Source organism: Vigna angularis, chromosome 7 (assembly GCF_016808095.1).
Source record: "Vigna angularis cultivar LongXiaoDou No.4 chromosome 7, ASM1680809v1, whole genome shotgun sequence".
NCBI classification, from domain to species: Eukaryota; Viridiplantae; Streptophyta; class Magnoliopsida; order Fabales; family Fabaceae; genus Vigna; species Vigna angularis.
In genome coordinates, this window is record NC_068976.1 from 36,123,594 (window position 1) to 36,195,682 (window position 72,089).

The window sequence follows — 72,089 nt, forward strand, 5'->3', positions numbered from 1 at the left end:
CAATGCAGTAATGATAGGACAAGGTTCAGAACGTCCTGATAAAGGAAAGGGGGTAGCAAGGCCTAGAAAGAGGCAACGGCAAGCACCAAAGTATGTACTTAGGGTCCCTGCTAGACTACCTACCACTACTGCCGGCAATACATCATCTGTGGGGCCTCCTCCTACCCCTACAATACAGCCTCCTACCCCTGCAGTAGACCCTACTCCTACCTCTGCAATACACCCTTATTCTACCACAGTAGTACACCCTTCTACTACCCTTGCAACATACCCTCTTCCTCCTCCTTTGATTATAACCCCCACTCCTCCCCCTGTGGTTATTACCCCCACTCCTCTCCCTGACCCTACTTCTATACCTTCCTCATCTGTTATACCGCCTTCTGAGACTGTCACACCATCTGTTGATCCAGATTCAAGTGGTGATGGTGAAAGTCTTGACCCACCCCTCAATGATCGACCATGGATTGAGCCGTATGGTAAAGGGTAAGTTTTTAATCTCTTGATATAATTTCATGTTTAGACCCTATTGTAATTCAAATGACTTTTATTATGCAGGTTTATTCCATCTAGGGTTGCTTCCCAAGCCATCACACGTTCAATTAAGCAATAGTTTTTAAGTCCATGGCCTACTTGGGGAGCAATATCTGATGACGACAAAAAGCCATTCTGGGAGCGCTTTCAGGTCAACAATCCATTAAACTAATTGTCCCTCTTATTTTAGTATGTTCTATAATCAATGTTTGTTCTCTTTAATGTTACAGATGAAGGTGCAGTGGAAACCTGAACATGAAACACAGATACACAGAAATTTCCACATGAAAGCATCTCATCGGCTGTCAGAGATGTTTAGGAATGCCCTCAATGCAGGACAGCGCCCTTACTGGCTGGGTGAACAAATTTGGAACTCTTTACTGGCTCATTGGAATACAGTAGAGTTTCGCAATAAGTGTGCCAAAGCCCCGAGAAACAGAGCATCTGAAAGGGGTGGCACCCTGCATACTGGTGCGTCGATCACCATTCATGAGCATGCCATTCGTATGGTATAATTTCATTACATAACTTTTTCTTTCATATATAAGTTATGTATTTTCTATTTCATATGTACACTTCTAATTCTAAATTATGTTACAGGCACAAGCTTTGGGACGGGCGGTCCATGTTGATGAGGTCTTTGCACAGACTCATGTAAGGAAGGGTACTAATCAATTCGTTGATGAAAGATCTCGGAAGACTCGTGTAAGCAAATAACACTATTACTATTACTAATTTTTTCATTTATGTTATTCTATCATTCCCTAACATTGCTTTTAATGTTTCAACAGGAAGAATTTTCTACGAGACTTTCACAGGTTAGATCTGAACATGAGTCAGCTCCTACACCGGATGATGCCAGTAATGCAGAAGATGACATCCGTAGGACACAGTGCTGGATCGACATCGTTGGTGGGAAGAAAAAGGGACGAGTGTACGGTGCAGGACAACTTACTGCAAACTATACAACATCGAGAGGAGGTACTCTGAAGCACCAACCTTCTTCTTCCACAACTGCTCCTGACGAGGTCGTTCTCCGCCTCACGCAGGCACTGCAGCAACGTGACCAGGAAATCACTGATTTGAGAGCAGAGTTTACAAACTTTAAGGCCCTGGTCATGAGAGTGTTGCCTGGTACTTCACAGGATGAAATCAATATCCCTCCGACCCAGCCACAACCCTCCTCGTCACCCGATGTCCCTCAGCAGCCCACATCAGTCCAACCCTCATCAGTCCAACCCACACCAGTCCAACCATCTATACAGGAGCAGGATGATGAAGATCATTCTGATGATAACTATGTACATTATTAGTTTCATTTTGTTATTAGTTGTTATAGAAACAATTGGATATTACAACATTTGGAGTTTACATCATTTGGATGTTAGATCAGTTGGATGATTTGGATGTTAGAACATCAATATGTTACATTGTTATATGTTATTAATATAAATACATGTTCTATGGATTAATGGATGTTCTATGGATATTGATCAATGATTGCATCTTTGAGATGCACATTATGCAGGTCTGTATATGCTTGAAAACTGTTATGCAGGCCTGTTTGTGCTTGAAAAACTGTTATGCAGGCCTGTTTGTGCCTGAAAAACTGTTATGCAGGTCTGTTTATGTTGTTGGTATCATAAGAAATACAATTGTCACTTACATTTGCCTCCAACTTACCGAAGGCTTTTGCCCTTCGCTAAATACCCACGTTAGGTAATTACCGAAGGCTTTTGCCCTTCGGAAATTACCGAAGGCTTATGCCCTTCGGAAATTACCGAAGGCTTCTGACCCTCGGTATTTACCGAAGGCTTCTGCCCTTCGGAAATTACCGAAGGCTTTTGCCCTTCGGAAATTACAGAAGGCTTTGGGCCCTCGGTAATTACCAAAGGCTTTGGGCCCTCGGTAACTACCGAAGGGCAGAAGCCCTTGGTAATTGTTAGCGACAAGGGATTTACCGAGGGCTCATTGGCCGTCGATAAGCCGTCTGTAAATACCCTTTTCCGACGGCTTCTGGCATTTTCCGAGGGCTTTTGGCCTTCGGTAATGCCCTTCTTTTTCGTAGTGTTCATCTTTCTTCATTAATGTTAATGCCACTTTCTAATTTACCTTAAACCCGATGTCTCGGTGAAGAAATCCTACTCCTAATCACTAGTTTAAAATGTCTTGTCCCCCTAGAAATTATTCATGCATTACATTCGCACAGAAGCTTAAAGGCAACCAATCCTCCTATCCCTATGTCTAGGTAATATTGCTCTTGGGAGAATTTCCTCAGTTCTAGATGCATCTATATGTGTCCATATACATAACATCAATGATCATGCAATTGAATGAGTTGAACAAAGCATGCATAGAGTATAGAAGAAAAACCCTAACAATTAATGAAGAAAAGCATGTAAAATATAGAACCAATTCAATACATGAGAGTTTCAAAGGATTACATCGGTTCCCCAACAACAATGAAGATTTAGTTCACCTTAGACGTGGTGAAACTAGATGAAAAACAATGAAAGAATGAAAGATAGAACCCTAGAATTTGAAGAAAGGAGCTTCCACATCCAAAATCTGCCTCCAAAGGGTGAAGAAAGTGTGATTTCGCCTCTTTCTGTCCAAAGATACTAACCCTAGGTCAACTAAACCCTTATATAGTTTATTAAGAATTATAGAAAATAGGCCCAAGCCCAATTAAATGGTGCTCAGCGGCACTTTTGGTGCTCAGTAGTAAGTGTCTTTCTTCAGAATGACGCTCAACTGCACTTTTGGCCCTCAGCGGTGACTGCAGTGCTTCAGAACGCCGCTTAGCGGTAAAAGTGGCGTTGAACGGTGAATGCGACTCTTCTTTTGTTCACTTTTACTTCCTTTCCTGAGTCCAGCTCCTTACTACTTCAACTTCTTTCATTTAATTCATCTTAATTCCTGCCAAAACAACGAAAACCAAGCATAAAACCCATCCAACTCTCTTATTTCCAAAACTTTTGCAAAAGCATGATTTCAACCTAGTTTCTAAGTCCTAAAGGTTGTTTTTAATGTCAAAATTAAGTATAAAAATAACGATTTTTCGACCGTTATCACAACCCTAAACTTAGAACTTTGCTTGTCCTCAAGGAAACAAAATTTAACTCAGTCTTCCACCAATTCATACAATGGTTCACCACATTCAAAAACTCTTTCTTTGAAGACAAGTAATTACTCAAATCAGCTCATAAAAAAGAATTCAGTCAAGATGCACACATGCTTTACTTCAATTAAACTCATTGTGGTGTTCACATAGTCACAAAGTATCCAACAAATGTTATTCTCATGAATGATCAATTAACTAAGCATAGATGTAATCATGTGCTCATGGAATTATTCCTCACTAAATAAAGTGTTTCACTCAATCCCACAAGTGTATATGGAGGTCACTCATTCACTCTATTATCACAATGTCACATGAATCAACTTTGCCTTTCATTTAACCAGAATCAAATACACTTACAAGCAAGCATCATCACAAGGACTTTCTATGGCTTATAATGTGGCTAGGCTAAGAAGAAAATTGGTTTTTCTGGATCACAAAATCCTTGAGTTAAGAGAATCATTATTTAAACACAACCATTCTTACTTCTTCCCAACTTTCCTTTGCATTGAGCTTTTCTTTTTCTTTCTTTTCTTTCCTTTTTATTTTGCTTTTCACGTGCTTAGCTCAATGCTTTTCATATTCCCTTTTTTGACCTCCCAACAACCCCAAACTTGAACATTTATCAATACCACAAGATATCTTCAACTCAACTCAAGGTAAAGCTTTTCAAAAAGCGTTTTCTTTCATGTTCATGGCTAAGGGTTCAAAGGGTAGAACACATTGTGCTCTCTTTTATTGGGTTAAAATCATCCATTTGGCTAATAAAGGGTTACCAACAAATGGCCTTGATCATATGACACATACAAGTAAGTGATTCAATCATAGAAACCTGGGCAAAGTCATTCATGCTTTCCATGTAATATCATTCAATCACAAAAAAACTATGGAGTTCAAAACCTCACACATAAGCTCATCCAATCATTCCACATACACATCCTGCATAGCATCATAATCACAATCACAATCACAACCACATGCATCTGTTCACATAGCTTGCGAACAACCACATGTATATTAGCATATAGTGCACAATCTCAACATCAATCCATATCCAATCATCATCAAGCAATGCTCATCATGCATAAATCATAAGCAAACCATCGTAGCAGATAAAGTTTCACACTGAGTACATCAGAACCTATTCTAATAACGGAAGAAAATAAGTTCAACAGTACAAAATAAAAGATAGAAAAAAAATACTGCTCTAGAGGTGATAACATCCATCAGTAGATGCTATCTCAACTCCTCATCAACCCATGTTGTCATTGAATCCTCCTCCTCTCCGTCATCTTCAGCATCTTCAAACTCATCATCATCATCCTCATCATCATCCATAGCTGGCTCCAGCTCCACTAGCCTGAGCTTGCTCCTCTGGCCATGCCACCACATTGTTGAACTCATCCATGGTCCACCGATGTCTTAGGGGTGTATCATACATCCTAATGATCATCACTGATGTGGTGTGATGGACTGCATCCTAGCATCTATAAGAGACATATACATATGTCTCATCTGAAACGGCTCTGCATCATGAGGTTGTACAGGTGCTTGTGGTGGTCCTCTTCCTTTGCGAGGATGACGTTGTGGTACTGGCTGAGCTGCCTCATCTCCGCCACAATATGATGGACAAATTTGTAAGCACCAAAATATGATGTCACAAACTTGTTTCACAATCGGCAAGTATGACCGAATCGTTCAAGTAATAAACTTGGTAAGACCAAGTATCGTTCTTCCCAAAGGACTCACGGCCTAGTTTAGTTGTGTGGTTTGTTGATTAGCTAAGACTTACAAACGAAATAATTGGATTATATTATGCAAGACGAAAACTAAACATGTATGCATGAATTGATCAATGGCAAAGACAAAAGATAAACACTTTCAATGGATTATATGAATGAATATGTTGTTGGGGGTCAATTTCATCTCATCCACTCTCATACATTTTAGGAATTCAACATTCAAATCATCATTGTTAATGCCACTCTCTAAAGTACCATTCTAGATGGCTTCTCCCTAATCAAATAGTTCATACAATTCCTAGCATTCCTAATGATTAGTTCATGAGTGCAGGAGCTTAACGACAACCAATATAATATTGTCAGTATAATATTGGGAGAAATTCCCCGGATCTAGACTTCCCCGTACGTGTCCGTATCGACAAAACCAATAATCATGCAATAGAATGAGTTAAACAATGCATGCATTGAGCAAAGAGGAAAAACCCTAACTAATGATGAAAGAAAGCATAAGTCTTAGATTAAGATGCAAGCATAAATTCCATATATGAGAGCTTCAAGAGATTACATTGATTCCCCAACAAACATACAAGGTTTAGTTCACCATATTCATGGTGAACCTAGATGAACAATAATGAAAGAATGAAAGAATAAACCCAATAAAGGTGAAGAGGTAGCCTGAGCATCCAAAATCCTCCTTCAAAGGGGTGGAAGAGAGAGTGTTTGCCTCGTTTCTGCCAAAGATGTCTAACCCTAGGACGTGCAAGCCCTTATATACTAATCTAGAGTTACAAAAGATTACAAAAGCCCAAGCCCAAAAAGTGCCGCTCAGCGGTAAATACCGCTCAGCGGTGGTTGCGCGTCTTCTTTCTTCCCCTCAGCGGCCATTTTGCCCCTCAGCGGTTCCAACGTGACTCCTTGAGTGCCGCTCAGCGGTAAAATACCGCTGAGCGGTGCCTTCGTCTTCTCTTTTTGCACTCTTTCTTGTCTTTTCTAATGTCACTTCTCTCCTTCTTCACTCTTTTCACTAAATTCACCTTAAAACCTGCACAAAAACACTCAAATCAAGTATAAACCTGTCCAGCTCTCTTATTTCTGAAAATAAAGATAAAAGGCATGATTTCAAGCTAGTTTCTAAGTCTAAAGGTTGATTTTAATATCAATTTTAAGCATGAAAATAACAGTTTTTCAACTGTTATCACAACCCCAAACTTAGAACTTTGCTTGTCCTCAAGCAAACAAAATGTAACTCCATCTCCAACCAATTCATATGATGATTCACTCAGTCAAAATCTTTTTCTCAAGATAAGTAACAGCTTCACTCAAACTTATGACCAAGATTCAATCAAGATGTGCACATGCTTTAGTGTTCACAAAGTCATTTAAATTCCAACAAATGCTATTTTTCATGAATGATCAATCAATTAAGCATGGATGTTCATGTGCATATGGAATATTTCCTCACTAGGTAAAGTGTTTCACTCAACACACAAGTGTATAAGAGGTACAGTGTTTCGCTCATTCACTCCACTATCACAATGTCACATGAATCAACTTTGCCTTTCATTTTACCACAATCAAAACAATTACAAGCATGCATCATCAAAAGGACTTTTCACTGGCTTGTAATGTGGCTGGGCTAACAAGAAAATTGGTTTTTCTGGATCACAAAATCCTTGAGTTAAGAGAATCATCCCAACACAATTTTTCTTATTCATTCCCAACTTTCTTTTGCCTTTGCTTTTGCATTGAGCTTTACTTCTTTTTCTTTTGTTTTCTTTTTCTTTGCATATTCTTACTTTTTTTAGCTCTTAGCTCAATGCTTTTCATATTTTCCCAACAACCCCAAACTTGAACATTTATCAGTACTACACAAGATCTTCTACTTAACTCAAGGTAAAGATTTTTCAGTCAAGGGTTTTCAGTGTATGTTCAAGGCTAAGGGTTCAAAGGATAGAACACAACATGTTCTCTTTTAGTGGGCTAACTTTATGAACTTGGCCAATAAAAAGGGTTTCAACAACACGGCCTTGATCATATGATGCAAAACAAGAAATTGATTCAATCATAGAAAACCTGGGCAAAATCATTCATGCTTTCAAAGTAATAGCATTCAACAATAACAACTCTGGAGCTCAAAACCTCACATATAAGCTCATTCACATTTGACATACACATCCTGCTTAATTTCAACAATCACAATCATGATATCCTGCATTTGTTCACAAAGCTTGTGAATCACCTGTATAAGCATTTAATGTGCACATCATCTCAACATCAATCAATCAATAAGCATCATCAAGCATTACTTATCAAACAATCACAGTTAATAGCAAACCATCACACAAACCCGATTTTCAAGAGAGTACATCAAACCCTAATCTAAAACCGAAAACAAATAAGTTCAGAAAACTTAAACCGCAAAAGCATAATCATATGATAGCATTCATCAGTAAATGCTATCTCAGCTCCTCATCAGTCTGAGCTGTCCTCTGTATCTTCCTTCTTCTTGGATCTTATAGTCTTGATTCTTTTTGCCCGATGAGGAGGCCATCCCTGCATCAAACATAATTCACAAAACCAAAAGATACCTTGTTAAGCATTAGTAAACCATAATGAAGAAATCAGCCCCTTCAATGATGCTCTCTCCCAACCCCAAACTTAGATGGAAAACTAGTGAGCAAGTGAGTGGAAGGGAGATTTTCTAAAGAGGGATGAGGGAAAAGTTGTAGAGAACCTTTGAAAAGGTATGTAGGAGTGTGTGTGCAGAGAAGAGTCTGAAAATAAAAGCATTTGCACAGCTTAGGGTATAAAAGTACCCTAATGGGCTCGGGTTCCACTAAGGGGAACTAAAGCTCATTCTGCGAGAGTACCGCTCAGCGGTAAGTTGCCGCTCAGCGGCACTTTCGTGATGTGCTCTTCTCCTTCTTTTCTTAACCTACGTGCCTCCTAGACATGCCCCTCATTGGTTCCCTGCAATTCAATGTTTAAAAATGCATATGCAAACCCTAACTAAAATAAACAAACAAAAAACAATCAATCAACTGGGTTGCCTCCCAGGTAGCGCTTGTTTAACGTCACGAGCCTGACCCAAAATCCACCAACACCCATCAGTAGGTGTTTCAAACTTACCAGCACCCATCAGTAGGTGCAAAATCTTCTCACCAACACCCATCAGTAGGTGTTACAAACTTAGTATCCTTCAGTAGATACTTAACCACCTAGCATCCTTTAGTAGATGCTGGATCCAACAAAATATTCACAAAATAATATCCACAAATTAAAAATTACAAAACCAAATCAAAAGGCAAAAGTTTGTAAATCACTGGGTTGCCTCCCAGCAAGCGCTCTTTTAACGTCATTAGCTTGACCCAATAAAGCTCAAGTTCCTTCTTCTTTTTCTTCTTTCTACTGAACTTCTTCAGAAATTTGATCAAACCAGGAACTTGTTGCAGTGTCTCAATCATAGGAACTTTAATCTCCAATTTCTTGAAGATTTCCATAAAGCACTCAAATTCCTTCTTCCTATGATACTTCTTTGGATGGGGACGAGATTTTTCATATGATTCTTTATTTTTTTCTCTCGTCCTCTTTCTCTTTTTTCTCACTTTCTTTTTTTCTTTTCTTTTTCTACTCACCTTCTCAATCTTCACACAAATTTTCTCTTCTTCTTTCTCTTCTCTCTCTTTTCTCTCTTCTTTTTCCAACTCAACTTTTTCAACATTTACACTCACTAGCTCTTGACACTCTCCCCTGGGGTTAACCTCAGTATTAGCCCCAAAATCCGTGTCAGGCCTTTCTTCCAACTGCTTGGTAATCTGCCCCATTTGAATCTTCAAGTTCTTAATAGCAGCTTCAGTGCTCTTTTGAGAAGATTCAGTTTTCTGTATAAATTGCTGAAGAATTTCTTCCAACCTTATTGATCTTTCATTAAGTATAGAAATTTGATGCCATAAGGTTGGTTGCTGCTGCTGCTTATTAAATTGACCAGCTTGCCCAGTTTGCCCTTGACCAATGCTTGGGTGTGGTTTCCACCCTTGATTGTAGTTCCCTTGACGGTGTTGATTGGTCATGTATTTTACATCCTCCATTGCTTCTACTGAAAAGGCACATTGACCATTGATATGGTCGCCTCCACATAATTCGCACAACTGGGATTGTACCTGTGTAGCAGTCTTCAACTCTTTGGGTAGTTGTGCAAGTATCTTTGTGAGATTCTCCAATTGTTGAGTTAGTATCTTGTTCTGAGCTAGCAAGGCATCATTGGATTGCATCTGCAGAACTCCTTTTTGTTGCATAGGAGCTCCTCTCTCACTGTGTAGCTCATTATCATTAGTAGCCATGTTTTCAATTATTTCTGCGGCTTCCTCTGAAGTTTTCCATTTGATATTTCCTCCTGCTGAGGCGTCAAGCATCATCTTGGTTTGTGAACCAAGACCTTCAAGGAAGATTATGACTACTTCCACTTCGTCAAATCCATGCGTGGGAATCTTTCTTAATAGGCTTTTATATCTGTCCCATGCATGACCTAGTGATTCCTTCATGCCTTGCCTGAAAGATGAGATCTCTTGCTTTCCTTTGTTGACCTTGGAAGAATTGAGTGCCCATATAGTTAAATTCTTGACCGAATTGCATCCTGCAAACATTAGGCACAAAACTCCAGAAAATATTTGTTAGCACAAAAAGATATAGGAGAAGATATATATTCAGAAGATAAAAGATTCAGAAGATAAAATCAAATAAGATAGAATAAAATAAAATAAAATCTAACCTAATCTAAAAGATATAATAAAATAAAATCTAACCTAATCTAAAAGATAGAATAAAATAAAATAAAATCTAACCTAATCTAAAAGATAAAATAAAATCTAATCCTAAAAGATAAAATAAAAATCTAATCTAAATCTAAAAAGATAAAATAAAATAAAATCTAATCAAATAAAATCCGAAAAATAAAAACAGAAAATAAAAACAGAAATTCAACAGTAAAGTCAAAGATAATCAATAATCACACAAATTAACCAGTTAAACCACGAGTCCCCGGCAACGGCGCCAAAAACTTGATGGACAAATTTGTAAGCACCAAAATATGATGTCACAAACTTGTTTCACAATCGGCAAGTATGACCGAATCGTTCAAGTAATAAACTTGGTAAGACCAAGTATCGTTCTTCCCAAAGGACTCACGGCCTAGTTTAGTTGTGTGGTTTGTTGATTAGCTAAGACTTACAAACGAAATAATTGGATTATATTATGCAAGACGAAAACTAAACATGTATGCATGAATTGATCAATGGCAAAGACAAAAGATAAACACTTTCAATGGATTATATGAATGAATATGTTGTTGGGGGTCAATTTCATCTCATCCACTCTCATACATTTTAGGAATTCAACATTCAAATCATCATTGTTAATGCCACTCTCTAAAGTACCATTCTAGATGGCTTCTCCCTAATCAAATAGTTCATACAATTCCTAGCATTCCTAATGATTAGTTCATGAGTGCAGGAGCTTAACGACAACCAATATAATATTGTCAGTATAATATTGGGAGAAATTCCCCGGATCTAGACTTCCCCGTACGTGTCCGTATCGACAAAACCAATAATCATGCAATAGAATGAGTTAAACAATGCATGCATTGAGCAAAGAGGAAAAACCCTAACTAATGATGAAAGAAAGCATAAGTCTTAGATTAAGATGCAAGCATAAATTCCATATATGAGAGCTTCAAGAGATTACATTGATTCCCCAACAAACATACAAGGTTTAGTTCACCATATTCATGGTGAACCTAGATGAACAATAATGAAAGAATGAAAGAATAAACCCAATAAAGGTGAAGAGGTAGCCTGAGCATCCAAAATCCTCCTTCAAAGGGGTGGAAGAGAGAGTGTTTGCCTCGTTTCTGCCAAAGATGTCTAACCCTAGGACGTGCAAGCCCTTATATACTAATCTAGAGTTACAAAAGATTACAAAAGCCCAAGCCCAAAAAGTGCCGCTCAGCGGTGGTTGCGCGTCTTCTTTCTTCCCCTCAGCGGCCATTTTGCCCCTCAGCGGTTCCAACGTGACTCCTTGAGTGCCGCTCAGCGGTAAAATACCGCTGAGCGGTGCCTTCGTCTTCTCTTTTTGCACTCTTTCTTGTCTTTTCTAATGTCACTTCTCTCCTTCTTCACTCTTTTCACTAAATTCACCTTAAAACCTGCACAAAAACACTCAAATCAAGTATAAACCTGTCCAGCTCTCTTATTTCTGAAAATAAAGATAAAAGGCATGATTTCAAGCTAGTTTCTAAGTCTAAAGGTTGATTTTAATATCAATTTTAAGCATGAAAATAACAGTTTTTCAACTGTTATCACAATACTGCCGATAGTAAGCCTTATCAATCGCCTTCCTAGGCCTTTCAAACGGCGGTGTAGAAATATTCACTCCAGCTAGCTCACAGAGGTGTGTTGATGAAGTTGCTCCAGCGGAAGTGAGGATTGAAGGCAGTGGAATGATGAATTGAATCATGAGCAATGTTGAATATGGCTCACGAGAGGTAGTGGCAGCGGACTGAGATGTGATTTAGCAGCAGCAGTATAGTTAAATCAGTGGAGACAGATCTGGATGCAGAGATGGATATAAAGATGGATGTAGAGATGGGTGCAGAGCTCTATGGTGAATGGATTATCTAACTCAGAAAGCCTTCACTGGAAGGAAGCTAGAAGGAGAAGGAAAGCTCAATAAGAGGTGACTTTTGGCAGAGTTCTGGTTGCTGGAAAATGCATCAGCATAGTAAAACTCCATATATTCAAAAGTAATCTACAAGCTTTGCCTATGAGATTTTATAGATCAATCTCAAGGCTTAAGCAAGCAATTTACACGTTCCAGATCTGAACCCATGTGCTAAATGTGTGGCTTCTAAAACACGTGACAAATGAGTTTTATGTGGAGAAAACAATTACTAATGCAACCCCATAGAAGGATAAGCATACCCCTTCTTGTATAGAAATGTCTATTTTACCCTTCTCCATGTTTTGGCAGATTTGGAATATCTTCTTGTTCTCCAATTTTCCATCCAAAGATAGCAAATAGTTCTTGACCTTGGGGAGAATATTCATCTTGGATCTTTTTGACCATCCCTCTTGTGATGGGTCCTATGGTGCTAGGCCTTCTTGTATCATCCCCTCCCCCTTGGAAAGGATTTGTCCTCAAATCTGATGGTGCTTCTGAAGACTTATTTTTGTTGGCTTCACAAAGGTTCCTCCTGGGTCAAATATCCATTTGCAATAAACATCAAACATATCTCTAATTAGTTTTCTTTGACCCAATAATATATATAAAAGACTATGTCTAGAAGAAGGTTTCCTAATTTTGAAATTTTTAATGTTAATATAACAAAGAAACCTTTCTTCATTTGAAGTTTTATTTGTATCTTGAGTTATTGGTAACCATAAAGGTAACCATAACCCAAGTTGTGACTTTGCATGTGTTGATAGTGATAACATTTTTAAAGATGGAGTGGCAAAGTCTTTGAAAGAAAAGTGAAATTTGGAAAATTCAAATATAAATGGAGAAAAGTGAGAGGATAGGAAACCTCCCCTTAAGAGTCTAGCTTCTAGGGTAGGAGGAGATGTGACCCTTAGTTGCTTTTTCTTTTCTTCCATTTCTATTCTTTCAACTTCTTCCTTTTCTCTTCTTTGTGCTTCTTTTCTCTCTTTCTCTCCTCTTTTCTCTTCTTCTCTTCTTTGTCTTCTTTCTCTTTCTTCCTCGTCTCTTCTCTCTCTTTCTTCCTCTTTTCTTCTCTTGTTTTCTTCTTCTTCTCTTCTCTCTTGCTCTCTTCTTTTCTCTTCTTCTCTTCTCTCTCTTCTCTCTTTTTCTTCATCTTCTCTTCTATTTCGTTCTTCCTCTTCTCTTCTTTCTTTTTCTCTTTTCTCTCTTACTTCTTGCTTTTGTTTTTCTCTTTTTAATCTCTCAATTCTATATTTGCTTGTCTCTTCCCATAGCCTCTTAAGTTTTTCTAGAAACTCACTTTCCCTACGAGAGAACCCACTTATATTTTGAATGAATGACTCACCTTTTCTAATAAGCTCTCTCATAAGTTCTAAGTTTCTTTCAATTTCTCGAGGCACAAACTTTCTTCTCATACAAGCTTTCAATTCATTCCAATCATGAATGGGAAATTTTCTACCTATCTTAACATGATATTGTCTATCATCCCACCACTCTTTTGCATGCTTTTTAAAACTAGAAGTGTAAAGACTAAGAATATAAGATTCATTATCTCTAGAATATTCAAAGTTAATTTTGCTCACCATCAATGAATGCATGTCATTAATTTCCTTTTCCTAAGCTAGGTATGTTAATGCACCAATATCATCACCAAAGAATGGAATGTTTTCACTAGCTTGTTTATACAAATCATCTTCAATTCTATCAAATTCATAAGATGAACAAAACTTCCTTTTAGCTTTACTTTTCCTTATCAATCTCAACTCATCTTGAATAACAGCATTTTGAAGCTCTCTATTGACTTTTTCTTCATTCATTTCTCTTCTTATTTCCTTGAATTCATTAGCTAAAGTTTGAAGAGAAAAATGTTCTTTTTCACTATCACTAATCCTAGGAGAATGCCTTCTAGACATTATGATGGACTTAAATGTTATTCTTGAAGTAAAGACTAGAGCTTTTCACTTGAAAGCAATATTCCAGGTAAGGGAGGTGATTCACTAGGAATGCTTAAGTACCAAGCCTTATCCTTGCCAAATATGCTTCTAGTTACTTACTAGAGTCCTTAGATCAAAATCACTCTTAAATCCACCTAAGTCTTAAAGACAACAAAGAAATCACAAAGTAAAGAAAAGACACAACCTAACTCTAAATTCGGACCCCTAAGAGAGCTTCCTATTCGCACAAGATATATGCTATCTAGTTGAGAATGGAACAAGTAATTAAAGTGAGGTCTCCTAAGTGAGGCTTAGACTTTGGATCTAAGACACACTCACCGTCTACCAATTTTAAAGTGATGAGACTTTTGTCAAGTTAGCAAATGAGAGAAGAACACTTATGAGCTCTTCCACTTCACTTGCTTGAAATGGCCAACTTACAAAATTGAAAAAGAAAGTAAACACCAAAAATACAAGGGAAACACAAAATTTGGTAAACAAGGATGTGGTTGAATGTGGCAGCTTTGGTTGCTCTCAAACAAGTAATGAATCAGCTTGGATTCATGCAATTCTCTCAGTTGCAAGTGAATTATGCTGCTGTTGCAGCAACCAGTTTGATGCAGACCAGTGAAGAATTTGGTTCTGCTGCACCAAAAATTTCAGGCTCAATGTTGATCTTTCCTTGCTCCAATCCACTCCCTAAGATGCTACCAGTGTTGTAGGACCTCCTGAGATAATTCTGCACCCAACAAAGAGTTCATACAGACCACCAATAATCAATTATTAAGCCAGAAAATCAACACTGTTGCTGCCAGAAACTGTTAAACCAGAATGCACAACTGTAGTTTTATCAAACAGCTTATGTGCAGGATTTTCAAACAGCTTAAATCAATCAATTAATCGGTTTCCAATGAATGGTGGCACTCAAAATGAACTTAGGAAAGGATCTAGAGTAGATTTGAAAAGCAAGAAACAAAGATAAGTTGCAGCTTTGATCAATTTCGAAACCAAATGTAAACTAGGCAAAGTGTTTGATAAAATGCCTAGAAGAAAGCTGAAAAACTGTGCATCAGATTTTAAATTTTGCTTGGCACTGGTTCACACAGCTTTTTACAATGCAGTTTATGGTAAGATTTGAATTGTGCACTTCTTTTAATTCAATTGAACCAAGCTTTTGCTACCAATTCTGAACTAACTTTGATGCAGTAATCACAACAAGCTTTCAAATTAAAAATTCTGCAACTATACCAGGAAAAGATGCTTAAAAATTGGTGGTTTGAATGGTCATTTTGCACAAACAAATTTGGACTCTTAATTTTATGATTGGAGCAAATTTGTTTTACCAAATATGACTTGTGCAAACTGCCAGCAGAGACTAAATGCTTTTAAATCAAAATTTGACTATTGCAGTTGCTCTTTCACACCAAATTTGGCCAATTCACCATCCATTTTTTAGCAAAAGAATCAAACTGATATGTAATCAATTAAAATGACTCTAGGACAGCAAATCAAACTTAAACAAGACTCTAGGAATGACTGAAAAGATATCCAAATATGAGTTCTAATTTGGACAGATTCAAAATCAGAAAAAATGACTCAAACAATGATGATTGCAGTTCGGTCAAGCTGCTTAAACCAGGATTTCCAGATTCTGCATAATGGTGCATCCAGTTTTTATGGTCTTAGACAATACAATATTCATATGGTTTGCACATATTGTAAAGTCAGCATATCATCACAGCCAAGGATGATATTTCCATACAATGCAGTTTCAGAGAAAACATATGAAAACCATATTTAAAACAGATTTGGATCAGCATTCATTGGCACTGCACTGTGATGGAATTCAAGATGCACTGAGCTCTTTAATCATTGCTCATCTCATGTGCTTCTATTGAAAATCCAATCAAACACAGCAGATTTATCCCAAACCAGTTTCAACTCAGAAATTTGACAAAATAAACCAAAACACAGTACTAGACATGACAGAATTAGATTTCAAAATTAAAAGACTCAAAGCAAAGAATTGACCGATTAAAATGATGAACAATAAAGAAATTAAAAGCTGGAAACAACAAATTTCTCAATTGAAATCTACTGGAACTATGAAAACAATGTAACAGTACACCAGAATACAGAAAACAAGAATGGAAATGTTGACAGAATGCAGTGAATGAAAACAGATACTCAGCTGGAGCGTGATGCAGAACCAAGGCTCTGAATACCACTTGATGAAGTTGCTCCAGCGGAAGTGAGGATTGAAGGCAGTGGAATGATGAATTGAATCATGAGCAATGTTGAATATGGCTCACGAGAGGTAGTGGCAGCGGACTGAGATGTGATTTAGCAGCAGCAGTATAGTTAAATCAGTGGAGACAGATCTGGATGCAGAGATGGATATAGAGATGGATGTAGAGATGGGTGCAGAGCTCTATGGTGAATGGATTATCTAACTCAGAAAGCCTTCACTGGAAGGAAGCTAGAAGGAGAAGGAAAACTCAATAAGAGGTGACTTTTGGCAGAGTTCTGGTTGCTGGAAAATGCATCAGCATAGTAAAACTCCATATATTCAAAAGTAATCTACAAGCTTTGCCTATGAGATTTTATAGATCAATCTCAAGGCTTAAGCAAGCAATTTACACGTTCCAGATCTGAACCCATGTGCTAAATGTGTGGCTTCTAAAACACGTGACAAATGAGTTTTATGTGGAGAAAACAATTACTAATGCAACCCCATAGAAGGATAAGCACACCCCTTCTTGTATAGAAATGTCTATTTTACCCTTCTCCATGTTTTGGCAGATTTGGAATATCTTCTTGTTCTCCAATTTTCCATCCAAAGATAGCAAATAGTTCTTGACCTTGGGGAGAATATTCATCTTGGATCTTTTTGACCATCCCTCTTGTGATGGGTCCTATGGTGCTAGGCCTTCTTGTATCATGTGTGATCAGAGAAGGATGCCCCAAAGGTCCCTTGTTGTTCATAGTATTTGCACACACCTGTATCTCATTGGCTATGACCTGGCCAATGTTAATGCTCATTCCTCTCAGCATAGAGTACAGAAGAACAGCCCTACTGATAGTAATATCAAAGACATGCGAATAAGGCTGGATGTTGGCATCAGAGAACGCAATCCAGTACTTTTCTAAACGAGTCAAATCAGCTCTCTTGATATTCACAACCGCACCATTTCTATTTCTCTGAAAGTGCCCTCTAGGCACACAAAGCACACTCTCCACATCAACAAAGTCTGCTCGTTCTTCCATGGTTAGAGCAAACTGACACTGCTCACCAACCCATTCAGTATTTAGAAACCTGTTTATAGAATCAGGGTCATACAAAATGGCTTGTCCTCTAACATAGCTCATATAGTCCTCATTGCCATGATCACCCAACGGCCTTGCATTAGTGTAAAACTCTTTCACCACTACTATGTTAGTTGGTGTAGGATAAGTGGCTAGTGATGAGTCATTATTTTCTACTACTAACTTAGCTTTTCGCACCATATTCTGTTAGTTAATTGTGTTTAATTCTTCATTTTTATCTCATTTACACTATTTGGGCTTAATTTCAAGAATAATTCTTATTTTAATTAATTTGAATTATTTGTGCATAATTATTTCAATCATTTTGTGCAGGACAATCACTGTTGAAGGGTTGAGTAAGGATCTGCTGAAGAGGGCCAAACGATCTTTTTATGGTTTGTCCGAATGGTCCGTGACCGAACGGTCTTGGAAACATGACCGAACGGTTTGTGAAAGACATGACCGAACGACAATCAACTATAGTCTTATGGCTGTACGGTCTGCTGAATACCTACACCGTATGGTCTGCTGAAGCCTTGACCGAACGGTCATCTGTAGGCTTCACCGAATTGTGGCATCTGTTGCAATGCTTCAGAGAATGGTATAGTAATCTCCAACTTTTTAAACAACTCCATGAATCTTTCCAACTGTTTTTCTTTCTCCTTCCTTGAAATATTCTTTGGATAAGGAAGTGGTTTTTCAAATTCTCTTTCTTTTTTTCTCTCATCTTTCTCTTCTCTCTCTTTTTCTTCTTTCTTTTTAACTTCTTTTTTTTCCTCTCTCTCAACTCTTTCTTTCCACTCACAAGTCTCTTTTTCACTCTCATTTTCTTTTTCCTCTCTTTTTCTCTCCTCTAACACCCTACCACTTCTGGTCACAATAGTCTTACACTCCTTTCTAAGATTATCAGTTTTCATCTTGTCAACTATTCGCTCAACATAAGTCTTCATATTTTGAAATGCAACTTCCACATTCTTACAATAAGATGCATTCGTTTTCAAGAATTGTTGAAAGGTTTCGTCTAGTTTTGTTGTCTTCCTAGATGGAGTAGGTTGCGTTTGCCATGTTTGTTGCTGCTGTTGAAGCATTAAAACCTTTTGTATTTCCTGTGGTAACTGAGAGAGTTGCATAATTACTTCCTCCAACTACTGAAAAATAATCTTATTTTGTGCTAACAAGGCGTCATGGGTTTGCACCTGTGGAACTTCTTTTTGTTGACTAAGATCTCCTCTTTCACTATTCAGATCATTATCACTAGTGGCCATATTATCAATGATTTCTGTAGCTTCTTCTGGAGTTTTCCATTTGATGTTTCCTCCAGCTGTGGCGTCAAGCATCATCTTGGTTTGAGAACCAAGACCAGTAAGAAAAGCCAAGACTACCTCCCCCTCGTCAAAACCATGTGTGGGAGTTTTTCTCAGCAAGCTTTTATATCTTTCCCATGCATGACCTAGTGATTCCTCCTTTGGAAAGTATTTGTTTAGGAATTTTGTTACCACCTCTTCCCATTCTATAAAACTTCCTTCTGGAAAAGAGTTTAACCAAATCTTAGCGTTGCCTCCTAGTGAGAATGGAAACAAGCTAAGTTTTATTGCATCGTCCGGCACCCCATTTATCTTGACTATGTTGCAAATCTCGTTAAATGTAGTGAGCTGCTCATATGGGCTTTCGTGAGACAACCCATTAAACTGGTTACTCTTGACCAATTGAATTAGTGCTGGTTTCACCTCCATATTAGCTGCATTGACTCTTGGTCTTGCTATGCTGTTAAAGTGTTGAGGTCCAGCTACATTTGTATAATCAGCAAGAGTTCGTCTATTGTTCTCCATATTTTCAGTGCTATGGTCAGAATTCTGTGGTGATCGTTGTAACAGAGTTTCTGGAGAAGGAAAGAGTTCTCTAGATGTTCTGATTCTTCTCCTCCGTCTACTCTCGTCCAAACCTTCAAGAAGAGGTTCTACAGTTTTCTTGCTCCTAGTTCGGATTGCTTCCTGCATACACAAGAAAACAAATCCCGAAAAGAATTGGTTAGCACAAAAAGATATAAAAGAAGATATAAGATCAAAGATAAGAAGATAAAATAAAAACAGAAAATAAAATAAAAAAAACAGAAAACAGAAAAATATAAACAGAAAATAAAAACAAAAATTCAAATTTAAAAATTCAAGTCAAAGATAATCAATAATCAAACAAATAAACTAGTTAAACCACGAATCCCCGGCAACGGCGCCAAAAACTTGATGACAAATTTATGCACACCGAAAACGGCGCCACAAACTTGTTTAACAATCGGCAAGTGTGACCGAATCGTATCAAGTAATAAACTCGGTAAGACCAAGTATCGTTTTCCCAAAGGACTCACGACCTAGTTAGTTATTTGATTCGTTGATTATTTAAGACTTGTGAACGATTGATTGTAGGTTTAAATGCAAAAGACAGTAATTAAACATGTATGCATGAATATGATCAATGGCAAAAAGAATAAAACAAACACGTAATGGATTATATGGATGAGTATGTTGTTGGGGTTATCAATTTCATCTTATCCACTCTCATATACTTTAGGAATTCAACAATCTTTTCATCAATGTTAATGTCACTCTCTAAATCACCTTGTCAAGAAGGCCTATCCTTAATTACGAGTTCATACAATTCCTAGCATTCCTAGTAATTAGTTCTGAAGTGCAGGAGCTTAAAGGCAACCAATATACTATTGGGAGAAATTCCCCGGATCTAGACTTCCCCGTACGTTCCCATATCGACAAAATCAATAATCATGACATTGAATGAGTTAAACAATGCATGCTTTGAGCAAAGAGGAAAAACGCTAACTAATGATGAAAGAAAGCATGTATCTCAAATAAGATGTTTAAACACAAATTCCATATATGAGAGTTTCACAAGATTACATTGATCCCCCAACAACAATACAAGGTTTAGTTCACCATATTCATGGTGAATCTAGATGAACAATGATGAAAGAATGAAAGATAAAACCCTAGAAAGGTAGAGAGGTAGCCTGAGCATCCAAGATCTTCCTTCAAAGGGGTGGAAAAGAGAGTGTTTGCTTTGTCCCAGTCAAAGATACAAACCCTAGGAAAACCTAAAGTTTATATACTATTCGTAAAATACAGAAAATTAGGCCCAAGCCCAAAATAGTGCCGCTCAGCGGTAAACTACCGCTCAGCGGTAAACTACCGCTCAGCGGTAAGTGCGCGAGTTCGTTTCTTCCCCTCAGCGGCCATTTCACCCCTTAGCGGAACCAACTTGAATTTCTGAGTGCCGCTCAGCGGTAAACTGCCGTTGAGCGGTGGTTGCGGCTTCTCCTTTTGCATTTTTTTATGTCTTTTCTGATTCCCTTTCTATCCTTCTTCACTTCTTTCACCAAATTCACCTTAAAACCTGCATAAAACACTGAAATCAAGCATAAACCTGTCCAGCTCTCTTATTTCTGAAAATATGACCAAAAACATGATTTCAAGCTAATTTCTAAGTGTTAAAGGTTGCTTTTATTATCAAATTTAAGCATGAAAATAACAGTTTTTCAACTGTTATCACTAGTAATGACAATGATATGCATAATGAGAGAGGAGTTCCAATTCAACAGAAGGGAGTTCTACAATTGCAATGAAATGATGCCTTGCTTGTACAGAACAAAATCATAACTCAAGAGTTGGAGAATTTGACAAAGACACTTTCTTAGGTGCCAAAGGAGCTAAAGAGTGTTGCACAGCTTCAACAACAACTTTGTGAACTGTGTGGTGGTGACCATATAATGGTCAATACGTTTTTCCAATGGAGGCTGTAGAAGATGTCAAATTCATGGCTAATCAATTTGATGACTTAGGACATGGACCCATCACTAGAAGTATGGCTAGAAGAATTCAAGAAGAGATTGAAGATGTGGACACAACAGGACACGTTCTTTTCCTTCAATTTAAGTGGAATTTGGAGATAACAAGAGAAGGGTAAAACTGTCCAGTTGATGGTCAAAAATGCTAGCTGCACCACCCCTCTTTACTGCGCACACCACAACAGCACATCCGTTCCTCCACACCATTAGCTCACATGCTGCTTTGGTTTTAGGCACATTTTTATTAAATGTTTCACATTTTACACATGGTTAATGTGCTTTCTCGTTGCAGCTCCATGAATCTCCTATAAATTCATGGTAGCCACCATTGTAATGACACTTTTGATATATGGAATTTTACTTTGCTGATGCATTTTCCAGCACCTAAAACTCTGCCCAAAAGTCACTCCAAATTGAGCTTTCCCTCTCTGATAACAGTTGAAAAACTGTTATTTTCATGCTTAAAATTGATACTAAAAGCAACTTTTAGACTTAGAAACTAGCTTGAAATCATGCCTTTTATCTTTATTTTCAGAAATAAGAGAGCTGGACAGGTTTATGCTTGATTTGAGTGTTTTTGTGCAGGTTTTAAGGTGAATTAAGTGAAAAGAGTGAAGAAGGAGAGAAGTGACATTAGAAAAGACAAGAAAGAGTGCAAAAAGAGAAGTCGAAGCCACCGCTCAGCGGTAATTTACCGCTGAGCGGCACTCAAGGAGTCACGTTGGTACCGCTGAGGGGCAAAAGGGCCGCTGAGGGGAAGAAAGAAGACGCGCAACCACCGCTGAGCGGCACTTTTTGGGCTTGGGCTTTTGTAATCTTTTGTAACTCTAGATTAGTATATAAGGGCTTGCACGTCCTAGGGTTAAACATCTTTGGCAGAAACGAGGCAAACACTCTCTCTTCCACCCCTTTGAAGGAGGATCTTGGATGCTCAGGCTACCTCTTCACCTTTATTGGGTTTATTCTTTCATTCTTTCATTATTGTTCATCTAGGTTCACCATGAATATGGTGAACTAAACTTTGTATGTTTGTTGGGGAATCAATGTAATCTCTTGAAGCTCTCATATATGGAATTTATGCTTGCATCTTAATCTAAGACTTATGCTTTCTTTCATCATTAGTTAGGGTTTTTCCTCTTTGCTCAATGCTTGCATTGTTTAACTCATTCTATTGCATGATTATTGGTTTTTTCGATACGGACACGTACGGGGAAGTCTAGATCCGGGGAATTTCTCCCAATATTATACTGACAATATTCTATTGGTTGTCGTTAAGCTCCTGCACTTATGAACTAATCATTAGGAATGCTAGGAATTGTATGAACTATTTGATTAGGGAGAAGCCATCTAGAATGGTACTTTAGAGAGTGGCATTAAGCATGATGATTTGAATGTTGAATTCCTAAAATGTATGAGAGTGGATGAGATGAAATTGACCCCCAACAACATATTCATTCATATATTTCATTGAAAGTGTTTATCTTTTGTCTTTGCCATTGATCAAACTCCATGCATACATGTTTAGTTTTTCGTCTTGCATAATATAATCCAATTATTTCGTCCTTAAGTCTTAGCTAATCAACAAACCACACAACTAAACTAGGCCGTGAGTCCTTTGGGAAGAACGATACTTGGTCTTACCAAGTTTATTACTTGAACGATTCGGTCATACTTGCCGATTGTGAAACAAGTTTGTGACATCATATTTTGGTGCTTACAAATTTGTCCATCAAGTTTTCGGCGCCGCTGCCGGGGACTCGTGGTTTAACTGGTTAATTTGTGTGATTATTGATTATCTTTGACTTTAAATTTGAATTTCTGTTTTTATTTTTTCTGTTTTTATTTTTCTGTTTTATTTTATTTTATTTGATTAGGTTAGATTTTATTAGATTTTATTTTATCTTTATCTTTTTAGATTAGGTTAGATTTTATTTTTTTATCTTTTTATCTTCTAAATTTTTTATCTTTTTATCTTCTGAATCTTTTATCTTTTTATCTTTTTATCTTTTGAATATATATCTCTTCTCCTATATCTTTTTGTACTAACAAATATTTTCTAGAGTTTTGTGCCTAATGTTTGCAGGATGCAATTCGAACAAGAATTTAATAGGCACTCAATTCTACTAAGGTAATTTCAATCACTGGTGGGATCTCACTCAAGCATGGATGATGATCAATTTTGGCAAGCTGTCGAACAATTTAAGAATCTACCACCACAACAAAGGCAAAAAAAACCCTCTCTATCGGGAAGAAGGATAACGTTGGAAGAGGCAGTTCAACAGTACATACAGATACCTGATTGTCATCACAAAACCACTCAAGCTGCCGAAGAATTTGATAGGCCGCCACTACAACAATGGCAGCAACAACCCTCTCCATCAGTAAATTTGGATGATACCCAACAATTTTTGAAAAATTTGGAGATGCACCTTCGTTTCATTAGTCAAAAATTGAATGTTAAGGTTAATACTGAAGTTAACCTTAAGGAGGAAGGTCAAGTCATTGTCACTGAAAGTGACAAGATTTTTGCTGAGAAAGAAATAGAGAGAGATGAGGAAAAGATAGAGAGAGAAGAAAAAGAAGAGTTAAGTGAGAAAGATAAAGATGATGAAAAAGAAAAAGAAGTGGTTGAGAGAGAAGAGAGAAAGAAGATTTGTGTGAAAATAAAGAAGTTGAAAAGAAAAAGAAAAGGGAAGAAAAAATAAAAGAAAAGAAAAAGAGAAATTTTAGGGAGAGAAAAAGGAAGAAAAAGAAGATGAGAGGAAAGAAGAAGAAATCATATGAAAAATCCCATCCTCATCTAAAGAAGAATCATGGGAAGGAAAAGAAATTCAAGTGCTTTATGGAAATCTTCAAGAAATTGGAGATTAAAGTTCCTATGATTGAGACACTGCAACAGGTTCCTGGTTTGATCAAATTTCTGAAGAAGTTCAGTAGAAAGAAGAAAAAGAAGAAGGAACTTGAACTTTATTGGGTCAAGCTAATGACGTTAAAAGAGCGCTTGCTGGGAGGCAACCCAGTGATTGACAAATTTTTAATTTTGATTTGGTTTAATTTATGAATATTATTTTGTAAATATTTTGTTGAATTTAGCATCTACTGAAGGATGCTAGGTGGTTAAGTATCTACTGAAGGATACTAGGTTTGTAACACCTACTGATGGGTGTTGGTAAGAAGATTTTGCACCTACTGATGGGTGCTGGTAAGTTTGAAACACCTACTGATGGGTGTTGGTGGATTTTGGGTCAGGCTCGTGACGTTAAACAAGCGCTACCTGGGAGGCAACCGAGTTGATTGATTGTTTTTGTTTGTTTTATTTTAATTAGGGTTTGCATAAGCATTTTTAACATTGAATTGCAGGGAACCTATGAGGGGTATGCTAGGAAGGCACGTAGGTCAAGAAAAGAAGGAGAAGGCACATCACGAAAGTGCCGCTGAGCGGCAATTACCGTTGAGCGGTACTATCGCAGACGGGCTTAAGTTCCCCTTAGCGGAACCCGAGCCCATTAGGGTATTTTTAAACCCTAAGCTGCGCGTTTTTACATTCTTTCAAGCCCTTCGCTGCACAAACACTTCCACATATCTTCTCCTAGGTTTCCCACATCTTTTTACTCTTCCCTCTTAGAAAAATTTCTCTTCCACTCACTTTTTCACCAGTGTGCCATCAAAGTTTGGGGTTGGAAGAGAGCATTCTAGTTTGGAAGCATTCTCATATCATCTAGCATTTCCACCCAAGTAAGTAAAATGCATTTTGTTCATTCTAGGGTTCTTGAAATTGAATGTGATTGTCAAAGCATGAATATTTAGGGGTTTTGATTTCTATGCATGATTTGATGATATATTTGATGTTTGAACCGATTAAACTGCATGATTATGAACTGGAAATATGAAAATTGCATTTGGGTGGAGTTAGGAAAGCTTCAAAACAAGATTTTCAAAAATCTGCAGAGTCACCGCTGAGCGGCATTTACCGCTGAGCGGCACTCTGCCAGATTTGATCTTTCTGGTTGTTGCGTGGTGCTGGTGGCGCTGAGGGGAAATTCTGGCCCTCAGCGGTGGTTTAGATTCGAAAGAAGTTGTGTTCTGTGTTTTACTAATGATTAACATCATGTTCTGTGGTTTTGGTTTGTGCTTTGAATGCAGGAATGGCATCCTCTTCAGGAAAGAGATTGAAAACCATGGCAACTAAGAGGAAAGAAAAGGAACCAGAGCAACCCCACTCTAGTAGGTTCCTCTCTAGGAAACATGAGAAGCACTTTAGGGTGGTTCAGGACAGGAGACTTCTAATGGAGAGAAAGGTTGGAATGATACCTAACTTTGCTCCTCAATTTGGAGAGCAAGTGTTAGGGAATGATTGGGGAAAGCTAGCCACTTATCCAGCACCTGCCAACATAGCTGTGGTCAAGGAATTCTACACCAATGCAAAGAAGATTGGTGGTCATCCAGCTGAGAATTATTTGGGCTATGTCAGAGGTCATGCTATCAGGTTTGATCCTGATTCTATCAACAACTTCCTGGATACTGTGTGGGCTGGTGAGCAATGTCAGTTTGCTCTTAGCATGGAGGAAGGTGCTGACTTTGAGGATGTTGAGAGAGTACTGTGTATACCTGGAGGACACTTCCAAAGGAATAGATCTGGCGCGGTGGTTAACATAAGGAGGACAGATTTGACTCCTCTTGCAAAGTATTGGATGGCATTTTCTCATGCCAACATCCAGCCATGTTCACATGTGTCAGATATTACTCTCAGCAGGGCACTATTCATCTACTGTGCTATCAGAAACTTGAATGTCAATATTGGGCAGGTGATAGCTGATGAGATCAGTGTATGTGCCAACACCTCAAACAACAAAGCACCACTAGGACATCCTTCTTTGATCACTCACCTTTGCAAGCAAGCTGGGGTGGACACTTCTGTTCCACCATTTGAGAGGCCAAGAAAAGCTATTGATGAGGCTTATTATAGACAGTACTGTGGAGGTGAGGATGCAGCTCAGCCAGTTCCACCACGCCATGCTCGTAGAGAGAGAGGGCCAGCACAGAGCAGGACATCTGCTGATGTACATGAAGCAGAACCATTCCAGATGAGGGACATGTATATGTCTCTTATAGGTGCTTAGTTGCAGTCCATTCACAGAGGGCAGGTGGCCACTGATAACAGTTGAAAAACTGTTATTTTCATGCTTAAAATTGATACTAAAAGCAACCTTTAGACTTAGAAACTAGCTTGAAATCATGCCTTTTATCTTTATTTTCAGAAATAAGAGAGCTGGACAGGTTTATGCTTGATTTGAGTGTTTTTGTGCAGGTTTTAAGGTGAATTTAGTGAAAAGAGTGAAGAAGGAGAGAAGTGACATTAGAAAAGACAAGAAAGAGTGCAAAAAGAGAAGTCGAAGGCACCGCTCAGCGGTAATTTACCGCTGAGCGGCACTCAAGAGGTCACGTTGGAACCGCTGAGGGGCAAAATGGCCGCTGAGGGGAAGAAAGAAGACGCGCAACCACCGCTGAGCGGTAAATACCGCTGAGCGGCACTTTTTGGGCTTGGGCTTTTGTAATCTTTTGTAACTCTAGATTAGTATATAAGGGCTTGCACGTCCTATAGTTAGACATCTTTGGCAGAAACGAAGCAAACACTCTCTCTTCCACCCCTTTGAAGGAGGATCTTGGATGCTCAGGCTACCTCTTCACCTTTCTAGGGTTTTATCTTTCATTCTTTCATTATTGTTCATCTAGGTTCACCATGAATATGGTGAACTAAACCTTGTATGTTTGTTGGGGAATCAATGTAATCTCTTGAAGCTCTCATATATGGAATTTATGCTTGCATCTTAATCTAAGACTTATGCTTTCTTTCATCATTAGTTAGGGTTTTTCCTCTTTGCTTAATGCTTGCATTGTTTAACTCATTCTATTGCATGATTATTGGTTTTGTCGATACGGACACGTACGGGGAAGTCTAGATCCGGGGAATTTCTCCCAATATTATACTGACAATATTATATTGGTTGTCGTTAAGCTCCTGCACTCATGAACTAATCATTAGGAATGCTAGGAATTGTATGAACTATTTGATTAGGGAGAAGCCATCTAGAATGGTACTTTAGAGAGTGGCATTAACAATGATGATTTGAATGTTGAATTCCTAAAATGTATGAGAGTGGATGAGATGAAATTGACCCCCAACAACATATTCATTCATATAATCCATTGAAAGTGTTTATCTTTAGTCTTTGCCATTGATCAAACTTCATGCATACATGTTTAGTTTTTCGTCTTGCATATAAAATCCAATTATTTCGTTTGTAAGTCTTAGCTAATCAACAAACCACACAACTAAACTAGGCCGTGAGTCCTTTGGGAAGAACGATACTTGGTCTTACCAAGTTTATTACTTGAACGATTCGGTCATACTTGCCGATTGTGAAACAAGTTTGTGACATCACATTTTGGTGCTTACAAATTTGTCCATCAAGTTTTTGGCGCCGTTGCCGGGGACTCGTGGTTTAACTGGTTAATTTGTGTGATTATTGATTATCTTTGACTTTTTGAATTTTTTTTTTTTATTATTTTTTCTGTTTTTATTTTTTCTGTTTTTATTTTATTTGATTAGGTTAGATTTTATTTTATTTTATCTTTTAGGTTAGGGTAGATTTTATTTTATTTTATTTTATCTTTTTTAGGTTAGATTAGATTTTATTTCTTTTAGATTAGGTTTTATTTTATTCTATCTTATTTGTTTTTATCTTCTAAATCTTTCTATCTTCTGAATTTATATCTTCTTCTATATCTTTTTGTGCTAACAAATCTTTTCTAGGGTTTTGTTTTCTTGTGTATGCAGGAAGCAATTCGGACTAGGAGTAAGAAAACAACAGAACCACTTTTTGAAGGGCTAGACGAGAGTAGAAGGAGGAGAAGAATCAGAACGTCCAGAGAACTTTTCCCTTCTCCAGAAACTCTCCTCCAATCATCACCACAAGGTTCTGTTCACAGCACAAGAAGTATGGAGAATAACAATGCTAGAAGAACTCTTGCAGATTACACTAATATTGCTGGACCTCAACACTTTAACAGCATAGCAAGACCCAGAGTCAATGCAGCCAACATGGAGGTCAAGCCAGCATTAATTCAACTGGTGAAGAGTAATCAATTTAATGGGTTGTCTCACGAAAGCCCATATGAGCACCTTACAACTTTCAATGAGATCTGCAACACGGTCAAAATTAATGGGGTGCCAGACGAAGCTATCAAACTTAGCTTGTTTCCCTTCTCATTGGGGGGCAATGCTAAGCTTTGGTTAAACTCTTTTCCAGAAGAAAGTTTCACAGAGTGGGAAGCAGTGGTCACAAAATTTCTAAACAAGTACTTTCCACAATCAAAAGTGACCAAAGGAAAGCAAGAGATTTCGTCATTCAAGCAGGGCATGGAGGAGTCACTTGGACATGCATGGGACAGGTACAAAAGCTTGTTACGTAAAACTCCCACGCATGGTTTTGAAGATCAAGAAGTAGTCCTAACTTTCCTTGGAGGGCTTGGTTCACAAACCAAGATGATGCTGGATGCCTCAGCTGGAGGCAATATCAAATGGAAGACTCCAGAGGAAGCAACTGACATTATTGAAAATATGGCTACAAGTGACAATGAGCTACACAGTGAGAGAGGAGCTCCTATGCAACAAAAAGGAGTTCTTCATTTACAAACACATGATGCCTTGCTAGCTCAGAACAAAATTCTAACTCAACAGCTGGAGACTCTGACTAATACTTTGGCTCAATTACCTAAAGAGTTGAAATCTGCTGCACAGGTACAAACCCAGTTGTGCGAACTATGTGGAGGTGACCATATCAATGGTCAATGTGCTTTGCCAGTGGAAGCCGTGGAGGATGTTAATTTCATGGCTAATCAGTTTCCATACCGTCAAGGGAACTACAATCAGGGGTGGAAACCACATCCAAGCATTGGCCAAGGACAAACTGGGCAAGTTAATCAATATAACAAGCAGCAGCAGCAACCAACCTTGTGGCAACAGTTATCTACGCTTAACGAAAGGCAAACAAGGTTGGAAGAAACTCTTAATCAATTCATACAGAAAACAGAATCTTCTCAAAAGAGCACTGAAGCTGCTATAAAGAATTGGGAGATTCAAATGGGTCAAATTATCAAGCGATTGGAAGAAAGACCAGATAGAAATTTTGGGGCTAATACTGAGATTAACCCCAGAGAAGAGTGCAAGGTGGTAGAGAGTGTTGATGATGAGAAAGTTGAGTTAGATACAGAAGAAAGAAGAGAAATAGAGAGCAAAAGCACTTTTCCTTTTCCAATCCATCAAGACTTCACAGAATTATTCAAAATGGTGGATAATGATGCACCTTGGGAACAGATTCTACAACAGATTACAGTTTACACTAAATCTAATGAAGAAATCTCTACAAAGAAAAGACGCAGAGATGATGAGGCAAAGGAGTGTATAATTGTTAAGCAAGAGTCATTCCCTCCTAAAGCACCAGATCCAGGTAGTTTTTCTATCCCTTGCACTATAGGGAAGAAAAAGGTGAAGAAAGCTCTCCTTGATTTAGGTTCAAGTGTTAACTTGATACCTTATTCTTTACTGGAGCAAATTGGCAATGTTAAAGTGAAACCTGTAAAGGTTAATCTAGTAATGGCCGATGGATCTTCAAAGGAGCCATGTGGGATTGTAGAGGACATTATAGTTTGTGTTGGCAAACTTCAGTTCTTGGCAGACTTTGTGGTGATGAAGATGGAGACCGAGAAGATACCTATCATACTTGGAAGACCGTTTATGAAAACGGCCAGGGCCATCATTTATGTACATGAAGGTATAGTGGTGCTCCAAGACAGAGAGGAGAGAGTGGTGGTGGATGTCTTCAAAGATGAAACACAAGCAAAGGATGAAGAGGCTAGTTATAAAGCTGCATTTCGAGATGCACCCATGACTAGAAGTCAAGATGAAAATCTTGAGGTATCAGGTAACCATTGTTTGTTGTTTCAGGTACCCAAGGATGAAGAAGAAACTGGAAAAGGAGAAGAGATTCCTAGGGACTGGAAGGAAAGAGAACTCCAACTTGGCACACCTGTGAGACTCAAGAACAAGTTGTGGGTTGTGAAGGGCTTCAAAGAGAAGGAGATGATAGAGATAGAATCTCCATATTCTAGAAGAATCAAAACAGTCCAAAGGAAGCAGTTGAGAAGTTGGTGGAAAGACTACATCAACTATACAGAAGATGGAACATGAACTTTATTGGGTCAAGCTAATGACGTTAAAAGAGCGCTTGCTGGGAGGCAACCCAGTGATTGAAAAACTTTTAATTTTGATTTGGTTTAATTTGTGAACATTATTCTGTAAATATTCTGTTGAATTTAGCATCTACTGAAGGATGCTAGGTGGTTAAGTATCTACTGAAGGATACTAGGTTTGTAACACCTACTGATGGGTGTTGGTAAGAAATTTTGCACCTACTGATGGGTGCTGGTAAGTTTGAAACACCTACTGATGGGTGTTGGTGGATTTTGGGTCAGGCTCGTGACGTTAAACAAGCGCTACCTGGGAGGCAACCCAGTTGATTGTTTGTTTGTTTATTTTTAGTTTTTGCATAAGCATTTTTAACATTGAATTGCAGGGAACCTATGAGGGACATGTAGGGAAGGCACGTAGGTCAAGAAAAGAAGGAGAAGGGCACATCACGAAAGTACCGCTGAGCGGCAATTACCGCTGAGCGATACTATCGCAAAGGGGCTTAAGTTCCCCTTAGCGGGACCCGAGCCCATTAGGGTATTTTTTATACCCCAAGCTGCGTTTTAGGGTTTATTTTCTGGCTTCTCTCTGCACAAACACTTCCACACACATTCTCTTAGGTTTTCCACATCTTTTTACTCTTCCCTCTTAGAAAAATTTCTCTTCCACTCACTTTTACACTAGTGTGCCATCAAAGTTTGGGGTTGGAAGAGAGCATTCTAGTTTGGAAGCATTCTCATATCATCTAGCATCTCCACCCAAGTAAGTAAAATGCATTTGGTTCATTCTAGGGTTCTTGAATTTGAATGTGATTGTCAAAGCATGAATATTTAGGGATTTTTGATTTCTATGCATGATTTGGTGATATACTTGATATTTGAACCGATTAAACTGCTTGATTATGAACTGGAAAACTGAAAGTTGCATTTGGGTGGAGTTAGGATAGTTTTAAAACGAGATTTGCAAAAATCTGCAGGTCACCGCTGAGCGGCAATTACCGCTGAGCGGCACTCTGCCAGATTTGATTTTTCTGGTTTGTTGCGTGGTACTGGTGGCGCTGAGGGGAAATTCTGGCCCTCAGCGGTGGTTTAAGCTTCAAAAGGAGTTGTGTTCTGTGTTTTACTAATGATTAACATCATGTTCTGTGGTTTTGGTTTGTGTTTTGAATGCAGGAATGGCATCCTCTTCAGGAAAGAGATTGAAAACCATGGCAACTAAGAGGAAAGAAAAGGAACCAGAGCAACCCCACTCTAGTAGGTTCCTCTCTAGGAAACATGAGAAGCACTTTAGGGTGGTTCAGGACAGGAGACTTCTAATGGAGAGAAAGGTTGGAATGATACCTAACTTTGCTCCTCAATTTGGAGAGCAAGTGTTAGGGAATGATTGGGGAAAGTTAGCCACTTATCCAGCACCTGCCAACATAGCTGTGGTCAAGGAATTTTACACCAATGCAAAGAAGATTGGTGGTCATCCAGCTGAGAATTATTTGGGCTATGTCAGAGGCCATGCTATCAGGTTTGATCCTGATTCTATCAACAACTTCCTGGATACTGTGTGGGCTGGTGAGCAATGTCAGTTTGCTCTTAGCATGGAGGAAGGTGCTGACTTTGAGGATGTTGAGAGAGTACTGTGTATACCTGGAGGACACTTCCAAAGGAATAGATCTGGCGCGGTGGTTAACATAAGGAGGACAGATTTGACTCCTCTTGCAAAGTATTGGATGGCATTTTCTCATGCCAACATCCAGCCATGTTCACATGTGTCAGATATTACTCTCAGCAGGGCACTATTCATCTACTGTGCTATCAGAAACTTGAATGTCAATATTGGGCAGGTGATAGCTGATGAGATCAGTGTATGTGCCAACACCTCAAACAACAAAGCACCACTGGGACATCCTTCTTTGATCACTCACCTTTGCAAACAAGCTGGGGTGGATACTTCTGTTCCACCATTTGAGAGGCCAAGAAAAGCTATAGATGAGGCCTATTACAGACAGTACTGTGGAGGTGAGGAGGCAGCTCAGCCAGTTCCACCACGCCAGGCTCGTAGAGGGCCAGCACAGAGCCGGACGTCTGCGGATACACATGAAGCAGAACCATTCCAAATGAGGGACATGTATATGTCTCTTATAGGTGCTCAGTTGCAGTCCATCCACAGAGGGCAGGTGGCCACGGCCGAGATGATAGTGGGGATGTATGATACCCCTCCAGCACACAGGTGGACTATGGATGAATTCCATAATGTGGTAGCTTGGCCAGAAGAACCATTGCATGAAGGAGCTGAAGCAGCTGAAGCTTCAGCTAGAGATATAGAAGAAGATGAAGATGAGGAGGAGGATGCATTTGATGATGATGATGATGAAGAGGAGGAAGAAGATACAGAGGACAGCTCAGACTGCTCAGACTGATGAGGAGCTGAGATAGCATTTACTGATGAATGCTATCATATGATTATGCTTTTGCGGTTTAAGTTTTCTGAACTTATTTGTTTTTGTTTTTAGATTAGGGTTGATGTACTCTATTGAAACCGAGTTTGTGTGATGATTTGCTATTAACTGTGATTGTTTGATAAGTAATGCTTGATGATGCTTATTGATTGATTGATGTTGAGATGATGTGCACATTAAATGCTTATACAGGTGATTCACAAGCTTTGTGAACAAATGCAGGATATCATGATTGTGATTGTGAAATTAAGCAGGATGTGTATGTCAAATGTGAATGAGCTTATATGTGAGGTCTTGAGCTCCAGAGTTGTTATTGTTGAATGCTATTACTTTGAAAGCATGAATGATTTTGCCCAGGTTTTCTATGATTGAATCAATTACTTGTTTTGCATCATGTGATCAAGGCCATTTGTTGGAACTTTTTTTTTATTGGCCAAATACATAAAATTAGCCCACTAAAAGAGAACACTTTGTGTTCTATCCTTTGAACCCTTAGCCTTGAACATACACTAAAAACCCTTGATTGAAAATCTGTACCTTGAGTTAAGTAGAAGATCTTGTGTGGTATTGTTAAATGTTCAAGTTTGGGGTTGTTGGGAAAACATAAAAAGCATTGAGCTAAGAGCTAAAAAGTAAGAATATGCAAAGAAAAAGAAAAGAAAAGAAAAAGAAGTAAAGCTCAATGCAATTGCAATTGTAAAAGGCAAGTTGGGAATGAATAAGATGATTGTGTTGTTATGATTCTCTTAACTCAAGGATTTTGTGATCCAGAAAAACCAATTTTCTTGTTAGCCCAGCCACATTATAAGCCATTGAAAAGTCCTTGTGATGATGCATGCTTGTGAATGTTTTTGATTGTGGTAAAATGAAAGGCAAAGTTGATTCATGTGACATTGTGATAGTGGAGTGAATGAGCGAAACACTGTACCTCTTATACACGTGTGTGTTGAGTGAAACACTTTACCTAGTGAGGAAATATTCCATAAGCACATGAACATCCATGCTTAATTGATTGATCATTCATGAAAAATAGCATTTGTTGGAATTTAAATGACTTTGTGAACACTAAAGCATGTGCACATCTTGAATGAACTCTTGGTCATAAGGTTGAGTGAAGTTGTTACTTATCTTGAGAAAAGGATTTTGAATGAGTGAACCATCATATGAATTGGTTGGAGATGGAGTTACATTTTGTTTGCTTGAGGACAAGCAAAGTTCTAAGTTTGGGGTTGTGATAACAGTTGAAAAACTGTTATTTTCATGCTTAAAATTGATACTAAAAGCAACCTTTAGACTTAGAAACTAGCTTGAAATCATGCCTTTTATCTTTATTTTCAGAAATAAGAGAGCTGGACAGGTTTATGCTTGATTTGAGTGTTTTTGTGCAGGTTTTAAGGTGAATTTAGTGAAAAGAGTGAAGAAGGAGAGAAGTGACATTAGAAAAGACAAGAAAGAGTGCAAAAAGAGAAGTCGAAGGCACCGCTCAGCGGTAATTTACCGCTGAGCGGCACTCAAGAGGTCACGTTGGAACCGCTGAGGGGCAAAATGGCCGCTGAGGGGAAGAAAGAAGACGCGCAACCACCGCTGAGCGGTAAATACCGCTGAGCGGCACTTTTTGGGCTTGGGCTTTTGTAATCTTTTGTAACTCTAGATTAGTATATAAGGGCTTGCACGTCCTATAGTTAGACATCTTTGGCAGAAACGAAGCAAACACTCTCTCTTCCACCCCTTTGAAGGAGGATCTTGGATGCTCAGGCTACCTCTTCACCTTTCTAGGGTTTTATCTTTCATTCTTTCATTATTGTTCATCTAGGTTCACCATGAATATGGTGAACTAAACCTTGTATGTTTGTTGGGGAATCAATGTAATCTCTTGAAGCTCTCATATATGGAATTTATGCTTGCATCTTAATCTAAGACTTATGCTTTCTTTCATCATTAGTTAGGGTTTTTCCTCTTTGCTTAATGCTTGCATTGTTTAACTCATTCTATTGCATGATTATTGGTTTTGTCGATACGGACACGTACGGGGAAGTCTAGATCCGGGGAATTTCTCCCAATATTATACTGACAATATTATATTGGTTGTCGTTAAGCTCCTGCACTCATGAACTAATCATTAGGAATGCTAGGAATTGTATGAACTATTTGATTAGGGAGAAGCCATCTAGAATGGTACTTTAGAGAGTGGCATTAACAATGATGATTTGAATGTTGAATTCCTAAAATGTATGAGAGTGGATGAGATGAAATTGACCCCCAACAACATATTCATTCATATAATCCATTGAAAGTGTTTATCTTTAGTCTTTGCCATTGATCAAACTTCATGCATACATGTTTAGTTTTTCGTCTTGCATATAAAATCCAATTATTTCGTTTGTAAGTCTTAGCTAATCAACAAACCACACAACTAAACTAGGCCGTGAGTCCTTTGGGAAGAACGATACTTGGTCTTACCAAGTTTATTACTTGAACGATTCGGTCATACTTGCCGATTGTGAAACAAGTTTGTGACATCACATTTTGGTGCTTACAAATTTGTCCATCAGCCACTGCTGAGATGATAGTGGGGATGTATGATAATCCTCCAGCCCACAGGTGGACTATGGATGAATTCCATAATGTCGTAGCTTGGCCAGAAGAACCAGTACATGGAGGAGGAGCTGGAGCAGCTGAAGCTTCAGTAAGAGATATGGAAGAAGATGAAGCTGAGGAGGAAGATGCATTTGATGAAGATGAAGATGAGGAGGAAGAGGAAGATACAGAGGACAGCTCAGACTGATGAGGAGCTGAGATAGCATTTACTGATGAATGCTATCAAATGATTATGCTTTTGTGGTTTAAGTTTTCTGAACTTATTTGTTTTGTTTTTAGATTAGGGTTTGATGTACTTCCTTGAAAACCTGGTTTGGTATGATGGTTTGCTATTAACTGTGATTGTGTGATAAGTATTGCTTGATGATGCTTATTGATTGCTTGATGTTGAGATAGATGTGCACATTAAACTGCTTATACAGGTGATTCACAAGCTTCGTGAACAAATGCAGGATATCATGATTGTGATTGTGAAATTAAGCAGGATGTGTATGTCAAATGTGAATGAGCTTATATGTGAGGTTTTGAGCTCCAGAGTTGTTATTGTTGAATGCTATTACTTTGAAAGCATGAATGATTTTGCCCAGGTTTTCTATGATTGAATCAATTGCTTGTTTTGCATCATGTGATCAAGGCCATTTGTTGGAACCTTTTTTATTGGCCAAATACATAAAATTAGCCCACTAAAAGAGAACACTTTGTGTTCTATCCTTTGAACCCTTAGCCTTGAACATACACTAAAAACCCTTGATTGAAAATCTGTACCTTGAGTTAAGTAGAAGATCTTGTGTGGTATTGTTAAATGTTCAAGTTTGGGGTTGTTGGGAAAACATGAAAAGCATTGAGCTAAGAGCTAAAAAGTAAGAATATACAAAGAAAAAGAAAAGAAAAGAAAAAGAAGTAAAGCTCAATGCAATTGCAATTGTAAAAGGCAAGTTGGGAATGAATAAGATGATTGTGTTGTTATGATTCTCTTGACTCAAGGATTTTGTGATCCAGAAAAACCAATTTTCTTGTTAGCCCAGCCACATTATAAGCCAGTGAAAAGTCCTTTTGATGATGCATGCTTGTGATTGTTTTGATTGTGGTAAAATGAAAGGCAAAGTTGATTCATGTGACATGGTGATAGTGGAGTGAATGAGCGAAACACTATACCTCTTATACACTTGTGTGTTGAGTGAAACACTTTACCTAGTGAGGAAATATTCCATAAGCACATGAACATCCATGCTTAATTGATTGATCATTTATGAAAAATAGCATTTGTTGGAATTTAAATGACTTTGTGAACACTAAAGCATGTGCACATCTTGATTGAATCTTGGTCATAAATGTGAGTGAAGCTGTTACTTATCTTGAGAAAAGGATTTTGAATGAGTGAACCATCATATGAATTGGTTGGAGATGGAGTTACATTTTGTTTGCTTGAGGACAAGCAAAGTTCTAAGTTTGGGGTTGTGATAACAGTTGAAAAACTGTTATTTTCATGCTTAAAATTGATACTAAAAGCAACCTTTAGACTTAGAAACTAGCTTGAAATCATGCCTTTTATCTTTATTTTCAGAAATAAGAGAGCTGGACAGGTTTATGCTTGATTTGAGTGTTTTTGTGCAGGTTTTAAGGTGAATTTAGTGAAAAGAGTGAAGAAGGAGAGAAGTGACATTAGAAAAGACAAGAAAAAGTGCAAAAAGAGAAGTCGAAGGCACCGCTCAGCGGTAATTTACCGCTGAGCGGCACTCAAGGAGTCACGTTGGTACCGCTGAGGGGCAAAAGGGCCGCTGAGGGGAAGAAAGAAGACGCGCAACCACCGCTGAGCGGTATTTACCGCTGAGCGGCACTTTTTGGGCTTGGGCTTTTGTAATCTTTTGTAACTCTAGATTAGTATATAAGGGCTTGCACGTCCTAGGGTTAAACATCTTTGGCAGAAACGAGGCAAACACTCTCTCTTCCACCCCTTTGAAGGAGGATCTTGGATGCTCAGGCTACCTCTTCACCTTTATTGGGTTTATTCTTTCATTCTTTCATTATTGTTCATCTAGGTTCACCATGAATATGGTGAACTAAACTTTGTATGTTTGTTGGGGAATCAATGTAATCTCTTGAAGCTCTCATATATGGAATTTATGCTTGCATCTTAATCTAAGACTTATGCTTTCTTTCATCATTAGTTAGGGTTTTTCCTCTTTGCTCAATGCTTGCATTGTTTAACTCATTCTATTGCATGATTATTGGTTTTGTCGATACGGACACGTACGGGGAAGTCTAGATCCGGGGAATTTCTCCCAATATTATACTGACAATATTCTATTGGTTGTCGTTAAGCTCCTGCACTTATGAACTAATCATTAGGAATGCTAGGAATTGTATGAACTATTTGATTAAGGAGAATCCATCTAGAATGGTACTTTAGAGAGTGGCATTAACAATGAAGATTTGAATGTTGAATTCCTAAAATGTATGAGAGTGGATGAGATGAAATTGACCCCCAACAACATATTCATTCATATATTTCATTGAAAGTGTTTATCTTTTGTCTTTGCCATTGATCAAACTCCATGCATACATGTTTAGTTTTTCGTCTTGCATAATATAATCCAATTATTTCGTCCTTAAGTCTTAGCTAATCAACAAACCACACAACTAAACTAGGCCGTGAGTCCTTTGGGAAGAACGATACTTGGTCTTACCAAGTTTATTACTTGAACGATTCGGTCATACTTGCCGATTGTGAAACAAGTTTGTGACATCATATTTTGGTGCTTACAAATTTGTCCATCAAGTTTTTGGCACCATTGTAATGACACTTTTGATATATGGAATTTTACTTTGCTGATGCATTTTCCAGCACCTAAAACTCTGCCCAAAAGTCACTCCAAATTGAGCTTTCCCTCTCCATCTAGCTTCCTTCCAATGGAAGGCCTCCTGAGCTAGTTATCCACTTTCCAAAAAGCTCCTCTACCATCAACTATGCCACTGCATTTCCATTATTCACCTCTGCTGCCATCTCTGAAATCAACATTTACACTGCATTTCCAGTCTTCATCTCTGCTGCCATCTCTGGATTTAACTTCCCGCTGCATTCAATCCTTCCTTCTAGCTGGAGCAACTTCATCAAGTGGTATTCAGAGCCTTGGTTCTGCATCACGCTCCAGCTAAGTGTTCTTTCCATTTTATACTGTCATAAACAATTCCTTCGTGTTTCTTGAATCTGTGCACTGTTTCATTATTCTCTTCAATTCCAGTAGTTTTCATTTACAACGTTTCTTTGTTCCAGCTTTTACTTGATTTTATTTCCATCATTTTAATCGGTTCAATCTTTGTCTTGAGTATTTTAAATTTTTGCAATCTTATTCAGTCATGTCCAGTCATGTGTATTTGCTGCAATTTTGTCAAAATTCTTAGTAAGTTTGGTGCCTGGGTGAATCTGCATATCGGGAATGGTTTTTCAATAGATGCACATCACAAGAGTAATGATGAATGAGCTCAGTGCATCTTGAATTCCATCACAGTGCAGTTCCAGTTAATGCAGAATTCAATTCTGTTTTGAATTTGATTTAAAATGTGTTTTCTGAAATGCACTGTGTGAAATTAAAATTGGTGATGTTGGAGTTGCTGTAATGTGATGTGTGCATACCATATGAACAAGGAATTGTCCAAGACAATCAATCTGGTTGCACCATTATGCAGAATCCATAAATCATTGAAGCAGCTTGACCGAACTGCACCTATCCTTGCTTAATGTTTCTGAAGTTTTTCTGATTTTTTTGAATCTGTCCAGTTTAGAATTCTTTCTAGACATCTCTTAAATGCATTTCTAGAGTCTTGTTTAAGTTTGATTTGTTGTCCTATAGTCATTTTAATTGATTACATGTCAGTTTGAATCCTCTGCTGAAGTTTGGTTAGTTAATTGGTCAAATTTGGTGTTAAAAGGCAACTGAACCAGTAAAATTTTGATTTACAAGCATTTAGCCTCTGCTGGCAGTTTGCACAAGTCATATTTGGTAAAACAAATTTGCTCAAATCATAAAATAAAGAGTCTAAATTCGTTTGTGCAAAATGACCATTAAAACTACCAAATTTTAAGCATCTTTTATGGTCTAGTTGTAGAATTGTTAATTTGAAAGCTTGTTGTGATTACTGCATCAAAGTTAGTTCAGAATTGGTAGCAAAAGCTTGGTTCAATTGAATTAAAAGAAGTGCACAATTCAAATCTTACCATAAACTGCACTGTAAAAAGCTGTGTGAACCAGTGCCAAGCCAAATTTAAAACTCTGATGCACATTTTTTTTTTCAGCCTTCTGCTAGGCATTTTATCAAACACTTTGCCTAGTTTGCATTTAGTTTCGAAATTGAACAAAGCTGCAACTTATCTTTGTTTCTTGTTTTTTAAATCCACTCTAGATCCTTTCCTAAGTTCATTTTGAGTGCCACCATTCATTGGATACCGATTAATTGTTTGATTTAAGTTGTTTGAAAATCCTGCACATAAGCTGTTTGAGAAAATTACAGTTGTGCATTCTGGTTTAACAGTTTCTGGCAGCAGCAGTGTTGATTTTCTGGCTTAATAATTGATTATTGGTGGTCTGTATGAGCTCTTTGTTGGGTGCAGAATTATCTCAAGTGGTCCTATAACATTGGTAGCATCTTAGGCAGTGGATTGGAGCAAGGAAAGATCAACTTTGGAGTTGATTTTTGGTGCAGCAGGACCACATTTTTTTTTCACTGGTCTGCATGAATTCTGGTGGCTGCCACAGCAGCATAGTTCACTCTGCAGCTGAGAGATTTGCATGAATCACTCCTGATTCATTACTTGTTTGAGAGCAACCAAAGCTGCCACATTAAACTACCTTGTGTTCTTTCAAATTTTTTGTTTTGTTGTTTCCTTTGTATTGCTTTTTGATTTTCTTTTTCATTCTTGTAAGTTGGCCATTTCAAGCAAGTGAAGTGGAAGAGCTCATAAGTGTTCTTCTCTCATTTGCTAACTTGACTTAAAGTCTCATCATTTTAAAATTGGTAGACGGTGAGTGTGTCTTAGATCCAAAAAGTCTAAGCCTCACCTAGGAGACCTCACCTTTAATTTGGTTTTAATTTTTTTTTGCAAGCTTCGCATAGGAAGTCTTAGAGTCCGACTTTAGAGTCTAAAGTGTTTCTTTCTTTGTGTTTGTTTGTCTCCATATATTTAGTGAATTTAGAAGTGATTTTGAATTAAAGACTTTTAGTAAGTAACTAAGGCTGTATTTGGCAAGGCAAGACTTGGTACTTAAGCGACCTACAAGGTCCACCTCTCTTACCTGGAATATTGTCCTCAAGTGAACTCTCTTAGTCTTTACTTCAAGAAAATTTTTAAGTTCATAAAATGTCTGGAAGACATTCCCCTAGAATTAATGAGGAACCTAAAGAACAATTTTGTTTTCAAACTCTTGTCAATCAACTCAAAGAAATTGAAAGGAAAATAGGGCAAGAAAAGATTCAAAGAGAATTACACAATGCCATGGTTACTAATGAGTTGAAAATGCTAAGAGATGAACAAGTTCAATATAGGGAGAGAAGCCTGAGTGTAGAATCCCAAAGTGAGCAAGAAAACTTAAGAGTAGGAGATTACTATCCTTCTTCATCAAGAAGGCGTAGGCGTGACTATGAAAATCCTCCTCCTCCTCTTAAGGAAGTCAATGTGGTATTGCCTCATTTTCATGGGAAAGATAACATTGAGGCTTACCTTGACTGGGAAATGAAAGTAGAGCAAATATTTGCTTGTCAACAAGTGTCGGAGGAAAGGAAAGTCTCTCTAGCTACCCTTAGTTTTCAAGGGTATGCAATGTATTGGTGGACTGCTTTAGTCAAAGAGAGAATGAGACAACAACTTCCTCCCATTAAATATTGGAATGAACTCACAGCAGCTCTCAAGAAAAGGCACATTCCCTCTTACTATAAAAGGGAACTTATGGATAAGCTCCAAAGGTTGCAACAAAAGTCTATGTCTGTTGAAGGCTATAGACAACAAATGGAGTTATACATAATGAGAGCAGGGATCACAGAGGCAGAGGAAACTACTTTAGCTAGATTTTTGAGTGGGTTAAATTTGGACATAAGGGATAAAGTTGAACTTCTACCTTATAGAGATTTGAATGAACTTGTTCAAATGTGTATAAAGGTAGAACAACAAAATCAGCGAAAAATTTCTGCCAAAAGATTTCAGTCTCCCTTTGAGCCGAAATTTACTAAAGCAAAAGAACCCCTCAAACCTCTAGCCAAAATAGTTGAAAAGCCAAACAAAGAGTCCTCTTCACACACTCGCACAAGTGATATAAAGTGTTTCAAGTGTTTAGGTAGGGGTCATATAGCTGCTCAATGTCCTACTAAGAGAACTATTCTTTTAAAGGGAAAGGACATCTATAGCAGTGAAAGTGAATCCCTTACCAGTGATAGTGAGAGTGAATCAGAAAAAGAAGAGGAAGTGTTTGCGGATGATTGTCAACTTCTCATGGTGAGAAGGGTGCTTAGCAGTCAACCAAGTCTGGAACAACTATCACAAAGAGAGAACATTTTTCATACAAGGTGTAAAATTCAAGAAAACTATTGTTCTCTCATTATTGATAGTGGTTCTTGCTGCAATTGTTGTAGTACCAGACTAGTTGAAAGACTGAATCTTGCTGTAATACCCCATCCCAAACCTTATAGACTTCATTGGCTAAATGAAGATGGGGACATTACAGTCAAGAATCAAGTTAAAGTGGCTCTATCCATAGGGAACTTCAAAGATGAAGTTGTTTGTGATGTAGTTCCTATGGAAGCTTGCCATGTGCTATTGGGAAGACCATGGCAATTTGATCATAACACTATACACCATGGTCTTACCAATACCATAACTGTGCACAAACAAGACAAGAAATTTGTGCTTCAACCTTTGACACCTACTCAGGTGGCACAAGATCAAGCACAAATGAAGTCCGCTAGGGAACAGGAAAAGAAACAGAAAAAGAAAAAAATGCCAAAACAACAGAGCGGAGAAGTCATAGAGTCCAGTGTTACTTCCCACAAGGTCACTCAACATGAAGTTCTTTTAAATAAAAAGACTTTAAACAATACACTTCAAGTTGAGCAACCTTCATACCTTCTTCTTTGCCAAGGAACACTCATCTGCACATCTAGTGAGACTCAGACTAATACTCTTTCTTTGGCAATACAAAAGCTTTTGAAAGAATTTGATGATCTATTTCCCAAAGAAATTCCAAATGGGCTTCCACCATTAAGAGGGATAGAACATCAAATTGATTTCATACCAGGGGCAACTCTTCCTAATAGGCCTGCCTATAGGACTAATCCCCAAGAAACCAAAGAAATTGAGTCATAAGTCCAAGAATTACTAGATAAGGGTTTGGTTCAAAAAAGCCTAAGCCCCTGTGCTGTACCAGTGTTGTTGGTGCCCAAAAAGGATGGGAAGTGGCGCATGTGTTGTGATTGTAGGGCTATCAACAACATCACCATAAAGTATAGACATCCCATCCCTAGACTTGATGATATGTTGGATGAATTACATGGGGCTCAAATTTTCTCAAAAATAGATCTTAAGAGCGGATATCACCAAATTAGAATCAAAGAAGGTGATGAGTGGAAAACTGCTTTTAAGACTAAATTTGGGTTATATGAGTGGTTGGTAATGCCTTTTGGTCTTACAAATGCCCCAAGTACATTCATGAGGCTTATGAATCATGTTTTAAGGGACTGCATTGGGAAGTTTGTAGTTGTGTACTTTGATGACATATTGGTATATAGTCAAGATTTGCAAAATCATGAAAAACATTTGAAAGCTGTTCTAATAATTCTTAGAACCAATAAATTGTTTGCAAATCTTGACAAATGCACCTTTTGTGTTGATAGTGTCATCTTTCTTGGCTTTGTAGTCAATAAAAGTGGGGTTCATGTTGACCCTGAGAAGGTAAAGGCCATCCAAGAATGGCCCATACCAAAGAATGTAGGAGAAGTTAGGAGTTTCCATGGATTGGCAAGCTTCTATAGACGATTTGTGCCTAACTTCTCTAGTCTAGCTTCACCTCTCAATGAGTTGGTGAAAAAGGATGTTACTTTCATTTGGGGGGACAAACAACAAAGGGCTTTTGAGTTACTTAAAGAAAAGCTTACTCAAGCTCCCATTCTAGCTCTGCCAAATTTTGCCAAAACTTTTGAGCTAGAATGTGATGCTTCTGGACATGGAATAGGTGCTGTGTTATTACAAGAAGGACACCCAATTGCTTATTTTAGTGAAAAACTTCATGGTGCCTCTTGTAATTACCCCACCTATGACAAAGAACTTTATGCTCTTGTGAGGGCTCTTCAAACTTGGGAACATTATCTTGTTTCCAAGGAGTTTATTATTCATAGTGATCATGAATCACTAAAATATCTGAAGAGCCAACACAAGTTGCAAAAAAGACATGCTAAGTGGTTGGAATTTATTGAACAATTCACTTATGTTATCAAATACAAGAAAGGAAAGGCTAATATAGTGGCAGATGCTTTATCCAGAAGAAACATTTTACTAGCCACTTTAGGAGCTTAAATTCTTGGATTTGATAACATAAAAGAATTGTATACTCAAGATAGTGACTTTGCCACTTTATATGAGGAATGTTTGCAAAAACCACAAGGAGGATTCTATGTGAGAGATGGGTATCTTTTCAAAGAGGGTCAAATTTGTATACCTCAAGGCTCACAAAGAAAACTCCTTGTCAAAGAAATGCATGAGGGAGGGTTGATGGGGCATTTTGGGGTTGATAAAACCTTAAGCATGCTAAAAGAGAAATTCTTTTGGCCCCACATGAGGAGAGAAGTCCAAAGGCATTGTTTCAAGTGCATTACTTGTTTAACATCCAAATCTAGAGCAATGCCTCATGGTCTTTATACTCCCTTACCCATTGCTTCAACTCCTTGGGAAGATATTAGCATGGATTTTGTCTTAGGACTACCCAAAACATCAAGGGGTTTTGATTCTATTTTTGTGGTTGTGGATCGTTTTAGCAAAATGGCTCATTTTATACCATGCCACAAGATAGATGATGCAAGCAATGTTGCTAGGTTATTCTTTCGAGATGTGGTTAGACTTCATGGACTACCTCGGGTCATCATTTCTGATAGAGATTCAAAATTTCTTAGTCACTTTTGGAGAACCTTATGGTCTCGATTAGGAACTAAGCTTTCTTTTTCTACTACTTGCCATCCTCAAACAGATGGTCAAACTGAAGTAGTAAATAGATCTCTATCCACTCTATTACGAGTAGTCCTCAAGGGTAACCACAAATCTTGGGATGAGTATCTTCCACATGTGGAGTTTGCTTATAATAGGGTAGTTCATCGAACTACAAAAATCTCTCCTTTTGAAGCTGTATACGGTTTTAATCCTCTTACACCTATGGATTTGATTCCCTTACCTTCTTCACATGATTTTGTTCATCAAGAGGGAATCTCTAAATCCAAATTCATTAAAACTTTTCATGAGAGGATTAGTAACCAAATACAACAACAAAGTGAGAGATATGCTAAGTATCATAATAAAGGTAAAAAGGAAGTCATTTTCAATGAAGGTGACTTAGTTTGGCTTCATCTTAGAAAGGAAAGATTCCCTATTCAAAGGAAGTCCAAATTAAGTCCTAGAGGAGATGGTCCTTTTAAAATCCTTAAGAAGGTCAACAATAATGCTTATCAATTAGACCTTCCAGCCGAGTATGGTGTCCATTCTACTTTTAATGTTACTGATCTTCGTCCTTTTGCAGGATTCAATACAGATGATGCTTTGGATTTGAGGACAAATCCTCTTCAAGGGGAAGGAGATGATGACTTAGGACATGGACCCATCACTAGAAGTATGGCTAGAAGAATTCAAGAAGAGATTGAAGATGTGGACACAACATGACACATTCTTTTCCTTCAATTTAAGTGGAATTTGGAGACAACAAGAGAAGGGTAAAATTGTCCAGTTGATGGTCAAAAATGCTAGCTGCACCACCCCTCTTTACTGCGCACACCACAACAGCACATCCGTTCCTCCACACCATTAGCTCACATGCTGCTTTGGTTTTAGGCACATTTTTATTAAATGTTTCACATTTTACACATGGTTAATGTGCTTTCTCGTTGCAGCTCCATGAATCTCCTATAAATTCATGGTAGCCACCATTGTAATGACACTTTTGATATATGGAATTTTACTTTGCTGATGCATTTTCCAGCACCTAAAACTCTGCCCAAAAGTCACTCCAAATTGAGCTTTCCCTCTCCATCTAGCTTCCTTCCAATGGAAGGCCTCCTGAGCTAGTTATCCACTTTCCAAAAAGCTCCTCTACCATCAACTATGCCACTGCATTTCCATTATTCACCTCTGCTGCCATCTCTGAAATCAACATTTACACTGCATTTCCAGTCTTCATCTCTGCTGCCATCTCTGGATTCAACTTCCCGCTGCATTCAATCCTTCCTTCTAGCTGGAGCAACTTCATCACAATTTCCATACCGTCAAGGGAATTACAACTAAGGGTGGAAATCACACCCAAGCATGGGTCAAGGTCAGAATAGACAATTTGGACAAGCAGGACAATTCAATAGACCACAACAGCAACCATCAATTTGGCAACAAATATCTGCATTAAATGATAAATCAACAAAGCTTGAAGAAACTCTTCAACAATTTATTCAAGTGACCATCTCCAACCATAACAGTACTGAAGCTACAATTAGAAATATGGAGATCCAGATTGGCCAAATGGCTAAGGATTTAAAGGAGAAGCCTGAGAAGAATTTTGGGGCTAATACTCAGGTTAACCCTAAGGAAGAGTGCAAATTTATTGTAAGTGCAGATGATGAGAGAGTGGATGACGGAAAAAAGAGAGTTGAGTTAGTAATAAAAGAAGAAAAAGAAGAGAGAAAAGAGAGAGTTGAGAGAAAAGAAGAGATAATAGGTGAGGATGAGAGAAAAGAGAAAGACAAGAAGAGGGGAGAGAAAAAGATAGAGAAAAATGATAAAATTCTTCCTTACCCTAAGGGGAGTGAAAAGATTGAAAAATAGAGACAATATGGGCGGTTTAAAGATATCTTCAGGCAATTGGAGATTTCAATACCTATGAATGAAGCATTGTAGCAAATTCTAGCTTATGCAAAGAACATGAAGCAAGTCTCCATAAAGAAGAAATTTATAGATGAAAAGGGAGATTGCAGTGTTATTGAGAAGAAGACACTTCCTCCAAAAGTGAATGATCTAGGAAGCTTTACTATTCCTTGCGTCATAGGGAAGGAAAAAATAAGCAAAGCCTTAATTGATTTAGGGTCAAGTATTAATTTGATGCCTTTATCTCTGCTTGAAAGAATTGGTGATCTTGAAGTCAAGCCAACAAAGGTAACCTTCCTAATGGCAGATGGATCTTTAAAGAAGCCCTATGGTGTGGTCGAAGATGTTGTGGTGTGCATTGACACATTAAAATTCCTGGTTGACTTTGTGGTGATTGAGATGAAGGAGGATGAGAAGGTCCCAATCATTCTTGGAAGATCGTTTATGAAAACGGCAAAGGTAATCATCAATGTGGATGAAGGGATGATAGTGCTTCAAGACCGAGGAGAGAAGGTGATCTTTAATGTCGTCAAAGGGGAGCAGTATATTCAAGAGAAGGAGGCTAGTCATAAAGCTGCATGTAAAGATGCACCCTTGACTAGTTCAAAAGCTGCAAAGCCGGTCTTCAAAGGTAAAAATTATATTTTGTCATAGGTTAAGGAAGAAGAAAAAGATGGCAAAGGAAGGAAGGTTCATAATGACTTGATGGTGGAACAACTCAAACTTGGTACACGTATAAGATTTAAGAACAAGTTGTGGGTTGTGAAAGACTATAACAAGGATCGAGTGATAGAGATTGAAGCTCCATATTCATGGAGAGTAAAAAAGGTGGACCGGAAACAATTGATGAGTTGGTGTGATGAAAGAAAAATGAACACCAACATTGAAGATGGAACTTGAACTTTATTGGGTCAAGCTAATGACGTTAAAAGAGCGCTTACTGGGAGGCACCCCAGTGATTTCTGAACATTGATTTTTTATTTTCGTTATGTAATTTTATAAATTGTGGACATTGATTTTTGTTGTTTAAGATTTTATGGTATAGCATCTACTGATGGATGCTAGGTGGTTGAGTATCTACTGAAGGATACTAGGTTTGTTTACACCTACTGATGGGTGTTGGTAAGAAAGATTTGCACTTACTGAAGGGTGTTGGAGGATTTTGGGTAAGACTCGTGATGTTAAACAAGCGCTACCTGGGAGGCAACCCAGTTGATTTACTTTATGTGTTTGTTTGTTTTAATTTTGGTTTAGATGCATGATAGGGATGGAATGTATGAGTGATGTGAGAACATAAATGCATAAGGTAAGTGAGAGGCATGATTAAAATACACCTAGGGCAAGTTAGGAAGAAGAAGAGGTGCTGCAAATTCCACTCAGCGGAAATTTCTACTGAGCGCCAGTACTGCACAGTTGGGTGGACTGGTTTGGTTCAAGTGGGCTCAGTGGGATTAGGCCCATTTGGGTATTTTTATACCCTAGGGCACGACTTTGCTTCTATTTTGAGATCTCCCTCTTCCCACACACTCTCAAGCACTCTCCAAAGAGTTCTCCTCACTTTTTCCTTCTTCCTCCTGCACAAAACCTCTCTTCTACTCACTTTTGCACTAAGTTTCCATCCAAGTTTGGGGTTTGGTGAGACCATTACTGTTGGGGGCTGATTTGTTCACATTCCTAGAGTATTTTTCACTCATCTAGCATCTCCACTCAAGTAAGTTCAAGCATTTTCATTTTAGGGTTCTTAAAAGCATGAATTGATATGAACATGGTTGTTTAAGCATGATTCTTTAGGGATTTTGATTTTTATGCATATTAGATGAATTAATTGTTGTATGAACCGATTAAAATGCTTGATTTGGGTTTGGAACTAGGAAGATTGCAAGTAGGTGGAGATTAGGATGTTTTAAAAGCAATTTTGAAAAATCTGTAGAATCGCCCTTCAGCAGAAATTTCCCCTGCGCGTGATTCTGACAGGTTGATTTTTTGGGATTTCTTGTTTTGCTGGTGAATGCACGGTTGCGCTGAGGGGTTTCAATTGCCCTCAACGGTGATTAGGAATGGTGTTAGGTTATTGTTTGTGGTTTACTAATGCTTAATGAGGTTTCTTGTGGTTTTGTGAATGTTGTTTGATGTAGGGTTGGCCTCCTGATCAGGCAAGAGGATCAAGACTGTAGGATCCAAGAGGAAGGATAAGGAACCAGAACGCTCTTATGCCAACAAGTTCCTTTCCCGCAAGCATGAGCGTCACTTCAAAATTGTCCAAGATAGGAGGCTTTTAATGGAAAGGAAGGCTGGATTGATACCTGACTTGGCTCCACAGTTTGGGGAGCAGTTGGAGAACAGGAACTGGGGGAGACTAGCCACTTACCCTGCACCAGCTGACATAGCAGTTGATGAGGCTGTCACGGCCCATACAAATTTGATGTGCATTAAAAATGCAGTATAGTGCTAGGAGGTGACTCCTAGGTTCTCTCTCAAGGACCAAATGTGGTTCAGGTAATAGGTCGGACACGTAGTGGTGATGGAATCCTGCTTGAAGTAGTCCTCGTTTTGTATTTTTACCTTTCATAGCTTAGCTCTTAAAGAGCATAGGTTACTATAAATACCCAACTCCTCTCTTGTATTAGGACTTTTGAGATTAATGAGAATTGAGTTTTCTGAAACCAGAAAAAATTCTCCCTTGAGAGTCAAGGCTAGAGAGTCCAAGGACTTCCTCTAGCCACCTTCCGTGCACACACCTCCATTTTCATTTTCTATTCCACGGTGCTTCTCTATCATCATCCACACATTATCACCTCTCCTCTAATCTGGTTCAGGCACGCGTCAAAGCTCCTTCAGCCACGCGTTCTCTGTCACATCATCTTCAACGCATCACTTTCCATTTTCCCACTCGCGCATCCTCATTACTCACATTTCCACTTCGAAGAAACCTCATCTGCTAGGGTTTCTCCCTCTCAAACGCATCATCATCATTGTAAGTTACTCCATTTCTATCTTCATAGATTCACCTCTTCATCATCTATAAACATCATTCTCTTCACAGATTCCACATCCTTTTCACTATTTCTTCATTTTCACCGTTTGATCTAGCTTTTGGATCGATTAAAAACCTCTCCTCACCTTGTTTATCACTTTCCACCGATTAAACACCTTTCTCATCATTTAAAATCCATTTTCCACCGTTTAAACCTAGGTCTAGGGTTTCGTTGTGTTCACTCTCGGTTTCCTTAGATTTCATTCGAGTCATTCTTCGATTTCGAGTTCCTCAACATTCCGCTGCATCCTTCTTCGTCGGAGAAGCTTCGAGGAGGTCAGGTTCGTGTTCGCGCAACTTCAATCGGCCTCTCCTTGGAGTCGTTCGTCCATCAAGTGGTAATCAGAACTCAGGTTCCTCCGCGCTTCGCAAGCTAAGTATCTCTCTCCATTGATTCGCGTCTCTGATCTGAGTTTAAGTTTCTTTCGTTGTTATGAAATTCACGAGTTGTTTCGATTCTGTCTTGATCTTATTCATTCTTGTTGAATCTCTTCAATATTCGTGTTTTTCATTATGATTCCTTCTCTGTCTTGTGTTGATTCATGTGTTTTGGTGTTGATCTGTTCATTAGGTTCTGGTTGAGTCTATTTGTGTGTGCCAGCTTTTCTTTGAGTCTTTTCCTCATTTTAATCGGTCCATTTGTTCATTTGAGTCATTTTCATTGATGAATCATATTCTGTCATGTTTACAGTTATGTTTAATTGCTTAAAATGTCATAAATTCTGTGTTCAAAGCTGTATTTGATTTTTTCTGAGATTCTGGATTATATGATCTGTGGCTGTACACCATATGAGCTATGATACAGTCATTGTGAGCTCGGGTGCATGCAAAAGTGACCTTAATCTCATATTTAAGTGTTGTTGATGTGTATTCTGATTTGCATTTATTGTCATGGCCAATACATATTACTTCGATGATAAAAGGCTTGAATGAGTTCGTATCAGGTGCACACCACTTAAGCCATGAATTGCTAAAGCAAATAGCTTGGTGGCATCTTGTGAAAACTCCAACAGTATCAAAGTTGTAGTTACCGATCTGCATTGTCTTGTTTGAATCTAGTTTTTTGTTTTAAAATCTTTTCTGGCATATAGATCTTGCTAGAAATCTTGCATTAACTTCCTTATGTTGTGTTTAAGTTTCAAATTTCTGTTTTAAAGTCATTTTCATCAATAATTTGTCAATTGACTCCATAAAACTTAAAACTGGTGGTGTAGTTTAGTTGTTTGATTGCATAATTGGCTATTGCAAGTTCAATTTTCGAATTACTATGTTCTGCATACAATTTTAATGCAAAACAAGTTTGTTTTGATGTTTTAAACATGTTGAGATAGTTTAATTCGAGTTATATCAGCCTTTGTGCATTTTTCACCTTTTGAAACCACCATTTTAAGTCAATTTTTTTTGAAGCAAGTATAGTGCAGTACTGACATTTTGATTTGTGCATTTATGATTCAGTTGGATTGTAGTAAGAGCTAGGGTCTGTTGCATGAAATCAAAACAAGTGAAAAAGAATATCTATACAAGTTTAAAAAGCGTTCAGACCTTGTGCAATCCAACTAAGACAAGCTCCAAATCAGAAACTGAAAACATTATCAGTTATGAACTAATTTTGTTGGGGCATTTTATCAAACGCTTAAAATTCAGTACTGGAGTCACTTAATTGTTTATGTTCTAACTTGCTTGTTTTTCTTGCTTTCTTAATTCCCTTTAGAGCAATTCTTAGGTTCATTTTTGAGTGCTTCCCTTCTTGATAGCTTTGTTTCTTGCTTGTCTTTGTTGGTTATCTAGTTTTGTCTGCAATGCATGTGAAATCTATTATGCCAATCTTTAATTTGAGCTTTAATTGCTTTATTCATCTGATCTAGAGTTGTCTTAAGCAATAAATCTGTTGTGCTGTCATTGTTTTGTGGCTGTCCTACTCTGTTCTGCATATCACTTTGCCTTAGCCTAGCCATTCTTGATTGAGAAGCTGTTACACTTTGGTTTCTGGAATTTGAAAGAAGGTTTGTGTGCTTGGTAGCATCTTAGGTGGTGGTGGTCTGAAAGACTTTCCAGCTTTGTTCTGCCAAGGGAGAATCTCCCTTCCAAACCTTTTCATTTATGTGCTTTAAATTTCAAAAGAGAAGCTTGAGTGTTGTGAGTTTTGTAAGGCTGACTTGGCCTAATTCCTTGGCAATTTGAAATAGAGAATTTTATTGTTCATCTAACTGTGATGCTGACTGTTAATTGTGCAGGAAAAATAGTTTGAGTGATCAAACTAAAGCAGCTGTGATTGTACTCATTTTAATCTGCTCTTGCATTCATTTTGAACCTTAATTTGTTTGTTGAATCACTGCTACTTTACCTGTTCTGATTGCATTTTGAACTTCTTCATTTCTGCATCAACATTATTTTAACTGCCAATTTCTGCATTACATCATGTTAATCTTTATCCATTGATTTGATTAGCTTGGAATGATTGTTGAATCAGTTTGGTTTCAGCCTTGAATCACACCCATTTGCATTTGGTTTAATATCCATGTTTATGTGTATTTTGCTGGAACTGGTGTAATTTCTGTGAGCAGATCTGAACTGAATCAGTGCAGGGAGAGAGTGTAGAATAGGTTTGTTGTTGTGTGCAGAGTTGATAAATATTTGGAGTCAAGAATTTTTAGCAGCAGTAGAATCTCAATAGAGTTTAGAGCAAGCTAGACCAACCATTTAATTAGGGAAGTTCTATAACTTTCTTACCTCTGGATTGCTTAATTGTTTCTGTTTTAGCTGAAAATTGATAGCCTTGATGGTTGTTCTACTGAATTGGGTGTGAATGATTGCAGTTTGTCATTTGGGAGCAAAAGCAATTCTATTCGCTGCCAGGATTAACAAGTGCACTGTGAAGGCCAGAGAATAAAAGGGAAGTTCTTACTGTTATGTGTTTTCATTGTGCAATTTGTTCTAGCTAAGAAAAATTTTGATTGCAGATTTGCATTTGCCTTTGTAGGATTGAACTAATCAGGAGATTCAAGAGAGTTGATTCCAGAAGCAACAAAGTTGAGCAACAAAGCTGAATGAAGTGGACCAGGACCGTAGCAGCCTAGCATAGTTGTTTTCTTTTGTAATTGTTTTCTTCAATTTGTTTGTAATAGGCTTGTGTTAGCCTACTGTTAGCTTTAGCTTGTTTTGTAAAAAAAAGGCCTTTTATAAAGTCCAAGTGCTTTGGAAGAGTCCTTGGTGCTCTTTCAAACTCTTGGCAACTTTAATTGGTTTAATTTTAGCATAGCTAGACAGGTGAGTGTGTCTTGTTAGACAAAGCAACAAGCCTCACCATAGGAGTAGACTTTAATATTGATTTGCTTTGTGTTTTACGTTAGGGGTGATTTAGGCTAAAAGGGATTAAACTCTAAGCCTTATCACATTAGAGTCCAAGAGTCTAGTCTTTTAATTGTGCTTAATTGTTTGTGATTGTTTGTGAGTTGTGTTCTTTGATTTTAAAGGTGATTTTTGTTTAAAGGGTAACTAGTAGTAACCTAAGACATTTCTGGCAAGGTAAAACTTGGTACTTAAGCAGTCTTCATGACTCACCTCTCTTACCTGGGACTTGTCTAAGTGTGAATCTTGTATACCTTTCACACAAAGAAAACTTTTAAAAACAAAGATGTCTTGTTATAGTTCATATAGGTCTTCTAGGTTAGATAATGTTGATGAAATGTTTAAACAAGCTAGGAATCTTCCATCCTTTGGTAAAGACATAGGTGCATTAACATACCTAGCTTGGGAAAAAGAAATTGATAAAATAAATCCTTGGTTTTATGAAGAGAGTGAATATTATGTCCTTAGCATATATCTCTCTAAGTTAGAAAAGCATGCAAGTGAGTGGTGGGATGAAAGACAATATCATGTTAGGAAAGGTAGAAAGTCTTCCATACGTGATTGGCATGATTTAAAAGCTTGCATGAGAAGAAAGTTTGTGTCTTCAAGTATTAAAAGAAACCTGGAACTAATTAGGGATTGCATTGATAATGGAAAATTATTTCTTGAGAGTTTAAATGATCACGGGTTTCTTCGTAGAGAATTAGAGTTTGGGGCAAGACTTAAAGAGCTCAAGAATAAGAAAAGAGAAAGAGAGATTGAGAGAAAAGAAAAGGAAGAGAGGAAAGAAGAAGAGAAGAGAGAGAGAAGAAAACGAGAAAAGAGAAGAGAGAAGAAGAGAGGAATTAAGAAGAGAAGAAGAGAAGAAGAAAAAGAAGAAAGAGAAGAAGATAAAATAAAAGAAGAAGAGAGAAAAGAAAAAGAGAGAAAAGAAGAAGAAAAGAGAGAAAGGCAAGAAAGAGAGAAGAAAGAAAAGGTGAAATTGTTACTGATGACAAATCCTATTCTTTCAAAAACTATGGAACCTAAAAGGGAAGGTTTCCAAATCTTTACTTCTTTTCCAATAATTGATTATTTTTCAATTTTTAACTTCTCTTTCAAACAAATTGTCATCTCATATTCTATGCAAACATTTTCAAAATATGACAATTCAAATCTTGAATTATTCCTATCTTTTAGGAAAGAAATAACTCAAGACAAAAGTGAATTTGGACTTCTAGAATTTCCAAATGTGATAAAACAATATATTAGAAGTCCTTATTTCCTTGTTTATATAGAAAAATTCTTTCTTGGATTGATATTAATTGAAAATATATTTGATGTTTATTGCAGATTTGTGTTTGATCCAGGAGGAAGAAAAAGTGGATATAAAAGAATAAGGCCACTCCAAGATGGTCATGCTCCCAAAGATTGTGTGGAGCTTCTTCATAAGGCGATTGCCAGATTTGAGGACAAATCTTTTCTTAAGAGGGAGGGTATGATGGAATCCTGCTTGACGTAGTCCTCCTTTTGTATTTTTACCTTTCATAGCTTAGCTCTTAAGGAGCATGGGTTACTATAAATACCTAACTCCTCTCTTGTATTAGGACTTTTGAGATTAATGAGAATTGAGTTTTCTGAAACCAGAAACAATTCTCCCTTGAGAGTCAAGGCTAGAGAGTCCAAGGACTTCCTCTAGCCACCTTCCGTGCACACACCTCCATTTTCATTTTCTATTCCACGGTGCTTCTCTATCATCATCCACGCATTATCACCTCTCCTCCAATCTGGTTTAGGCACGCGTCAAAGCTCCTTCAGCCACGCGTTCTTTGTCACATCATCTTCAATGCATCACTTTCCATTTTCCCACTCTCGCATCCTCATTACTCACATTTCCACTTCGAAGAAACCTCATCTGCTAGGGTTTCTCCCTCTCAAACGCATCATCATCACAGTAAGCCTCTACTCCATTTCTATCTTCACAGATTCACCTCTTCATCATCTATAAACATCATTCTCTTCATAGATTCCACATCCTTTTCACCATTTCTTCATTTTCACCGTTTGATCTAGCTTTTGGATCGATTAAAAACCTCTCCTCACCTTGTTTATCATTTTCCACCGATTAAACACCTTTCTCATCATTTAAAATCCATTTTCCACCGTTTAAACCTAGGTCTAGGGTTTCGTTGTGTTCACTCTCGGTTTCCTTAGATTTCATTCGAGTCATTCTTCGATTTCGAGTTCCTCAACATTCCGCTGCATCCTTCTTCGTCGGAGAAGCTTCGAGGAGATCAGGTTCGTGTTCGCGCAACTTTAGTTGGCCTCTCCTTGGAGTCGTTCGTCCATCAAGTGGGGGGGTTGGTGAAGAGTTGTGAATACGGATGAACTTAAATAAGACACGAATGCAAACAGAAATGTAAAAACAGTTTCAAATACAAAATTAAATCGGTTGGTCACTTAACTCAATTACAATAATTTCAATCACAGATTAACAAAATGAAGGGCTACTCTAACCTCTTTTTCAACACAAATTACCCAACTAACTTAAACTAACATCTCACTTAAATTATCACAACCGAACATGGTAAAGAACATGCAAATAATTGAAGGAAACATCAAAGTTGAACGATATTGAAGTTGAGTCACTAAGGTAAGGACCGAGCTGCAATTAAGTATATATGTATCCTATGCTAAAGCAAATGTAACAAGGATCAAACATGGTGAATAAAGGCACCATCCAAGCTGTGATAAAAGATGCTAGCATAAGTAGACCGAAAGGTCTATAATTGGCAATTCCATAAATGCAATCAGCGCTAACCCATAAGCACAATGCGGCATAAATTAAACAAGAAATGCTGAAATTAGAAATTGAAATGCACAAAAATCAATCACGTTTCCTTGCACCAATTCCATTTTTTTTTCTAATTCATAATGAAAACCGAGAGCGTGTATGGTTGTGCTGCTGGAAAAACCAAATTCATTGATGAGTCACCGTGCGTCTAAAATAAATGCTAGCTTTTGCTTTTGAAACTCTTCATTCCAGCCCGTCACCATGTGCTCTCTGCCCCTAATTTAAAAGAAAGAATAAATCCCTGGATGTGACCGTGCGCTTCTAAAAATTTCATCACCGTTCATTCACCAAGCTGAACGTGACTTCTCCCTGTCACCGTACTGCACTAAGCTGGACGTGAGCAGCTCGTGCCTCCAACAAAAACCAACGCTTGCTTTCCTCCCTTTTGAATCAGCGTGCAGTACTCACCAGGCTCTCCAACGTGCTTCTGCCCTCCAAAATGAAATGTGCTACATGGCAGCAGTGACACTCTAGTGGGTGGCGGCTGCCCTCTTTCTTTCAAGCCAAAAATCCTCATGGGCCGTGAGCTTCCTTTCTTCAAGCTTGCTGGATGGGAGCTGTTGTATGTGGGTTGTGTGCTGGACTTCAAAGTTGTTGGACGTTAGCTGGGCCGTGGAATTCTTTTCCCAGCCAGCTGGATCCGTGAGATACTCAAGGACCGTGTGCTGTGTGCTCTCCCTTCCACGTGTTGCTCCGTTTTCTCCTCTCTTCTTTTCTGGACCAAGGCCGTGAGTGCCTCCTGGATGCAAGACAAAGGGGCAACCCATCCAAGCTTCTTCATTTTTTTCTCCCGGCACCTCCTAATTAATTGCCCATGCCTTGCGTGTGCACCTCCCTGCCTTGCTGCTTTGTTGGACGCTCCCCATGGGCTGTGACCGTGTGAAGACTTGAATGGTGCAGGCCGTGACGTCTTGGACGTGCCAAGTGTGGGCCGTGTGCTGCTTTCCTTTCCGTGTGCACACCACTTGCCCAAGAAGAATGTAATAGCCTTCTTCCGTGCTACATTAGGTGGTGACTCCTTTCCCTCTCTCATGTGCTTGGACGCTCCAAATTTTATTTTTCCATGGGCTCCGCTGGGCATGCAACCTGCTGCTGCTGTCCTCGTGTGCATCTTCCATCCTTTTTCAATTGAAAATTCAATAGTTGCTGGCTTCTTTCCGTGTGCAACTCCCAAGCTGTTGTCCATCATCCCCTTCTCAATTGAAGCACCTCTTTTTCATAAGCCCAAAGAGTAAAACCACCATAGTGCCCTCCTTCTTGTGCGCGCTTCTTTGTTGAAGAGTCTTGAATTATGTGACAGCCCTCCAAATGTCCCAAATTACATTTCCAAAATTTTTCCTGCAATCAATAATGAAAATAATAAGCTCAAATAATTCAAATTAATTAAAATAAGAATTTCTGGTCAAATTAAGCACAATTAGTAAAAATGGGAAAATATTGGACATTCAAGCACAATTCTCTGATTAAATCCGGTACAATAAACTAAGTGAAGTTAAGAAATAATTGACTCATCAGCAGTGGTGAAAGAATTTTACACCAATGCAAGAAGGTTGGGTGATCATCCTGCTGAAGATTATCTGAGCTATGTTAGAGGACACGCCAATCGATATGACCCTGATTCCTTTAATAGATTTTTAAATATTTAATGACTGGTGAGCAGTGTCAGTTTGCTCTCAATATGGAAGAATGAGCAGACTTTGGTGATGTGGAAAGTATGTTATGTGTGCCTGGTGGAAACTTTCAAAGAAACAATAATGGTGTTGTAGTGAACATCAGGAGAGTTGATTTGACTCCTCTAGCAAAGTATTGGATGGCATTTTCTCATGCCAACATCCAGCCATGCTCACATGTCTCAGACATAACTTTCAGTAGGGCGCTTCTCTTGCACTGTGTTCTCATAAGGATGAGCATTAAAATTGGCTAGGTCATAGCTAATGAGATAGGTGTTGCCAACACTATGAACAACAAAGCACCTCTAGGGCATCCCTCTTTGATTACACACTTGTGTGAGCTAGGTGGGGTGAATATCTCTGTACCAACATTTGAGAAGCCTAGGAAAGCTATTGACGAGGCCTATTATAGAAAGTATTGTTGAGGTGATGAGGCAGCTCAACCAGTACCACCACGCCGTCCTCGCAGAGCGAGAGGACCACCATAGAGCCATGCATCTATATAGCCTCATGAGGCAGAGCCATTTCAGATGAGGGATATGTATATATCTCTTATAGAAGCCCAGATGCAATCTATTCACATAGGGCAAGTAGCCACAACTAAGATGATTATTGGGATGTATGATACACCCCCAGTACATAGGTGGACCATGTATGAGTTTCATAATGTGGTGGCATGGCCAAAGGAGCAAGCTCAGGGCAGCAGAGCTAGAGCAGCTGAAGCTTCAACTATGGATGATGAGGATGCTTTTGAAGATGCTGAGGATGATGAAGAGGAGGAAGATTAAGATGACAACACGGGTTGATGAGGAGCTGAGATAGCATCTACTGATGGATGCTATCACCTCTAGAGCAGGATTTTTACTGTTGTTTTGTTGAATTTATTTGCTTCTGTTTTTAGATTAGGGTTGTGATGTACTCAGTTTGAAACTTTATCTGTTATGATGGTTTGCTTGTGACTTATGCATGATGATGAGTATTGCTTGATGATGCTTGGATATTGATTGATGTTGAGATTGTGCACTATATGCTTATATACAGGTGGTGGTTCACAAGCTTTGTGAACAAATGCATGATGTTGTGATTGTGATTATGATGCTAAGCAGGATGTGTATGTGGAATGTTGAATGAGCCTAAATGTGAGGTTTTGAACTCCAGAGTTTTTGTGATTGAATGCTATTATATTGAAAGCATGAATGACTTTGCCTAGGTTTTCTATGATTGAATCACTTGCTTGTATGTGTCATATGATCAAGGCCATCTGTTGTTACCCTTTATTAACCAAATGATTTAAGCCCAATAAAAGAGAGCACAATGTGTTCTATCCCTTGAACCCTTAGCTTTGAACATGATAGAAAACCCTTTTTGAAAAGCTTTACCTTGAGTTGAGCTGAAGATATCTTGTGGTATTGATAAATGTTCAAGTTTGGGGTTGTTGGGTGGTTTAAAAAAGGGAATATGAAAAGCATTGAGCTAAGCATGTGAAAAGTAAAAGGAAAAGGAAAAGAAAAGAAAGAAAAAGAAAGGCTCAATGCAAAAGAAAGTAGAAGAATCGCACTTACCGTTGAGTAGTATTTTAATGGGCCTTGGGCCACTTTTCTGTAATCTTTAAGAGTCTATATAATGTTTTAGTCGACCTAGGGTTAGTATCTTTTGGCAGAATGAAGCAAAATCACACTTTCTTCACCCCTTGGAGGAGGATTTTGGATGCTCAAGATACACTCTTCAAATTCTAGGGTTCTATCTTTCATTCTTTCATTATTGTTCATATAGTTTCACCATGATTATGGTGAACTAAACCTTCATTATTGTTGGGGAATCAATGTAATCGTTTGAAATTCTCATGTATTGAATTGGTTCTTTAATTCATATGCTCTCTTTCATAAATTGTTAGGGTTTTTCTTCTATACTTTATGCATGCTTTGTTTAACTCATTCAATTGCATGATCATTGATGTTATTTGTATGGACACATATAGATAAATCTAGACATGAAGAAATTCTCCCAATAGTAATATTGCCTAGACATAGGGAAAGGAGGATTGGTTGCCTTTAAGCTTTTGTGCGAATGTAATGCATGAAAAATTGCTAGGGAGACAAGACATTGTAAACTAGTGATTAGGAGTAGGATTTCTTCACCAAGACATTGGGTTTAGGGTAACTTAGAAAGTGGCATTAACATTAATGAAGAAGATGAATTCTTGAATACATGAGATTGGATAGGATGAATTGAAAACCCCCAACAACATCATCATTTCATATATCTCAATCACGTTTTGCTTCTTTTGATCCAATTGATCAATACATGTATTCATATTTACTTTTCGGTATTTGCATTTAAACCTACAAGAATTTGTTTTACAAGTCTTATTTAATCAAGAAATCATACAACTGTTTAGGTCGTGAGTCCTTTGGGAAACGATACTTGGTCTTACCATTTATTATTACTTGATACGATTCGGTTACAGTTGTCGAGGGTTAATAGACGTTTAAAACAATATAGAACTTCGAACAAGTGGGGGTGGGACATGATGGTCGTAATCTCGCAACGTCAATAAGGAAACAGTCAACGTCCAATATAAAATAAATAAATACTAAATATTGATTTAATTAATATGATGTCAACCGTAACAAAAGAAGGAAGTTGTATATTACAACTAGTAGTTATTTGTTTATTTTTCATTTAAATCAACCCACAAAATGTCAGTTTTATACTAGCTTAGAAGTTTTGTTATTTAGTTCCTTTTTTATTATTTTTTCTTTTTCTTTTAAACCAACGATATAACGTCGAATTCTTCTACGCATCGACGTTGTATTTTCCAGAAATTATGTTTTTAATTTATGGGGGGATTTGGCTTTGATGTGTACTCGCGTATAACGTCATTTTTTTTCTTTTTTCTTTTAAACCAACCAAAGAATATCGAACTCTTTCACCAATTCGACGTTTTTTGGCCACAAATAACCTCAGTCATTCTATTTTTCTATAAATACAGTTTCTGAGCCTTAGATAACATGTAGACATCCATTTATAAAATTTCTGCTATGAACTCCATCTGTTAATTTTTTTTCTTTGTGTTTTCTGTTATCTCCTTCAAGGACACAAAAAAGATTGAAGGAGTATAGAAAACCAAAGGAAAAGGTTGATAGATTTGGATTTCGCATCCTTTCAAAACGTTACTCCTCCTTCACTAAACTACAGAACTTCCGTACACAAATTCATGTTAACTTTTTCCGTTGGTTTGCTATCAATTCCTCTACTAAACGAAGAAATTTCTTTGTTAACGATGAAGGCATGGTAGCAAACCAGAGGAAAATGTTAATACTTATGAATTTAAAACAGAATCTATTAAAAAAAATCCTTCTATTTTAACAAAGAAAAAGGTTGAAAGATTTGGATTTTGCACCCTTTCAAAACGCTACAACCTCCATTCACAAAAATCCTTCTACATTTTAACAATCCTGCGGATCGTTTCGTGGTTTAATTTTCATTTCTTTTGTATGTTTAGTGTTATTATGTTTTTCCTTTGTTTCGTTTCCATTTATAACCTACATAATAATGAATTTGTTTTAGAAATCCTTCAAATAATTTTATGTCGAATACTGAAGGAAAAGACGTCCCTATGTAATTCCCAATTAACGTGGACGTCCCTCTGGTAACAACACAAAATTAATGCTCACAACGACTCCAATGTCTTTCACGTCGAAGCCCCCTAGAGTCAGACGTTCTATGGGAATTTAAAAAGGAAAAAGAAAAAATAGAGCGACCTTTGCCTTCTTATAACGAATAATACGTCAGATGCCCAAGGAATCTGAAAATTATTGTTGTATTAAAAGAAAAAAGAATTAAACCAAAAAGACACCTTGGAAGTCTGAAGAAATTGACATATCATTTACGTAGTCTGTGTTTTATTATTGAAGCCCATTTCAAGCCCATTTCAGGCCTTTCCCAACAGTAATTATTTATGCAGACATCGATTTCTTATAATCATTAGCAAGCACCTGTATATAAGAGTTGACCATGCATCATCTCAACATCAATCACACAATAAAGTAGCACAAGATAGAAATTACTCATCACACACATATTATAACCAAACCATCCAAACATATGTCATTAGGCCAAGTACATATTAACCAAATTCAATGTTCACAAATGCATAATAGTAAAGCTAAAGAAAAATCCTGCTAGAATAGCATCCATCAATAGATGCTACTCTCTATATCCAGCATCCATAAGTAGATGTTCCTCATCAAGTCCTGCATCCATCAGTAGATGTTCCTCATCAACTCTAGCATCCATCAGTAGATGCTCTCCCGCAGATCAACCCCTGTTGTCATCAGACTCATCATCATCATCATCATCATCTTCATCATCTTCTTCTTCATCTTCCTCTTCCTCCTTTTCTTCTTCATTAGCATCCTCCTCCATAGTTGTGGCTCCAAATGTACCAGCTTCTCCACTAGCCTGAGCAGGATCTGCAGGCCATGCAACATAAGCCTGGAATTCTTCCTCAGACATGAACTGTCTCTCAGAAAAGGCTCAATTCAAGTTCATCAGCAAAGCATGTTCCCCTCTATACAAAGCCTTCATCCTAGACTCCATTAGAGACATATACATGTCTCTCATTTGGAAGGGTGCAACATCCTCGGCTTGCTCCTGCTGATCCTATTGTGGCTGATGTGGCGCTCTCATATGAACCCTAGGAGGATGTGGTGTAGGCATTGAAATTCCTACCTCATCCAGCATGTAGTACTGGGTATAATAGGATGCATCTATCTCCTTCCTAGGTCGATCAAGTGGAGGTATTCACCCAAGCTAGCTCACATAATTGAATAAGGAGAGAGGGGTGTCCGGAGGTGACTTATTGGTGACGGCTTGAGCACATTGCTTGATTTCATTTGCTATCACCAGCCCTATATTAATATTAAGACCTCAGAGCACACAATAGAGGAAGATAACTCTGTGTGTCGTGATGTCTGACACATGTGAACATGGCTGAATGTTGGCATGAGTGACTGTAATCCAATATTTTGCTAAAGAACCCAAGTAAGCCCTCCTAATATGGATTGGTGAGTCATTCATGTTCCTCTGAAACTGGCCACCTACCATGCACAAGGTCCTCTCTACATCAGCATAATCAACATCCTCATCTATGTCTAGCGCAAACTAACACTGCTCTCCTGCCCATTCAGCACCCAAAAACGAATTTATAGTATCAGCATCAAAAGAAATTATCTTCCCCCTCACATAGCTGGTATACATCTCATGAGTAGCACCACCAAATGACCTAACATTCGTGTAAAACTTCTTCACCACTGCTATGTTGAAAGGTATTCTCCCACTGCCACCTTTCCAACTCTCTCCCAAATTTAGGTGCCATGGTGGGTATCAGTCCCACCTTTTTTCCATCAAAAGTCTCCTATTCTACACCGTCTGAAAGTGCCTCTCATGTATGTGGGAGATGAACTTGTTGGAATACATCTGTTCCTTTCTCTTATGTCCTCTATCAGTAGTGTGCTTAATGCGCTTTCCAAATGATTAAGCCATATTTGCACCATAACAAACACAATACATTCCACTAATGAGTCGTTTATATTCTCAATTCACATTCTCAACATAACTCCTTAAACATAGGTAACTCAATTTTACAGCTCCAATCAACATCACACTCTTTTTTTCAACACCGAGGGCCAATCAGGGAGCCCTCAGCGGAACCTGCACACACTGAAAATCACCAGAAAACACCACACAACTACCATGAAACAGCCGCGGTGGCGTTGAGCACCCCTTAGTGGCCCTTAGCGCCATACCAGAAAACCCCTTATGACCTTAGCTGGCCAAATGCATCACACACAAACTTTCCACAGTGCAATAATCATCAATAATCCATCCAGCAACAATTTGTTCAATAAATCAACCACAAATCATGCATAAACTTCAAAAATAAAAAACTATGAAGAGTTAAAAATTGAAAATGCAAGATGCTTACTTGAGTGGAGTTCAAATCTTTTCAAATGTGCGCAAAGGGCTAGTAGAAAATTAGAGCTTCTATGCAAAAAAGCTACAGCACACCAAGAAAACCCCAAACATAATGAATGGAATGAAGTAAAGAGTAGTGGAGATGGTGATTTTTGAAGAAGGGATGAAAGGGGGAAATCTTAGGGAACCCTAAGAAAAGCTCTTTGGTGGCTGGAAAGTATGGGAGTGAAAAATGAGAGAGAAATCGCGTACCTTAGGGTTAAAAGAGTGAAATGGGCCCCGACAACGGCGCCAAAAACTTGGTAAGATGTCGGCAAGTGTACCAAATCCTATCAAGTAATAATAAATGGTAAGACCAAGTATCGTTTCCAAAGAGACTCACGACACTAGACAATTATGTAATTACTTAACTAATTAAGAATTTTGAAGAACAATTTAGGGGTTTTGAATGCAAAGGCAATAAAAATAAACATGAATGCAATTTTGGCCAATGGAAAGAAAAACACAAAGGTGAATGAATGATATTGAAAATATGAGATGAATATGTTGTTGGGGTTTAGATTTCACCAAGTTTCCTCTCATGCACATATGAATTCATCTTCTTCATTAATGTTAATATCACTTTCTAAATTACTTGAAACCCGATGTCTCGGCGAAGAAAGTCTATCCTTAATTACAAGATCACAATGTCTTGTATCACTAGAAATTAATTCTGCATTACGCTTAGAAGCTTAAGATAACCAAAACTCATATCCCTATGTCTAGGCAATACTCCTATTGGGAGCAATTCTCTAGATCTAGGTTTCCCCGTATGTGTCCATATCACGAAAACCAATAATCATTCCATGAATGAGTTAAACATAACAAGCATTGAGCAAAGAAGAATAACCCTAACAATTAATGAAAGAAACATAGAAATATTCGAATCAATTCAAATACATGAGAGTTCACAAGGTTACATCATCCCCCAACAACAAATAAGGTTTAGTTCCCCATCGTCATGGAGAAACTAGATGAACAATGGAATGAAAAAGATAGAAAAACCCTAAAAACTGTACAGGAGAGCTTCTGCATCCACTTCTGCCTCGAGAGAATTGAAGAAAGTTTGAATTTGTGTTAATTATGTCAAAAGATACTCTCTTTAGGTCGAGCAAATCCTTAAATAGAGTTGAATTGGATCATAGGCCAATGTTGACACCATTCACCGCTCGAGCGCCCCTTTTTGGGCGGTTGAGCGCCAACAGCACGAAGCTTGGGCGTCCTCTAGAAGGCTTAAGCGCAGGAAGTGCCGCTCACCGCTCGGGCATCCCTTTCTGGGTGCTTGAGCGCCAACAACACGAAGCTTGGGCATCCTCTGGAAGGCTTAAGCGCAGGAAGTGTCGCTCACCGCCCGGGTGCCCCTTTTGGGGCATTTGAGCGCTGGATGTAGAAGGCTTGGGCAACCTCTGTGAGGCTTGAGCGTGGAAGACCACCGCTTGCCACCCGAGCGCCCTAAGTTGGGCGCTTAAGCGCCGCTGACTAGGGCTTGGGCTCTTTTTCTGTTCTGTCTTTGCTCTATTTAAAAGACCCAGGTGTCCTAGGTTTGGTATCTCTGGCTGGAGCAGCACAACAACACACTCTTCCACTCTCTGAAGGCGGATTTGAATGCGAAAACGTCCTTCCTCTACTTTTAGGGTTTTGCTATCTCATGCTTTTCCATTATTCATCCAGTTTCTCCATGTCTATGGGGAACTAAACTCTATTTGTTGTTGGGGAATGATGTAACCTTGTGAACTCTCATGTATTTGAATTGATTCTTAATTTCATATTCTTTTTCATTAATTGTTAGAGTAATTCATCTATGCTTATTACATGCTTTGTTTAACTTCTGAAATCTGAACTGGAAAGGAGGATGAACATAATTTTGTTGCAGCGGAAGAAGATGAATTATGATGATGATGACTGGAGGAAGCATAAACTCTAGAAACCACTCTTCAAACGGTGTTCGGTGGATGGATTGAAGGAGAGTGGATAATTCGGTGATGAAGATAAGGTTAAGGCAAAGGAGGATTGAATCAAACAATGATGCGGTGAAGAAAACAAATGAATCGGTGATGGACAAAAATGGAATGATGGAAGTGGTTTAGGTGCTAAAATATGATACGAATGGTATAGAGGAATGCTAGGAATGAAAGCCTAGCTAGGGGAAACTCTAAAGCTCTCTCTCGGTGACCTTCAATAAGAAGAAAGTTCTGGACAGCATCAACATAAAACAGTTGAAAAACTGTTATTTTCATGCTTAAAATTGATACTAAAAGCAACCTTTATACTTAGAAACTAGCTTGAAATCATGCTTTTATTCATATTTTCAGAAATAAGAGAGCTGGACAGGTTTATGCTTGATTTCAGTGTTTTTGTGCAGGTTTTAAGGTGAATTTGGTGAAAGAAGCGAAGAAGGAGAGAAATGGAATCAGAAAAGACATCAAAAAGTGCAAAAGGAGAAGCCGCAACTACCGCTGAGCGGCAGTTTACCGCTGAACGGCACTCAGGAAGTCACGTTGGATCCGCTGAGGGGCAAAATGGCCGCTGAGGGGAGAAAATAACTCACGCACTCACCGCTGAGCGGTACTTTACTGCTGAGCGACACACTTATGGGCTTGGGCCTAATTTTCTGTAATTTACGAATAGTATATAAGCTTTAGGGTTTCCTAGGGTTTGTATCTTTGGCTGGGAGGAAGCAGAAACAAACTTTTCACCCCTTAGGGGTAGATTGGGAGATGGTGACGACTCTCCTCTTCTCTTTCTAGGGTTTTTCTATCTCTTCCATTCTTTCATTATTGTTCATCTAGATTCACCATGAATATGGTGAACTAAACCTTGATTGTTGTTGGGGGATCAATGTAATCTTGTGAAACTCTCATATATGGAATTTGTGTTTAAAAATCTTATTTGAGATACATGCTTTCTTTCATTAATTATTAGGGTTTTTCCTCTTTGCTCAAAGCATGCATTGTTTAACTCATTCATTGTCATGATCATTGATTTTGTCGATATGGGAACGTACGGGGAAGTCTAGATCCGGGGAATTTCTCCCAATAGCATATTGGTTGCCGTTAAGCTCCTGCACTTCAGAACTAATTACTAGGAATACTAGGAATTCTATGAACTCGTAATTAAGGATAGGCCTTCTTGACAAGGTAATTTAGAGAGTGGCATTAACATTGATGAAAAGATTGATGAATTCTTAAAGTATATGAGAGTGGATAAGATGAAATTGATAACCCCAACAACATACTCATCCATATAATTCATTCAGTGTTTGTGTTCCTTTTTGCCATTGATCAAACTCATGCATACATATTTACTTATTGTCTTTTGCATTTGAAACCACAAGATTTTGTTCACAAGTCTTAAATAATCAACAAATCATATAACTAACTAGGCCGTGAGTCCTTTGGGAGAACGATACTTGGTCTTACCGAGTTTATTACTTGATACGATTCGGTCACACTTGCCGAGGGTCAAACAAGTTTGTGGCGCCGTTTTTCGGTGTTCCTAAATTTGTCATCAAGTTTTTGGCGTCGTTGCCGGGGACTCGTGGTTTAACTGGTTAATTTGTGTGATTATTGATTATCTTTGACTTTAATTTTGAATATCTGTTTTTATTTTTCTGTTTTTATTTTTTCTGTTTTTATTTTATTTTATTTTATTTTGTTTTATTTCTGTTTTTATTTTTTCTGTTTTTATTTTATCTTCTCCTATATCTTTTTGTGCTAACCAAAAATTCTAGGGTTCTGTGTTCTTGTGTATGCAGGAGGCAATTCGAACTAGGAGCAAGATAATTGCAGAACCTCTTCTTGAAGGTTTGGACGAGAGTAGAAGGAGGAGAAGAATGAGAACATCTAGAGAACTCTTTCCTTCTCCGGAAACTCTGTTGCAACCATCACCATAGGGTTCTGACCATAGCACAGAAAATATGGAGAACAATAATAACAGAAGAACTCTTACTGATTACACCAATATAGCTGGACCTTAGCACTTTAACAGTATAGTTAGACCTAGAGTCAATGCAGCTAACATGGAGGTCAAACCAGCATTCATCCAACTGGTGAAGAGCAATCAATTTAATGGGTTATCTCATGAAAGCCCATATGAGCACCTCACTACATTTAATGAGATTTGCAACACAGTCAAAATCAATGGGGTGCCAGATGAAGCGATCAAACTTAGCTTGTTTCCTTTCTCATTAGGAGGCAATGCTAAGCTTTGGTTAAATTCTTTCCCAGAAGGAAGTTTCACAGAGTGGGAAGCAGTGGTAACAAAGTTTTTAAACAAGTACTTCCCACAATCATAGGTGACTAAAGGCAAGCAAGAGATTTCTTCATTCAGGCAGGGCATGGAAGAATGACTAGGGAATGCATGGGATAGATACAAAAGCTTGCTACGAAAAACACCCACGCATGGCTTTGAAGAAGAGGAAGTAGTCCTTACATTCCTTGGAGGTCTTGGTTCACAAACCAAGATGATGCTTGATGCCTCAACAGGAGGAAACATTAAATGGAAAACTCCAGAGGAAGCAACAAAAATTATTGAAAATATGGCTACAAGTGATAATGAGCTCAACAGTGAAAGAGGAGCTCCTCTACAACAAAAAGGAGTTCTTCAATTACAAACACATGATGCCTTGCTAGCACAAAATAAAATTCTAACTCAACAACTAGAAGCTCTTACAAAAACACTTGCACAATTGCCTAAAGAGTTGAAGACTGCTGCATAGGTACAATCTCAGTTGTGCGAATTATGTGGAGGTGACCACATAAATGGTCAGCGTGCCTTTCCAGCAGAAGCTTTGGAAGATGTGAACTTTATGGCCAACCAGTTTCCATACCGTCAAGGGAACTTCAATCAAGGGTGGAAACCACACCCAAGCATTGGTCAAGGGCAGAATGGGCAGGCTAGACAAAATGGTTAATTCAAACAGCAACAACCAACTCTATGGCAACAGTTTGCTGCATTTAACGAAAGGTTTACAAAGATGGAAGAAACTGTGAATCAATTTATACAGAAAACTGAGTCTACCCAAAAGAGCACTGAAGCTGTTATCAAAAATTTGGAGATTCAGATGGGTCAGATTACAAAGCAAGTGGAAGAAAAGCCTAACAGAAATTTTGGGGCTAATACTGAGGTTAACCCCAGAGAAGAATGTAGAGTGGTGGAGAGCACAAATGAGGAGATAGTTGAGTTAGACAAAGGAGAAACAGAAGAGAAAAGAGAAATAGAGAGCAAGAATAGTTTTCCTTTTCCAATGAATCATGAGAATCAATTTAATTTCACTGAATTATTCAATATGGTGGATAATGATGCACCTTGGGAGCAGATTCTACAACAAATTGCAGTTTACACCAAACCGGAGGAAGACGTCTCTACAAAGAAAAGGCGTAGAGATGATGATACAAAGAAGTGTAAAACTGTTAAAAAGGAGCCATTCCCTCCAATAGCAGCAGATCCAGGAAGCTTTTCTATCCCTTGTACAATAGGGAAGAAAAGGATTAAAAAAGCTCTTCTTGATTTAGGTTCAAGTGTTAACTTGATACCTTACTCTTTACTAGAGCAAATCGGCAAAGTTAATATGAATCCTGTAAAGGTTAAGTTAGTAATGACCGATGGATCTTCAAAGGAACCATGTGGGATTGCAGAGGACGTTATAGTTTGTGTTGGCAAACTCCAGTTCTTGGCAGACTTTGTGGTGATGAAGATGGAGACAAAAAAGATACCTATCATTCTTGGAAGACCGTTTATGAAAACGGCCAAAGCTATCATTGATGTAAACGAAGGTATAGTGGTGCTCTAGGACCGAGAGGAAAGAGTTGTTGTAGATGTCTTCAAAGATGAGATGCAAACACAGGAGGAAGAAGCTAGTTATAAAGCTGCATTTGAAGATGCACACATGACTAGCTATCAAGATGAAAAACCCAAGGTTACAGGTAACCATTGTTTGTTATTTCAGGTTCATAAAGGAGAGAAGATTGGAAGAGGAGGAAAAATTCCTGGTGACTGGAAGAAAGGAAGACCCCAACTTGGTACACCTGTGAGAATCAAAAATAAGTTGTGGGTTGTGAAAGGCTATAAAGAGAAGGAGATGATAGAGATAAAGTCTCCACATTTTGGAAGTATCAAAACAGTTCACAGGAAACAGCTGAGGAGTTGGTGGGATAACAACATCAACTATGAAAAAGGAACTTGAACTTTACTCGGTCAAGCTAATAACGTTAAAAGAGCGCTTGCTGGGAGGCAACTCAGTGATTTAAAAACTTTTGATTTTGTTTTGTAACTTTTAATTTGTGGACATTATTTTGTAAATATTTTGTTGGACATAGCATCTACTGAAGGATGCTAGTTGGATATAACATCTACTGAAGGATGCTAAGTGTGTAACACCTACTGATGGGTGTTGGTGAGAAAATTTTGCACCTACTGATGGGTGTTGGTAAGTATTGTAACACCTACTGATGGGTGTTGGTGGATTTTGGGTCAGGCTCGTGACGTTAAACAAGCGCTACCTGGGAGGCAACCCAGTTGATTGATTGTTTTTGTTTGTTTCATTGTAGTAGTAATAGGGTTGTGCATAAGTAATCTGAGGATTGAATTACAGGGAACCAGTGAGGGGCATGTTTAGGAGGCACGTAGGTTAAGAAAAGAAGGAAAAGAGCACATCACGAAAGTGCCGCTGAGCGGCAACTTACCACTGAGCGGTACTCTCGCAGAATGGGCTTTAGTTTCCCCTTAGCGGGACCCGAGCCCATTAGGGTATTTTTATACCCTAAGCTGCGCATAAGCTTCTGTTTGCTGGCTCTTCTCTGCACAAACACTCCCACATACCTTTTCCAAGGTTTTCTACATCTTTTCCCTCTTCCCTCTTAAAAAAATCTCTCTTTCACTCACTTTCTCACTAGTATTTCATTTAAGTTTGGGGTTGGAAGAGAGCATCTTAGCTTGGAAGCATTCTCATTGCATCTAGTATCTCCACCCAAGTAAGTAAAAAAGCATTTTGTTCATTCTAGGGTTCTTGATTTTGATTGTGACTGTCAAAGCACGAATATTTAGGGGTTTTGGTTTGTATGCATGATTTGATGATATAATTGATGTTTGAACCGATTAAACTGCATGGTTTTGATCTGGAAAACTGAAAATTGCATTTGGGTGGAGTTAGGACAGCTTAAAAGAGATTTTTTAAAACTCTGCAGAGTTACCGCTCAGAGGTAAACTGCCGCTGAGCGGCACTCTGCCAGACTTATTTTTTTTTTTTTATTTGTTGCGTGGCACTGGTGGCGCTGAGGGGAAATTCTGACCCTCAGCGGTGGTTTAGCTTCGAAAGGAGTTGTATTCTGTGTTTTTACTAATGATTAACATCATGTTCTATGGTTTTGTATCTGGGTTTGATTGCAGGAATGACATCCTCTTCAGGAAAAAGATTGAAAACCATGGCAACCAAGAGAAAGGAAAAGGAACCAGAACAGTCCCATTCTAGTAGGTTCCTCTCTCAGAAACATGAGAAGCACTTCAAGGTGGTGCAAGACAGAAGACTCCTTATGGAGAGAAAAGTTGGAATGATACCTAACTTTGCTCCTCAATTTGGAGAGCAATTGTTAGGGAATGACTGGGGAAAGCTAGCCACATATCCTGCACCTGCCAACATAGCTGTGGTAAAAGAATTCTACACCAATGCAAAGAAGATTCGTGACTATCCAGCTGAAAATTATTTGGGCTATGTCAGAGGCCATGCTATCAGGTATGATCCTGATTCTATCAATAACTTCCTGGATACTGTGTGGGCTGGTGAGCAGTGCCAGTTTGCTCTTTGCATGGAGGAAGGAACTGATTTTGAGGATGTAGAAAGAGTACTATGTATACCTGGAGGACACTTCCAAAGGAATAGATCTGGCTCAGTGGTAAACATTAGGAGGGTTGATCTGACTCCTCTTGCAAAGTATTGGATGGCATTTTCTCATGCCAACATTCAGCCATGTTCACATGTGTCAGATATTACTCTCAGCTGGGCACTCTTCATCTATTGTGCTATCAGGAACTTAAATGTTAACATTGGGCAGGTGATAGCTGATGAGATTAGTGTGTGTGCCAATACCTCAAATAACAAAGCACCCCTCAAACATCCCTCCTTAATCACTCACCTTTGTAAGATAGTTGGGGTGGACACTTCTGCTCCACCATTTGAAAGGCCAAGAAAAGCCATTAATGAGGCCTATTACAGACAGTACTGTGGAGGTGAGGAGGCAGCTCAGCCAGTTCCACCACGCCGTGCTCGGAGAGAAAGAGGGCAAGCACAGAGCCAGACATCTGCTGAGACACATGAAGCAGAACCATTCCAGATGAGGGACATGTACATGTCTCTTATAGGTGCTCAGTTATAGTCCATTCATAGAGGGCAAGTGGCTACTGCTGAGATGATTGTGGGGATGTATGATACACCTCCAGCTCACAGGTGGACTATGGAGGAATTCCATAATGTGGTAGCTTGGCCAGAGGAGCCGGTGCAAGGAGAAGGAGCTGAAGCAGCTGAAGCTTCAGTTAGGGAGATGGAAGAAGATGAAGCTGGTGATGATGATGCATTTGAAGATGATGAAGATGAGGAAGA

At 38.4% G+C, this 72,089-nt stretch overlaps 1 protein-coding gene across 1 annotated transcript; it reads left to right on the forward strand.

The window, feature by feature from the left end:
* The first annotated feature begins 40,989 nt into the window (after positions 1-40,989).
* On the forward strand, positions 40,990-42,849 carry LOC128197914 (uncharacterized). Its single transcript, XM_052880765.1, has 2 exons — positions 40,990-41,595; positions 41,650-42,849. Exons 1-2 carry the CDS (start codon positions 40,990-40,992, stop codon positions 42,847-42,849), a joined length of 1,806 nt encoding a protein of 601 aa, XP_052736725.1.
* Positions 42,850-72,089: the final 29,240 nt, after the last annotated feature.

Bases quoted from the DNA above. Each gene is read 5' to 3' on its own strand.
- LOC128197914 (XM_052880765.1), top strand. From the start codon at position 40,990: ATGGTTACTAATGAGTTGAAAATGCTAAGAGATGAACAAGTTCAATAT. The intron at 41,596-41,649 runs GTTGAACTTCTA...ATGTGTATAAAG, and splicing joins ATTTGGACATAAGGGATAAA to GTAGAACAACAAAATCAGCG.